This window comes from Ceratotherium simum, chromosome 29 (assembly GCF_057802395.1).
Source record: "Ceratotherium simum simum isolate JZ-2026a chromosome 29, ASM5780239v1, whole genome shotgun sequence".
NCBI lineage: Eukaryota > Metazoa > Chordata > Mammalia > Perissodactyla > Rhinocerotidae > Ceratotherium > Ceratotherium simum.
The window spans coordinates 21,227,311-21,299,399 of record NC_141928.1 but is presented as its reverse complement, the minus strand read 5'-3'; the positions used below and the strand labels follow the sequence as shown (position 1 = coordinate 21,299,399).

Below are 72,089 nucleotides of genomic sequence, written 5' to 3'. Positions count from 1 at the left end.
ATTCTACAAAGCTTTATTACTCCTTTTTATACATTGAGAAAAATGCCAAACTAGCTTTCTCTGGCTGTTATAGCCACCCCACTTTCTGGCCGTGTCAACCCACCTGTGCCTGCGTTTCCGTTCCTCCTTGCTTTTGCACAAACTGTGCCCTCCACCTGGGCTGCCTTTTGCCACATGCCCTTCTCTACCAGGCCAGCTCCTGTGCTGACTGTATCTGGTAATCAGGCTTGGGCACGGCTCTTCTCTGCAAAGTCTTCCACATGAGTCCACCTTCCCCCATTGAGTGGATGACTTTCTTCCATTCCACATCTCTCTATTTCCCTCACTTCCCAAATTAGCACTAAATTGGAAGCTCAGAGATGACAGGGATCCCATCGGACTGATGTCTGTAATTCAAACAATCACCATGAGTGCATAAAGATTGAAAGAATAAATAAATGAATTAGTAAAAAAATAACTGAGAGTAGACTGAGAAGACCCACTAGAATAATTGTTTTTTCTTAGTTTCTAGAATACTTTGAAAAGAATACTCTTGACAAATTTTTACTCTTTATAATAGCTTGGTAAAAATTGTATTAAAAAGTTCACTGTTGGGCAGGCCCCGTGGCTTAGCGGTTAAGTGCGTGCGCTCCGCTGCTGGCGGCCCGGGTTCGGATCCCGGGTGTGCACCGACGCACTGCTTCTCCGGCCATGCTGAGGCTGCATCCCACATACAGCAAGTAGAAGGATGTGCAGCTATGACATACAACTATCTACTGGGGCTTTGGGGGAAAAATAAATAAGTAAATAAAATTAAAAAAAAAAAAGCTTTGCTGTTAAAAAAATCCTTTCAAAAGTAATTGTTTATCTTGAATACTTTAGAATTTACCCATAAGTAGCAAAGTACAAACTCCTGTAATTTTGCCACTTAGAATATTTTGATATATACCTTTACATTTGATCTAAGTATGATTGTATATAATTTCAAATACTGTATAAACTTTTCTATAACCTCCCTTTAATCACTTATTACATCATGAAAATCTTTCCTGTCATTAAATATTTTTATTATAATAGCTGCATGATATTCTACTAAAGATGAATCGTAATCAATTTAATGATTCCCCTGGATGTAGGCTTTTTTACGTAGCTTCTGATTTTTTCCTAATGAGCATTTTTGCAGATAAATATTTGTGCATGTTTATGTTCTTTTTTTCTTCTTTAGGGTACATTCTTAGAAACAAAATAGTGGGGTCAAAGACTATGCATATAATTTTTAAGACTTTTGGCACATATTGCCTCTGTGCCATTGAGGAATTTCATGCCATTTACACTACCATTGAAGTGGGTCCTTGCCAACACTAGGCATCACCATTATTTTTAATATTTGACAATTAAATGAGTAGAAAATGGTACCTTATTTTAAGATGCATATCTTTGATGATTGATGAGGTTCAACATCCTACACGTTGACTGATCATTTGCTTTTCTTCTTTTGTGAATTACCAGTTAATGATCTTTGTCCATTTTCCAACTGCTGGGTTCATCTTTTTTTTATAGTAGCAATAATAATACTAATATTTTATTGAGGTCCACCATTTGCTAAATGTCTTGCATCAATTCTCTCATCTAATTCTCACAGTAACTCTGTGAGGAGGTAAGAGATTTTTGTCCTCCTGACACCAAATATGTGGTTTGTTTTCCAGCACCACTTCTCTAACTCTCTGATACCAGCTGGGTGTCCTACAATTCAAGTCAGTTCTGACACTAGCTACCTGGAGTTAGTGTCAGGCTCCACAGGTTCAAGAGCTCACTTCCACAAGACTGCCTTCATTTCAGAAGAGGTACAAAGGGTGAGGTCCAGAAGGGTCCTGAGTGCAGGAGCCTCTGTTCCCATGGAGTTGGGGTATTTTACCCTCCCAACACCTTGATGTGTTCACCAACTCTGAAGCTCTCAGAACTCTGTCATTTAGGAGTTTTTATGGAGGTTTCATTAGATAGGCATGATTAATTAAATCACTAGCTATTGGTGATTAACTCAATCTCCAGCCCCCTCCCCTCCCTGGAGATTGGGAGGTGGGGCTGAAGGTTCCAAGCTTCTAATCAAGGATTGGTCTTTCTAGTGACCGGCTCCCGTCCTGAAGCTGTCTAGAGGCCCACCAAGAGTCACCTCATTAGAACAAAAGATGCTTCTATCATTCTTATTACTCAGGAAATTCCACGGGCTTTAAGGAGCTCTGTGCCAGGAAACACAGAGCTCTGTGCTAGTGTTTGCTTTTGGGGACAAAAGCAAAATATTTTTCTTATTAGACCACAGGAAGGCATTATCCTCATTTTGCAGAGAAGGAAACTGAGGCAAAGAGAGAACACAGCCTGAGTCATGCATTTGGCAAGAGGCAGCCCTGCAGCTGATTTGATCTGTTTGTCTGCAAAGCCCATTTCTGAATAAAAGGCTACATGGCATTATTAATATTTATTAGCTCTTCCTATATTAAGCACAATAGCCTATGTCCATGGTAAATGTTGCAAATACGTTTTCTTTTTAGTATGTTATTTGTCTTTAATTTTTTTCGACTATGGACGTTTAAATCTTTGCATTATTATTTTATGATTTGAAAAGCTAATCTACAGACATAAAAGCAGCATAATGACAAGTTGGTTCCTTCCCACTCCTGTCCCCCAGGCTTCCATTTTCCGCCCCAGAAGTTAAAAAAAAATTAATGACTGAATCCATTCATCTTTTCCTTTGTGACTTCTACCCTTAGTACCATATTCAGAAAGTGTGTCACTACTACAAGATGTTATGAATATTCATTTACATTTTTCTTACACCTTTTATGGTTTTTTAAGATCTAAATTTTTAATCCCATGGAATTCATTTTGACTTTTGCATGAAATAAGGTTCTACTTTTTTTTTTCTGAGTATTTAACTAACCTTTGGTTTTTAAATTTGGAGGGAAAACAGAGTATATTTCATGTCTAGTTGCAGAATCCAAGAGAATTATTCAGTAATCAAAAGAGAAAAGATGCCTCATCTGGAAAGAATGCTGAGATGTCACAAGAAAGAGCTGCTTCTGAGAGAGAAAGCGAATGCATTCTTGAGCTCACCAGTGGAATCCACAACTTTTAGCAGAACCGATTTGAACAACCTTATGTGACGAAAGAGGAACCCACAGGGCCACTCCCGGTAGACTTTCCCAGTTGGATTTCTGCCACCATGTTCTGCTGCCACCCCTGGGGAAGAAGAAAGGAAAGGATTCTCCTACGCATGTCAGGCTTGGGGCCTTTCTCAATTTTCCTGGGTGGAGATTCATCCTCTCTCATGGTTAACGTCTTTGGGACTTTTGGCGAGTAGCCAATCCTGGCACCCATGAGTCGAGATGGTGACTTTGTAACCTTATTTGGCTCAACCAGTGCCAAATGGAAACTAAGACCTTGGGAGCAACAATCTTGGGGGAAAGTCGTGAGCTAGGTGGAGGCTGGTGTGGGGAAGTCCAAAACCAGTTCTAGTTTCCATTTTCTCACTGATTCCTTGGGTGAATTTGAACATACTCAAATTCTACAGGATCTCCAGGATCCTTTCCAACTTGAAGTTTATGACCCTTCTAGGTACTTCCCGTTGTCCTACTCATAGGCCTCAGCCATACATTCATGCATTCAGCAAATATTTGTTAAGTAGCTATGTGTGGGTAGAAATTGTTCTCACAACTAGTTCAAATGGTATTGAAAGCTCTTGAAGAAACTAAAACCCCAAATAGAAGTGGCTTTAATAATAAGATTTTTTTAAAAATCTTACATAACAAGATGTCCCCAAATAGGAAGATTCCAAAATAGGTTAATTCAGCTGTTGAATGATATTAAATACCAAGTTCTTTCTGCCTTTCCTCTATGCCATTCTCAGCATGTTAGTTGAGTCGCCTCATTGTCTCAGTATAGCTGCAGCAGCTCCAGGCGTTGCATCCTTGTGCATTTAGGTGCAAATGGAGTGGATATTGAAATGTCTTTAGCTCTCTTTTTAAGATCTAAGAAACTCTTCCTAAAACCTTTCTCATTTTTTTCAATGTGAGTCTGTCACATATCATTAAGTAGAATTAGAACTTATGTCACTTCCCAAGTCAATCAGTGATAAAGAGAATGGAATCACCAACTTTGGCTCAGTCTAATCAAGGTTCTTCCCCACTGGGATGGGGCTGGGCTGGGACCTAGAAAAATAAAGCCAACTGGAAGATCCTGGATAACTGAGCAAATCTAGAGTGCTGTTGACAAGGAAAGATGTTGCTGGCTAGGCAATCAACAGTGTCTGCCTCACCAATCTTTATATTTTTTGTGAATCTTAGAGGCAAAAGGGCATATTTCATATGTTTGTTTATATTTGATTTTTAATTCAGCTAGGGGTTTTCTTCCATATTTCTTGACCATTTTTATTTCTTCTTTTATGAATTGCCTGTTCATATCCATGGCCCAGTTTTCTATTGGTGTACTCATTTTTCTTTTTGATTTGTAAGTGCTCTTTACTTATTATTTTCCTAGTGGGATTATTATTTATTTCCCTATTCCTTTATTCTGAATCAGGTAGTCTTGAGTGCTTTCTTTTCCTTAGTCCAATATACCTTCCAAATTTGCCTTCTTGAAGATGTCTCAAAAATTCTTTCTTTTATTAAAAAATGGATAGAAGATCTGAATAGACATTTTTCCAAAGACATACAGATGGCTAACATACTCCTGAAAAGATGTTCAACATCACTGAGTATTAGGGAAATGAAAATCAAAGCCACGATGAGATATCACCTCACATCTCTCAGAGTGGCTATTATTAAAAATACAAGAAATAACAAGTGTTGGAGAGGATGTGGAGAAAAGGGAACCCTCCTACACTGCTGGTGGGAATGTAAACTGGTGCAGCAACTGTGGAAAACACTATGGGGATTCCTCAAAAAAATCAAAAATAGAAATACCATATGATCCAGCTATTTGCACTCCTGGTTATTTATCCAAAAAACATGAAAATGCTAATTAGAGAAGATACATGCACCCCTGTGTTCATTGAAGCGTTATTCACAGTAGCCAAGACTTGGAAACAACCTAAGTGCCCATTGATGGGTGAATGGATAAAGACGTGGTATATATATACAGTGAATACCACTCAGCCATAAAAAAGATGAAATCTTTCCATTTGCAGCAACATGGATGGGCCTTGAGGGTATTATGCTAAGCAAAATAAATCTGACAGAGAAAGACAAATATTTTATGATTTCACTCGTACGTGGAGGGTAAACAAACACATAGACACAGAGAGCAGATTGGTGGTTACCAGAGGGGAAGGGGGTAGGGAGACGGCAAAAGAGGTAAAGGGGTGTACACTGTACACGTGTACAGTGACAGATGGAAACTAGACTTTTGATGGAGAACACGAGGCAGTCTATACAGAAGTCAAAATATAATGATGTACACCTGAAATATATATAATGTGATAAACCAATATGACCTCAATTAAAAATATTCTTTATTTTATAACACACACAGCCCTGGTCTAGCACAGAACAGACTCCCACGAACATCTAGTTAGTCCCCAATCTTCTGGATTCTTCTTTTAAAATAAATGTCACATCCTCTTTTCCTCTTCTTATTGCAAATGCCCCCACCACTTCTTCCTTTGGACTGTTGCCATGGCCTCATAATTGGTTTCCTCTCCTCTGGTGCCTTCCTTGTCATCCATCCTGCAGTATATCAGTGACAAAACACCAAGGTGTGGGTGACTCAGCTTTATACCCGTTGTTGCCAAGGCTGACCTTCCGCTTGTTGAGTGAAGTCTAGACTTCTTAGTCCAGAATGTAAGATCTGCTCCGTTCAATTCCAAACAGTCTTTTTCACTCTCGCCTTACGCTCTGAATAGATTGGTCTACCATGCCCAATCCTGCTTTCTGCTAGTGCTGTTTCCCTTTCTCTCACGACCTTTTGGTGAAATCTTAGCCATTTTTTAACATCCACCTCAAAAGCTACCACCTTGGCACCGTCTTCCGAGATTCCTCAAGTCAGAATGACCTTTTCTTCTTGCTGTTATCAGCATGTCTGTGTGTGAGTGTGTAGGACATCTTGCCTGTATCACTGCTCCATACATGAGGAGCTCTCCCCCTGTAAGCTTGTGTCCTCATTGCCTCTAGGGTTTACGTGGAGCGACGCTCAGTGTGCGCTTGTTGAATCTGTTAGTGCTCAGTGGATGTTTGACACTAAAAATTCCTCTTGGTGTACAATTAACCCAGGGGTCAACTTAAATTTAATTGCCATTTAGCACTTGCTAGAGCACGGCTGATTACCGCTCTATGCACAAACGCTTTTGGAAAAAGAGGCATTTTCCACAGTGTGTTTGTAGTATGGATTCTCAAGCCTCATTTTTAATTTGTTAGCGGAGGAGTCCGTAATGGTATCTTAATTAATGAATCCTTTCAGGGTAAGGCTATTTTAAGTGAATTCAGCCTTAAAATTACTACTACAAACAAATCTTTATAAGTCATGCTAAACTATGGGGAATGAAGTCAATCGTAGAAATTTATTTTTCTAGTTCTTGTTAAGAAACTTTAAAAGATACATAATAGCCACCAGTTCATGACAATTTGCTATGTGTCACACACTATTCTAAACACTCTACATGTATTAATTTATTTAATTCTCCTAACACTTCTAAGAGTTAAGTGCAATGATCGTTTTCATCTTAGATATGGGGAAACTGAGACAAGAGAGTTTAAGTAATTTGCTTTAAGTCACGCAGCTAGTAAGTGGAGGAACCACGATCTAAATCCAGGCAATTGAGTTTCTGAAATTCACCCTGAAGTGGACTCTAAGCTATGTTTTTACTGACCACCACGGAGATAAGCAGTCAATTTGAAGCCATGCAATATAAATTACTTCTTCAACAACTTTAAGCTTTAAAGGACTGGAGGACAACAAGGAAAAGTGTTAGGTGGGGAAAATTTTTGGCTACATCTACAGGTGTGAGAATTAAACTGTATTCATGTACCATTTTATGCCATCCTTGGTTTCCTTGCTAGAACACCTGCTGATCTGGAAGGCACAAAGATGCGGAAAGATGATAAGATACAAGTTAGAAGGGACATTACAGAATCTATGGTTTTGTGCTGCTGCTACGAATATTCTGTTTCATGAAGATAAGCTTTTGGTGACTTTTAATATCTATGATATTTTAGTCATTTAATGAGAATGTGCAGTCAAATTTCTCTGCTATGATATCCTAGTATAAGGATTTATCCTACTGGGATAAATCCTTATATCTCTTTCAAAGCAGGAAAACAAATCATTTGATTGATTTTTCCTACCGCATGTAGAACTTGCATTATGAAGTGTGTGGAGCAATGGTTCTCAAAGCGTGGTCTGGTGATCGCTGGGGGTCCCTAAGACCCTTTCATAGAGTCCACGTGGCCAAGACTATTTTCATAACAATACTAAGATGTTATGTGACTTTTTCACTCTCAGTCCCTGGACTTTTCCAGAGGCAACAGGTTGAATGTAGAAGCAGACCTGAGAATCCAGGTGACTTCTATTAAGTCAAACATTAAAGAGATTTACGAAATGTAAAACAGTGCCACTCTTCTCATTAGATTATTTTTGTTTTGGGAAAATAGTTATTTTTCATAAGAATTCGTTATTTGTGTTAACCCATTAACATGTAATGGGTTTATTACTATTATTTTAAAATAAATAAATATTCTTAAATGATCAATTTTAATTCTTAATAGGTATAACCCACATAAACAAAGCTCTTTAAGAGCCTCAATAATTTTTAATAGTGAAAGGGGTTCTGAGACCAAAAAGTTTGAGAACTGCTGGTGTAGAGAGAGTGGAACAGATCCAAGTCATGAGTTGTACCTAGGTTAGCTTCTTAGATCATAAAGTCAACTCTGTATATGTGCTGAAATATTTGTAGCTCGAAATATATTCATTTATTTATTCGTGTATTCAAGGGATATTTATTGAACACTTGCTGTGTGCCAAGTATTGGGTGAAGCATTGAGGGTACAGTGGGGAGCAAGACAGTCTGCCTTCCCAGAGCTTAACCTTGGCATTCATTCATGCAGCTTTCCCATTAGCAGCCATACACAGGATCCGTTCTAGTCTTCGCACAGCCTCCAAGGTGTTTATAATCTAGGGAGGCAAGACACCTGTGTGGAATCTTTAAACAAACCAAGATGAAGACAGTTAAGATGTCACTGTTAGCAGTTCTCATGATGCAGGCGCTCAGAGAAGGGAGAAATCAGTGTGGGCTGGTATGATAAGGGGTTCTCGGACTGGTCTTAAACCCAGAACAGGCAGACTTAAGAGAGCTGAGTTGAATGGAAGGGGCCAGGCTGGGTGGGGAAAGAGATGAGCAGGCTGGTGGAGGCAAGATCATTGCTCACTGTGTATGGATGTAGGCAAGGGCAAGGGCTTGGCTGAATGGAGAAGGAGTCTTACGGAGGGGAACTCCTGGTCCAAGACTGAGTGTTTTTCTGTAGCTGATGGAAACCTCCTTACATCTTCCAAGCTACTGGTCATCAGATATCTCTCTTGGGTGTGATTAAAAGTCTTTGCCATCATTTAGTGTTTTCCAAACTTGCCAGATCCTAAACTTTCCTAAATAACAAGAATTATCTGGAAGTACATGTTAGGGACACAGATTCCAGGGCTCCATCCAAGATGTACTGATCTGGGGAGAGACCTGGGGTTCTGTATTTTTGTTAGGCATGCCAGGTGATTTTCTTTTTTTTAATTATAGGCAAGTTTGGGAAATATAACTCAACCCATTACCAATGGTTCCAACCCTAAGACCGCATACTGGGAAACTTCGAAAAAAATACCACTGTTCAGCCGCTACTGGCAGTGACCTAATTTAATAACAACAAAATTATGAAAATAAACTAACAATACTTAGAATTAAATTAGGAGAGTTTTGGTCCATAATTATTCCTTCAGTTGCACCATATTCTCCATAGCCCCAGAATCAGCTCCATTAACAGTGTTTTTCTACTTTCAAGATGCCAAGAATACAGCATTGCGAACGAGGGGTATGACTACTGACGGTCGTGGAGACGGGGGGCATAGCTTGCTTTGGAGAAAAAGAAAAAAACATTTATGGTTGCTTTGGGCTCTCAATGTCTGTTCAGTTTATGGGAAACATAAGAGTAGCCCACTGAGGCCGTGTGGGAAATAATCTTCCTGGCTCAGCTTAACTGGAATCTTTGCGAGGAAGCAGAGACACAAAATCACACCAGGGATCTCATTTTTCCTGAGAACTTTCTGAATAAATGCAAAATATCCCACAGGAAAACCAATTCTATTTTTGCTGGGGAGAGCGTTTATATTTTTCCATTTATGAAATCATGGACTCCAAGTTTTGGGAGGTCACAGGGCCAGGAGACATTTGAGAGGCCACTTGGCTCTACTGCTTACTCTCTCCCTCCTCTTTCTCACATAACCTGGACTGGGTACCAAGAGAGTGAACTTCAAGCTGCCTCTGGCGCTGGCTTGCTGTGTGAACTTGGGCAAGCTCCTTGCCATCTCTTGGCTTCAACTTCCCTATCTGTTCAAAGAAAGATGTGCTTTAATCTATTGAGCTCTTCCAGCTGGAACTTTGCAAAAATATTAGGCTTTATCATGACATTATTTTAGCACCTTCCTAGGTGCTTAAAAAGGACACCTAGTTTTTAGAGGCTAAAGTTTGAACTGCATCTAGAAAGAACTATATTTGTATGCAGCCAAATTGAAAAGGATCTGGCCAGGGACTTACAACGCAGTCTTAGCATTCGAGAAAGCATGTCTGACATTCTAAAGAAAGGAAGGCTCTGAAGCTTGACCTTTTTGATTCAACGCCCTTTTGAGTTGTATCGTCTTGGGCTTGCATGTTATTCTCTATGGGACCTATTTTCTTCATTCATAAAACGGGGATAAAAATAATAATAGTACCTGTCTTAAGACCTGAAACTATAAAACTCCTGGAAGAAAATATAGACACTACACACTCTTTGACATGGGCCTTAGAAGGATCTTTTCGAATTCCATGTCTACTTGGACAAGGGAAACAAAAGAAAAAATAAACAAGTGGGACTTCATCAGACTAAAGAGCTTCTGCAAGGCAAATGACCAGGATAAAAGTGAAAAGACAACCCACCGGCTGGGAGAAAATATTTGCAAACCATATATCTGACAAGAGGTTAATCTCCATAGTATATAAAGAATTCACACAACTGAACAGCAAAAAAGCAAACAATCCAATCAAAGAATGGGCAGAGGACATGAACAGACATTTTTCCAGGGAAGATATACAGATGGCCAATAGGCACATGAAAAGATGTTCAACATCACTAATCACCAGGGAAATGCAAATCAAAACTAGACTAAGACATCACCTTACACCTGTTAGAATGGCTATAATTACCAAGACAAAAAATAACACATGTTGGAGAGGTTGTGAAGAGAAGGGAACTGTCATTCACTGCTGGTGGGAATGCAAACTGGTGCAGCCTCTATGGAAAACAGTATGGAGATTCCTCAAAAAATTAAAAATAGAAATACCTCATGATCCAGCTATCCCACTACTGGGAATTTATCCAAAGATCTTGAAATCAACAATACAAAGAGGCTTATGCACCCCTATGTTCATTGCAGCATTATTCACTATAGCCAAGACATGAAAGCAACCCAAGTGTCCCTCGACTGATGGATGGGTAAAGAAGATGTGGTATATATATACAATAGAATACTACTCAGCCATAAACAAAGACAAAAATCGTCCCATTTGCAACAACATGGATGGACCTGGAGGGTATTATGTTAAGCGAAATAAGCAAGACAGAGAAAGACAAACACCACATGATTTCACTCATATGTGGAAGATAAACCAACACATGGACAGAGAGAACAGTTTGGTGGTTACTGGGGGAAGAGGGTTGGGTGGTGGGCACAAGGGGTGAAGGGACACATTTATATGGTGACAGACAGAAAATAATGTGCAACTAAAATTTCACAACGTTATTAACCATTATGACATCAATATAAAAAAAAAATAATCATAGCTGTCTCATGAAACTGTTCTGACAAGTAGATAAAATAACGTACTTAAGATTTTAATAAAAATTAACTCTCATTATTTTCTCCTTATAATTTTGGTCCCAATGAGTGTTTTCTCCTTTCCTTTGTGTGTCTGTTAGTTTTGTTAATGCATCTTCATTGCCTTTCTATTCTATTATTATTTTTTCCCGGTTATCCTAAGGGAAAGAAGAAAGGAAATGTTTTTTATGGAGTTAAATTTTATTTATTTATTATTATTATTTTTTTAATTTTTTGTTTGTTTATTGCAGTAACATGGAGTTAAATTTTAAAATACAAATAACATACCTGGATGGTAAGAGTCAAATTTCATGGTGTCAAATGGAGTCAAAAGTAGAATCCAAGATTTGGGAAAAGGAGTAGGTCTTTGGGTGAGGGATTACCCCCCAGCATTGTGCTTTATGACCATCATCTCTTGAGCAAGAAGTTTCTGGGCAAACCATTGGCATTTGGAACTTCTTTGGCAGCTCAGTGGATACAAAGGTAAAGATAAAGAGGGCATGAACATAATTTACAAGATAGTTCTAGTAGAAGTGTATTGAACCCCACAAACAGAGAACAAACCTTTTTAAAAGCACCTCTGGAACAAACCTGTACCATATTTTAAGCCTAAAAATAGCCTAATAATTTCTTCAAAGAAAAATAGTGTTGACCTGGGCTGTCCAATATGGTAGCCACGCTTCACATCTGGCTATTGAGCACTTAAAATGTAGAAAATAAAGAAATTAGGAAAGTAAAAACTGTCCTAGAGATCTTATGGTCAGTCTGGAGAAAGAAGTCTACCAGTGTACGATGGATATCTAATTGGTCTCAGTATTGAGTATCTATGGTGAACCAAGCAGCAGTGGCTCACCTACATTATTTATAATCCTTTCAAACATACTGCAAGGTTGGCATAATTACACCAATGTCTCAGATGATTAAACAAACTCAACAAGGTTAAGTGACTTGTTCAAAGCGTCAAAACAAAATAGTAAATATGTGATTGGAATTCTGGCTCTAATGCCCGTGCTGTTTCCAGTTCATCACACTGGTTCCATAAAATGTTCAGGTACATGATTGCAAGTCCACAGGTTATAGGATAGAAATTCAGAGGTGAGAGAACTGAAAAGCCAAAAACATTACATTTGTCTTGATTTCATTGGTATCCCTTGGTTTAGTTTTAGGAACTTTAGTCTCTTCCTTTATAAGACAACAACAACAGGTGATTGTTTAAGGTCCCTTTTAGAAGGTAGCAACGAAAGGTGCTTTGGGCAGGTCAGCTTTCCTGGTGTGTGCTGAGTATCACTAGTTCCTGCTAGAAAAGCCCTCCCATCATGGTACGGCATGCAGTCACGTGTGTGGGGCACTCCTGACACGTGTCCTGCTAAAAGTTCCCTGGAGTTTTGGTTGTCTACCCAAGTAATATTCTAATACTGACTTCACATTTGGACACATTGCGGTTAACACTTCATTAGCTGCAAAATAGACCAGAATTTATTCCCTCTTTTATTTTAAGAGAAAGAAGAAAAATCATAAAAAATCCAGAACTAATCAATTTCTTGGAGCATTCTGGTCAGTTGAATCCATCTCAACATATATTTGCAGGCTTCTACTGTGTGCTAGCACCAGAGACTTATGAACAAGACAGAACACTAATCCTCGGAGGGACCACATAGACTCTTTTTTTTTTTTTTAGATTTATTTATTTATTTATTTTTATTTCCCCCCCAAAGCCCCAGTAGATAGTTGTATGTCATAGCTGCACATCCTTCTAGTCGCTGTATGTGGGACATGGCCTCAGCATGGCCAGAGAAGCAGTGTGTCGGTGCGCGCCCGGGATCCGAACCCGGGCCGCCAGCAGCAGAGCGCGCACATTTAACCGCTAAGCCACGGGGCCGACCCCACATAGACTCTTTGTGTGTTATTTTTCCAGTTGTAAGAACAGAGACCCTCCCAAATCAACTCATGAAATGTTCAATATCGAAGTACTACTTGGATGGATGACCCAAACCCAGGGCACTCAGGAGATGCCTCAGCCTGCTGTAAGGATACACATGGAAAAAGGGAGACTAGAATCCCAGTCACACAGCAGGACTCATAAAGACCAGCTCATCATGCGGGTACTGGAAAGTTCAGGACCTTCCCAGAACACTACGTGACTACTGCCACTGTTCCAGCTACTACCAACGCATTTCTCTTTAATAGTAGTCATACCTATTAAGGGTCAGACACTTTGCCAAACACTTTCCAATTCTGATGATATTATCTTTTTCATATTGTCTTCTACTTCTTGGCTGTTATTTTACTTTCCTTATATGTGTGCTTTGGTCTCTGGCTCTGTTATTAATTTCTCAGCTCACCGTGCCTGGATTTCAAAGGATCATAGGATGCCTTGATTGGTCCACTTCATTGACTTATTTGACCAATATTTATGGTCCTCCTGTTATGTGCCAATGTTGAGCTAGGTTCTGGGGATTCCAAACTTAATGAGACGGTGGTGGGTTTTAAAGTGTGTGTGTGTGTGTGTGTGAGAGAGAGAGAGAAAGAGAGAGAGAGAGCAAGAAATCCAATTTTTATTTTAAGAGGATCCTTTTTCATGGATGGATAATGCATCGGGGTGGGGAGGAGACAGTAAGGAAGCCATGAGAACAGGCGGGATCCTATTCTAGCAATCCAGGTGAGAATGATGGTTTGGATTACCGTGCTGGCAGTAGAGAATAGATGTTAAAATAAGGAGTTTTGGACATTTAAAATGTGAAACATCAGAGAGAAAATGTTAAATAGTCAGTTGAATTTGAAAGAGTAGCTCTCAGGGGAGTTATCCAGAGTGGAGATATAAACTTGGTAGTTATAGCATATAGATAGCACTTGTAGCCATGGCCATGGGAGAGATAATGGAGGGAAAGACTATAGAAGGAGAGCAGAAAGATCCTCCAAAGAACCCCAAGTCCAGGGAGGTGACTGAGGAAGATGTCCCAGTGAGGTGGGAGAAAAAACCAGGTGACTGTGGTGTTATGGAAGATAAGAGAGAAGCGTGTGTCAGGGAGGGAGTAGTCAACTGTGACAAATGCTGAGAATTTGAGTAAGATGAGGACATGGAGATGTCCGTTGGATTTAGAAACATGGAGGTTATTGATTGGTAATCTTAACCAGAGCAGTTTCTATTGAGTGGTGGGGGCAGAAGTCAGGGTGGAGAGTATTGAAAGTAAAAGATTGAAGCTGAGGTCCCCGTTGTACCACACTGCTAGATTTCTCTTGCTGTCTCCACTGTAGTGGCAACTTCTGTCATGGATTTTGTGTGTATCCTTTTAATTCATTTAAAAAATATAATAAATATCCAATTTTTTTCTGTGTATTTTTAAATTTTCTAGAAAAATGTAGTATATAAAAAAAGCAATAGGGGTAAAAACTTGGAAATACTGTGTGTAGGTAACTTGTGGCAAGTTTGCCTCTGAGTGGGGAATAGAGGAATGGTGTGGGCACTGGAGGGGTCAAGACTTGCCTTTTTGATAAGGGCAGGCACTAGAGCATGTTTGTTAGTTGATGGGAATGGTTTAGTAGAGAGGAAGAGACTGACCATGTTCCAGGAAAGGGTGTAACTAAGGAAGTGAGGTCCTTCAGAAGACAAAGATGACTCCATGGAATGGGGTTCAGAACCCAAGAGGAGGGTTGGCCTTTAGTAGGCCTGAGGACACTTCCTCCATCATGGTGGGTTAAAAGAAGGAGAACATGAGTACAGATACCATAGGCTTGAGCATGGGTGGTGTGAAGTTGAGGGGGTTTGCTTCTGGTGATTTGTATTATTCTCAACTAAGTGTGAGGCAAGGTCATCAGCTGAAACTGTGGATGGAGGAGGAGGTGTGGGATGCATGGGGAGAGAGAAGTTATTCACCTCAGTGAGTGGGAAAGTGAGCCCATGATAGAGAGATGGTCAACTCTCTGGGCAGCTGTGAGAGCCCATTGGTACTTGGGACTATTACATTAATGTGAGCCTTATCAGCTCATTTGTGTGATTGTTTTCTCCAGAAACACACAGCTGCTTGGGGGCAGCCTCAGAGAGGGGACATGGCTGGTGAGTGCAGGCGAGAGTGATGGAGGGGGCTGTGGGCGAGGAAGTTGAGGGAATTCTCCAGAGAGTAAATAAAATGATGTTCATGAAATGGAGGGTAGGCAAGAAAGGAAGTGAAGTCAGGGGAGACTAAGGGATGTTGAGAAAATGGTGGGAATTGAAGGATAAGGTCAAAGAATTGTGGCACTGGGAGTGGTGGGGGCTGTTCTGGACCATGTGATTTAGAATGATGGGAGGTGGTGGTTAGGTGTGGGGTGTTTAAGTTGATATTTCATAGATGATATATAGTTTCTGTTGATGGGGAGATCCAGGATGTGACTGTGGGAGTGGGTAGCCCAGATAGAGTGGAGAAAAAGGCGAAAGAGCCAAGAGACCAGGGCACTGGATGGTTCATTGTGTGGGTGTTGAGACCAGAGAGAATGATACAGCAGTTGGGGCGGGGAAGAAAACTTAGCCAGGAGCTCAGGTCTTTAAGAATTAAGGGAGTGGTCAAGAGGTCAGTAGATAATAGCAACAGGAAAGGGTGCGAGTTCACAGGAGCCTGAGTGTTTTATAAGAATAAGGGGGAGGAAGGGTGTTTAAGAACAAATGAGGAACAAGGATAACACTTACGCCATCTCAAGACTCTGATGGTGTGGGGTGTGAGAGAACAAAGCACCTTCCCCTTGAGAGGGCTACAGGAGAAATGGTATCTCAGAACAGCCAGATTTCAACCCAAGCAAAAAAGTAAAAAGAACTTACCAAGAAAAGGTGATGACTTATGTATGTTTGCTGACCCTAGAGTAGGATTTCCAGAGGGTTACAGTGGAAGGGTTTGTTGGGGAGGGATTGGGTTAGATTAGGGGATGTACAAAGTAGGATGGAGATGTGCACCCACATACGACCTGTTGTCCCTGCAAAGCCAAGTTTGCAAACCAGACTAATTCACAGGTAACCACTATGGGCTAGATCCCAGGTAACCTCTCCCTGGTCAAATCCCCTAAAGCCGGATGGTAATGACTTGGGTGCCAAGTGTGGCTTCCTCTCCTTAAGAAGCTACCGAGAACCATTTCCCTCAGCAAAAGCTGAGGACAGGACAGGTACTCCTGGGGCGATGAATTCCTGTACAAAACCTTAATCAATGCCAACTCCTTCTTAAAACAAGAGGCTTCTCTATAGCACGCTGAGTAGCTTGTGTTTAAACATGTTTAATTAATATAATATTATTTCTAGAGTCTAGTTGGTATTTGTGCTGGCAATTTTCAGCATAGATATGTGATTGAGTTATTTTTAAAATGCCAAATCAAATGTCAATGAAATGTCATCTAATCTCCCTTAAATTTGCAAAAATAATAAATATAGGTAGTACCCATGGCTGGTGCAAGTGTGGCAGATGCGCAGCACGATATACTATTGAATGCATAGAGAATTGGTTCAAAATTTGTGGAGGATAATTTACGATATCTGTTAAAATCTTAAATGCTCATATCCATTGACATCAAGTTCCACTGCCAGGAATCTCATTTACAAAATAGTCTCATTGTATTTTAGATGCATAAAGATACATTTTCAGGGATATTGTAGTACTGTTGAAATAGCAAAAAACTGTAAACTCTGTTCATCACTGGAGAAATGGTTTGAAAATTACCTTTTTACAAATAAATACTAGACAGTCTTTTAAAAGAATAAAGAACAACAAAGATGGGTTGTAAGCATTGACATGAAAGAATGTCTTTGCTTTATTATTAACAAAAACGTATATTACAGACCAATATATATTGCATGATTACACTTTTTGTAAAAGAAAATGTGTATCTATTATATATATGTATGTGTGTGTATATATACCTCGCCCATTCTCAGACTTACATTTTTTGTATTTTCATTTCTCTGAAATCAGGATGTCTCTTACAATGTGTGGTGTACTACAGTTTAATTGACAGTAATATTTTTTCCTTCTTGGTGGGACAGAAATTAGTGGCTCATTTTACAATTGGCAAGACTTAGATATGATGAAATATGGTAGATTAATAGATGAATAGAGAGAAAGAAAGAAAGCTAAAAATGTATGCACACAGGAAAAAGGATGCACATCAAATTGTTACTAGAGGTTGTTTTTAGGAGTAGGACTGAAAGGACAGTAGGTGGGTATTTTTTTTTCTTCTTCTTTAAAATGTTTCTAAATTTAATTTAATTTTTTAATTTTATATTTTTATTATTATGTTTTTAATTTCTTTCTTTTTATTTTGCAGGAAAGATTCGCCTTGAGCTAACATCTGCTGCCAGTTTTCCTCTTTTTTTTTATTTTTTTGCTCCCCAAAGCCCCCGGTACACGGTATATATCTTTGTTGTAAGTCATTCTAGTTCTTCTATGTGAGCCGCCACCACAGCCTGGCAATTGACAGACGGGTGGTGTGGTTCTGCCACCAGGAGGGCAAGCCTGGGCCGCGAAAGCTGTGAGCACCGAACTAACAACTAGGCCCTCAGGGCCGGCTCTAATTTAACTTTTAAATCAAGGTAAAAATGCCCAAGTCTTAAGTGAACAGTTTGATGAGTTTTCATGGTTGTATATAACCTGTGTACCCATCACTCGGAACAGATTTAGAATATTCCATCACCCCAGAAGTTTTCTTCATACCCAGTCAACACCCTCCTCCGCCATGAACTCTATTTTGACTTCTATCAACACAGATTAGTTTCGCCCATTCTGAACATTATATAAACGCAATCATATGTGACTGTATTCCATTCATCAAATGCAATCAAACGGAATGTACTCTTTTGTGTCTGTCTTCGTCTGCCTCATAAAATGCCTTTGAGATTCCTTCATATTATTGTGTGTGACAATAGCTTTTTCTCCCCTTTGTTGCTGCTGGGAATATACTGCTATTTATTTATCCATTCTTCTGTTGATGGTCATTTGAATCGTTTCACTTTGCGACTATTGTGAATAAAGCTGCTACATTCTTCTAGCTGTCTTTTTGTGGATATGTGACCTCAATTCTCTTAGGCATATGCCTAGGAGTAGAATGGTTGGGTCCTAGGGCAAACATATGTTTAGCTCTAGTAGATATTGCCAAACAGTTTTCCAAAGTGATTGTACTATTTTCACTTCCCCCAGCAATTTATGAGATTTCCAGTTGCTTCACATGCTCGCTGATACTTGGTATTGTCAGTCATCTCAATTTTCGTAATTCTGGTGTATGTGGTATCTCATTGTGTTTTTAATTTCCATTTTCCTGACTACTAATGATACCAAACACCTTTGCATATCCTTACTGGTCATATAAATATTCTCTTTATTGAAATCCTTTTGCTCATTTAAAAATTAGATTGGTTTATTTTTCAATTGACTTATAGGCTTTTTATATATTGCTGATGTGAATCCTTTGGTATATACATGTAGCAAACATCTTTCCAAATATCTGTGATTCTCTATTCACTTTCATAATATAAATGTGACTTTTGATGAACAGAAGTTCTTAATTAATTAATTAATTTATTTACTTGCTGAGGAAGATAGTCCCTGAGCTAACAGCTGTGTCAATCTTCCTCTATTTTGTATATGGGACGCTGCCACAGCATGGCTTGATGAGAGGTGTGTAGGTCTGCGCCCAAGATCGGAACCTGTGAACCCCAGGCCGCCGAAGCAGAGCGTGTGAACTTAACCACTACACAACCGGGCCTGCCCCAGAAGTTCTTAATATAAACGAATACCAATTTATCATTCTTTCATGGTTGTGTCTTTTATATCCTATAGAAGACATTTTTAGCTACCTCAAGATCATGAAGATATTCTCCTATATTTTATTGTGGAAGCTTTATTGTTTTATTGTTTACATTTAGGTCGATGGTCCATCTCAAATAAATTTTTATGTATGGTGCAAGGTAGGGGGTAAAAGTTCATTTTTCATACAATTGTTTCAGCATTGTTTATTAAAAATAACATTGTTTCTCCACTGAGACTTTGTCACTATTCAAATAATCATATATGTGTGGATCTATTCTTAGACCACACTGCTTCGATTATCTTAACCTTTTAGTAAATTGAAATCTGATTGCGTAAGTTTTTCAACTTGCTCGTTTTCTTTGAGGCTATCTTGTCTAGTCTAGGTTCTTTACATTTCCAAATAGATTTCCAAATAGAAGTGGTGATAATGGACATCCTTGTGTTGTTACCACCAGGGGGGCAAACATTCTCTATTCACCACTGAGTATGATTTCAACTGTAGACTTTTGTAGATATATTCTTTTTGTTGTTCCTTGGTGCGAACTATTTAAAAGAATGATGGATATTAGCGAGAAACATTTCTCTTTTCCAGATGTTTCTTTCACATGAAGGAAGCTCAGTTAGTGTAACTTTGTGTCTCTCTGTGCTCTTTTATTCATTCTGCCACAGGGATGGTGGAGTGACTTATCTGGAAAGAATACAGTGGGCATGTTCCTCTCAACTGCTCTCTTTATTCTCCTGTTGGAGGAGCCCTGTTCGTGTCCAGGATTCAGTGATGCTATGACAGTCAAGTCTTTCTAGATCTGAGATCTGCCTAGCAGGGCTGGCCCATCTGGCTCTTACACTAAGCTACATCCTCCAACTTGGACTTTCACAATCACAAGGTTGATATTTTAACTTCGCATCTGTCTTAATCTTTGTTTTAATTTTCAATTTGTTCCGGAGCCTGGATGCAGAAAGGAAGGGCTTACTATTTATTGCCTCCTCCCATCCCTGAAACTTCAACAGCGGTATCAAGGGGTATTTTTACTTTTTTGTTGCATTATTTTTAGTATTTTTAAATAAAACAAATTTATCACAAAGAATTTTTAAAAATCTTTTAACGCAAGATATTTTCGAGGTATGATCTTCATGAGCGATTTAAGCCTCCTTCCTTATTCTGCTTATCTGGCCTTCTTTCGATCACCTTTTCCTTCTCTCCATCTTCCTGCTATGCCTTGTCTAGGCTTCATCCCCCATTAGGAAACTGCCCAATACCCTTCCCTCCTTGAAGGCCTGGGCTTCTTCCTCAGCACCACCACGTCTTCATAGCTAATTTCTCCTACAGATCCCCTTCTTCCCTGATAGGCCAAGGGTGAACTTACCAAAGTCAAACCCCACAGTTATTATAGGAGGTCTACGCTTTAGTTAGACATTCTTATGACAGGCCCTGAAGTAAATTAACCTCTCAGGGCCTCATTTCCATATCTTTAAGTTGGAGATAGTAACAGGACTAAGCTCATAGGATACTTGTGAAGATTAAGAGTCATTTGGATGTAAAAGAACTTAGACTAGCGTCTGGCTCATAGTATATTAGTATGCTCTTATTATATTAGTTATTATCAGCTGATATTATTGCATTTGTTGGGCTTTTTAATATATCATTTCACCGTTTTATCAGGATGTTTGGGGTACATATAACTTATATTCTAAATTAGTTTTTCTAAGCTCTATAAAAGCACAGCTGGGTCTTGTACTTTGCTTGCCTTTCCTTTGTGCTAGTCAAATTTACTATCTGCAATAGGACAGCAAGATGATCACATTGGGATTTCAGTATCTTTTTTTTTCACCTGTATTTCTGAAATACCATTAGCCTGATCCTTTTTGAAGTGGTGATATTTTGGGGATAATGGATTTGTCTCTATTATGTGGAGGTCTTACTTCTTTAAGAATTCAGAGAAATAGACAAAGGAAGCTTCTCTCAAGAAATAGAATGAAAACTAATTTGGTTGGCGAAAACCTGGGGTGGAACCCTGGTTTTTCCATTTATTTAATAGCTAGGTGATTTTCATCTCTGATTCTCAGTTTCTCTACATCAATAAAATGGGGACAATAAGGCCTCCTTTTTGACGCAACATCTAGCTTTTTTCTATATCGCAATATTCAGATTAAAAATACCAAAATAGTCATATTTCTTCAGCAAAAATACTACTTAAAAATAGCTGGACCCCCAGGATACTATAAATCTGTACTGCAATCACTAGTGTGTGTGTGTGTGAATATGAGATATACATATAAATGTGTATATATATGTGTGTGTGTATATATATACACACAATTACAGAACAATTGCAGAAAAGGATGTAGACCAATATTTACTAAAGAAGGTTCTCTGGAGATGCTAATAGATGCTCCTGGATGGGGTAGGGGGTTACAAATATATGAAAAATTTGCAAAACTAGTCAATACCCACAGACTGATAATCAGCTGCATTGCATGGGGCATAATTTGCATTTTTATGAACAAGAATTACTTGCATCACTATAATTTTTCTATGACTTTCAGGGTTGTAAAAATCTCAGAGACAACAAAAGCTTGAAATAATCCAAATTCACAAGCTAGTCAGTACTCTCACTAAATTTCAGTATTTCACGATTTTTCCCTATACCACATGTTTTCACAAATAGATTGCTATTCTTGCCAATTCTGTATTTAAAAGGAGCCTTGAGTTAATTATTTAAAAAATATATGCATATATAGCTCATTTAATAAGTATTTGGATAGAACATTTTCAGTTGGAAAAGGGATTGAACTAAAAGGAAAAAATTCAGTATAGGAAGATTTTTTTAAAGGTGATTTCAGCACTTATTTAAATGAATAAATATTTCATCAGTACCAACCGTCTGATTCAAAGAGGAATAGCAATGATACCTTGTCTTTATCAAGCACCTACGATGTTCCGCCACCCACAGTGTTAGGTTTGGCCGTTTGTTTAGGACCTCATGTCTGATAGTTTATTTCTGGAAGTCTGGATAATTCAGTCTAGAAAATAGCCATAGATTGGCTTCCATAATTCACACAGACTTCACTTAAATCCCCTTAACTAGTGTAAATGGAAGATATGTTTTCATATCCGTCCCATCACCATCTATTCTCTGCTTCCAAACTCCCCTGGGTAGCTGATTAGAAAAACATACTCATCTAAGAGCAAACGATAATTTCCCTGGAGCAGTACATTGCGAATCCATATTTTAGGAGGAGATGTTTCCACTAAAAACTCTTTCATTATTATAAAGAAGTTCAAATTCTCACATCTCAAACCTCTTTTATTTAGAATACAATCTTCGCTTTGTTTTTGCCTAACTAAAAAGTGCATTGTTTTCCAAAAACAAAAAAATCCTTTGTCTTCAAGTTTAACTCAAGCTTGAAGTTAGAAAGCTCCTGGCAGTGTTTTCTCTAACTGAAGTCATCAAGATTAAGTAATTTTAATAATCCAGGAAATGTGTTTCAGCATCGGCCACCATAATACGTACTATTGGACTGAACCGTGTTGTTATAAGAGTGTGCAGGGCTTTCATCCCTGAGCTAAGGGGTTCAAATTGTGATTTTAAAATTATTCTGTTTTTCATAGTTTTTCTGTCTCCTCTTTTTGGAAGATATCTCCTCTCACTGCTTTTGGTGGACTTGCCTCTGAGGCCTTTTCTTCTTTTAGTTTGTTACTTCTCCATATTGTTAGAATAGATACTACCAAGTTCATGGTCAAAGCCCGTGCATCCGTCCATAGAACCTCTTACTCAGCACTCACAGACATATTCTGTACATGATTTCAACACACTTGGCACTCTCCTCTTGAAACTGGTGATATCGAGAAGTTTACATTGAGGCAGAGGCCAAATAGTTCTCTTTATGGGTGAGTTTAGAATGGGTGTTTGTGTGTGTGTTGTGTAAGCATGTATATTTGAACATATATGGAGTCACCAATAACATATAACAAAGTCGGCAAACATTTTCTATAAAGGGCCAAATAGTAAACATTTCAGGCTTTGCAGACCATAGGATCTCTCCCGCGTTCTGGCGTAATTACTCAACCTGCAGTCATCATAGCACAAAAGCAGCCATAGACTGTATGTAAACAAATGGACGCAGCTGTGTTCCAATAAAACTTTGTTTACAAATATGCACAGAAGCCCCAGAGGCTGTCATTTTCTGACCCCAGAATATAGCGTTGTCTGGACAAGAAATCAGAATAGCAGGGGCTCCCAGCTCTGCCCCTTATCAGCTGAGTACACAGCCTAGTCCCCCTCACCTGTCCCTTGAAAGAATGATTTTGTAAACGCTAAAGTACTACGCAGACATCTAAGATGGTATTCATTCAATATTTCATTTATTCAACAAATATGTATCACATGCCCACTGTGTCTCAAGAACTATCCTAGAACGAAAAGGTGGCAGTAGATAAGGGTGAGTCATGTAAACTTTGGGAAGGGTATCATTATTGGACTGTTGGGTGATTGTCAGGTTGCGGTCATAGGGTAAGATGACAGTAGGTGGGGGTGGGGTTTTCCCCTGAGGGGAGTTGATATTCACACAGTCACTCATTTTGGGAAGTGGTTAATTCTGGGCAGGAAATGAGTTGGCACTTTGGGTTGGGGGTGGTTACATTTCTTTCTCTCTGGGGCTAGGGAGAGTTGGGCCAAGATTCCAAGTCATGGAAAGGCGTAGGTAATTCTGGTTGTGGAAGTGAGATGTTCCCTGGTTTTGTGGAGTTAGACCTAGAGTGATCGGTATCATCAGGTTCATGAATGTCCGCTTAGCAGTGACAGTGACCAAGAGGAGAGGCAGCCACCATTTCTGGGTTGTAGAGTCACTGGCCTCAAGGTAGCACTGTCCCTTTCAGAGTCCAGAGTAGGGTGTGAATGGGGTGGGATCATGCCAAAATAATTTGGAGTCAAGTATCACTTTATTTCACAGACGCTGGCAGAAATGTACTATGTTTCAATGTTGTTCTTACCAAGAAGTCCACAGTCTAACAAGGGAGGCAGACACATCATCGTACAATTGTAGTACAGGGTGATAAGTCTTTAGATAGAGGTAAGGATATCAAGGCCCTGATTGGATGTCTAACTTAGCCAGGGAATACTTCTTGAGAAATAATGTCTGAGTTGAGATTTTATGAGTAACGTCAAATTCACCAAGCTGAGAAAGGAGGGCAAGAAACTTGTAGACAAAGGAACCAGTGTGTGCAAGGTCAGGTGGCTTCACGCAGAACACTGTAGCATGGTTAAGGATGTGGCTCAGGAGTCAGACTTCTAGCCTTTACATCTGGCTACCGAGCTGCTTAAACTTGGACTTGCTGATGCATTTCTTCAAGCCTCTGTTTCCTCATCTGTAACACCGGAATGGCGATCTCTATCACATAAGGTGTTGTGGGAATGAAATAGACTACAGTACTTGAAGGCTTCAACGTGATTCCTGGAACCTGGTAAGCAAGCATTCAGTAATTATTGCAGTTACATATACTTATATAATATATATATTTATATAATATAAAGCTATTTAAATAAACACACCATAGTTAATGAAGGAGGAACATGAAAAGATCAGACACAATTGAGGGCTGTGTAGTTGAGTTGAGTGTATGAATTTAACTTTGGCGATAGGAATTACACTCCTTGAGAATTTTCTTGCTTTTTCCTCATCTTGATGTATCACTCTCATGATGGGTTGTGGCCTTTCTGCCCCTGACTACTTCTGCATCTGATGCTGAGTGCATCAGGACAGCCAGTAAAATGAAACCAGTCGTGAGAGCGGAAGGCAAAGTCGGAAGGTGGTGGCAGTTATGTCATCTGTGTCCCCAGCAATGGGAATGGAATAATGACATACTTCAGCTGGTTTTCCCTTGGAGTCTTCTGGTGGTGAAAGAGGATCAGACTTCGCCTAGGCGTGTTCTTAACTAGTTGCAGTAATACCCTCAGCTGGCAATTCCCTGTCTTCCTGTGAGCGAAATCCACACATTTCCTGAGTGCTGACTTGGTGCCAGACACCAATCTAGATGCTGGGTTCAGAGGCTGATTCTTGCCTTCTAGGTGTTCCATTCTAAGTGGGAAAAAAGACACGCAAACACCAACACTCCAGTATGACCAGTGCTGCCGTGAGGGAGATAGAGGGAGAGGACCCTCCAATGCTCCATTTCCCAAATATTCAATTGGCTTATCCAAGCCAGTTTTCCCTAAGGTTTGAAATCATTCCTTGAGTGTTGGCCTCACGGGCGCCTTTGTGGTCAAAAGACTGTTTTTTCCGGATGTAGATGGGAGCTGGCTTAGTGTGTTTGAGGAAACTTCATTCCTCTTAAACCTGCCATTGATCTTTTTCCTGCTCCTCTCCCACAGTCAAACTCTTGATTGAATATAATAAAATACCTCACATCTGTACACTTTTCAAGCTGCCTGTATGTTTGTTCTCCCTACAGCTTTGGGACGGATTATGCTTCTCATTTTTCAGCAGAGGAAATCAAAGTTCAGAAAGTGTGACTCATCAAGATCCTCATGTGGATATGCCTGAGCTGGGATTCAAACTCAGGTTTCCAAACTGTTCTTTCCCATCTGCCACCCCCAGATTTGTTTTCTCTCTTTCTTTGGCCATAGGGAAAGTACATCCCCTCCTGGAATGTATCCAAAGCTTTCAACATATTGGTCAGAACCTCGTCCCAGCTCTTGCCCAAGATTCCCAAGGGCAATAGCTGGACCCAAAGCAATCTTTAAAAACTCAGTGACGATAATTACAAATGAATACCATCATGGTGACTTAATGATGCTTCTGGTAGTGTCTAGACCCTCACAATTGCATAAGCAGCAGAAGGGGAGGGAGAATCCATTTCCCAAAGTCAGCTTGAGGGAAGCAGGGAAGCATAAGATTCAGAGCAATCTTCTCCACTTCCCAGGGAAAGTCATCAAAAGCAGCGTTCCTCACGCTGTTAGGTGTCCCTAAATTTCTCTCATATCTTATTAAAATACAGCTTCTGTTTCAGTAGGTCTGGGTGGGTGTGAGATTCTGCATTTTTAACAAGCTCTCTGGTGATGCCAGGGTTGCTGGTTCAGGACACAAATTGGGTAGCAAGGATTTCAACCACTAACTCTCAAATGTAGCTAACACTTTGGGAGCCTAAAAATAATCCTGATGTCTAGGTTCTAGCCCCAGAGATTCTGATTTAATTGGCCTGGGATGTGGGCTGGGAATCAGGCATTAAAAAATCTTTCAGTTGATGCTAAGGTGCACTAAAATTTAACTCTCTAGGGTGAGTATACCCCCCCCACAAAATGATTAGAATAGCATGTAGCTATCTGATAGGGGTAGGAAGGCAGATGGATTATATGGCAAATATACTACACCCAGCTCAAAGAAGGAGTTCAATAAATTAAGTGAAGGTTTGCCTTTTTCCCTTCCAGATTGCACAGGTAGATTCTGTTTTCTGAAAATTTTACCTTTCTTTAATCAGCATTCTGACTTTTCTGAGTGCTGAAAGGCCTTTCTAAGAAAAAAGGTGGCTTTCAATTCATACTTCCATATTTTTTTATGTGTGTGCGAGGAAATCTGGCTCTGAGCTAACATCCATTGCCAATCCTCCTCTTTTTTCTGAGGAAGACTGGCTCTGAGCTAACATCTGTGCCCATCTTCCTCTGTTTTTATGTGGGATGCCACCACAGCATGGCTTGATGAGCGCTGCTGTAGGTCCGCCCCTGGGATCTGAACCTGCGAACCCTGTGGCTGCCGAAGCAGAGCACGTGAGCTTGACTACTACACCGCCAGGCCGGCCCCCACATTTCCGTATTTTGTAAGGAGATTTTCTTCCTTTTTTTATTTTGGATGGCTTACTTAGTATCCTTTCCCTAAAATGGGGCCTGTGTTTAAAGAGATTTTCTTCGATGATTCGTTTAGTTATTGAGTGTCTCTCTATTATGTCCCAGGAGCTGGGCTGGGCTGTGAGGACCTGGTGCTGAGTGAGATTGATAGGGTTCCTGCTTTCGAGGAGTTTGGATGTTGGAGAGGAAATATAGAGAGAATCAGGGTGAATAGTAAGGTGTCATGCACTTAAGGATGGGGAGAGTGTGGAAGAAGAAGACAAAGGGAATTACATGAGGCCAGAAGAGTCAGAAAGCCTTCTCTGAGGAGATGAGAACCATGGTAAGAGTTAACCAGGCAAAAGAGAGTGAAACAAGTATTCTAGGCAGAAGGAGGAACATTTGCAAACATCTGGTGGCCAGGCTGAGCATGGAAGGTTTGAGGAGTTGGGAGAAGCTCCATGCGATTTGAACATAGAACACAAGGAGGTGGGAGATGGGCGTGAAGCAGAGAGACAGGCAGGATCTAGATGGAGAGGGAGCTGCTTTAGAGAGCTTAGATTTTAGAAAGACTGGATTCACAGGGATTGGAGCATGGAATGTTGGAATGTGGATGTTCACAAACCAGGACTTGAATCCCAGCTCTACCACTCACTGGCTGTGTGATGTTGGCCGTGCTACTCAATGTCTCAGAGTCACAATGTCATTGTCTGAAGCCTGGGGATAATAATGCCTACCTCATAGGGCTGTTTTGAGGATTAAATGACTGAGTACATGAAAAGTGCATAACATGTAAGAGCCTGATAAACTATCATGATTACTATCAACCCCAAGAACAATGGAGAGTAGTTATTGCCGTCTGGAGATGGGATTTGTAAGGAGTAAGGCAGGAGACAAGGATGTAAGTTAGGAGGCGATGAGAGTAGGTGAGTGAGATTATGATGGCTGGGACCAGAGAACTGGATGAGTTGGATAGAAGTTGGTTGGATGGGAAATAGGAAAGAAGGGTCATGAGAGACTCAGATAGTCCTTGAGATTGAAAACATAGGAATAGTGACCAGTTTGGGGTGAGTATCGTGAGGTCAGTTTTGTACGTGTTGAGATTGAATCCCTCAGGCATCAGTTGCAGAACACACTTCACTCCAGCGTGTGTAGCAGGAAGGCATTTAACACAGGCTGTTAAGTGGCTCTTAGAATTGTCAGGAAGGCTGAGGAAACAGAATCCGGTTGAAGTTTCAGGGGCAACCTCTAACGCCACTCCTAGGAACGAGGCTGCTACGGTAGCTGCTGTCTCTTCGATAATCTTGAAATCAGGAAGCTGCCCCCTCTAGCGCAACACCACTGTTTCGAACAGGAAACCACCACAATCAAGAAGCTTCTCCTGCTGCCAGTTCTAGAACCAATGTGAATCTGCAACAGACTATGTCAGCAGAATGGATGCTCCTCTCCTTACCCCCAGACTCGCCACACTTACTAATCTAGCATCTGAACACTGGGACCTCTGCAAACTCAGTTGCAAAAAATCCAAATGCCTCTACAGCTGGGCTTGCTGGCTGATTGGACAAATGTTCCAAAATCTTGTCCATCTCAGACTAAACTATTCTAGAGTTCAAACTGCAAGAGAATAAGCGGAGTATATTTTTAGCTTTCCAACTTCTGGAGCAGACAAAGTCACACTAGAACAGTATTTTGCAAACTGGGTTGTGACTTATGAGAGCATCGTAAAATCAGTTCAGGGGGTCACAAGATTTTTTTTCTTAGTCACAAATACTAAGGGTAAGTATTACTTAATGAAACTTTTGTCTTAGGGGTGTGTGTGTGTGTGTGTGCGCGCATTCTTGTTTGCAGAGTAAAGCATTTCTTCCTCTGGGTCACAATAAAAAAAACTCAAGAGTCACTGCACTAGACTTTGAGCACCAATCTTCCATTGCAAGGTCTCAGAGAGAACTGATGGGTAGAGCCCAGTGGCTACTGACTCTCTGGGGTTGGATTTTAGGAGAAAATCAAAGCTGTTGATACAGATTATAAAGTCATTGGCAAGAAGATGTCATTTGGAGCTATGGGAGTTGATTAAGTCACCCAGGCAGAGGGTGTGAAGTACAAAGAGAAAGAGATCTGGAACAGACCCCAAGGAACACGGATATTTGATCTTGGGGGATAAATTTCCTTCTGGAGTTGTGCTCATCTTGTACTCTGAAATTTTTCATTTACTCTCCAGAAAGAGAGCTGGATCCAGGGAAGCCCCAGAGTGCTTTGGAAAAGCATGTTTCAAACACATGCTGACTAGAGCTGATTTTGCAGCATCCTGGAAGAGCCATGGTACCGACCATGCTGGATCATAAACTGGCATGTGGCATGGGGGCCTGGCCCTGCACTGGCACCCAGGGCTTGTGTGTGGCTGGATGTGCAGAGCAGAGAAGTTCTTAGGAAAGATGGAAAGAGCTCTTCAGATTCCAAAGCTCCAGCTCATGACCTCTAACCACAGAGAGGATTAACCTCACTCTCCAAGGTTGACTCAGTAGCTTTAGGGTACTATTTATAATTTTTAAAGAGTATTTTTTCTGTATAGAAAAATAGCATTGAGGGGTGGGAGTTGTACAGGAAGATATGCTTATTACAACAAAATCGGGAGGCAAACTAAATCCATAAGAAAATGGGCAAACTGGGGTCTATTCAAACAATAAAATAGTAGCTAGCAGTTAAATGAATGAACTAGCTCTGTATGTATCAGTCTGGATAAATCTCAAAAACTTCATGTTACATGAAAAAATTCAAGTCACAAAATATTATATAAAGTATGATATCATTTATTAAAATTCAAAAAACCACACAAAATTGTACTATATATTCTTATGGAAAAACAAGGATAAAGTTATATAAGCAAAGGGGACACACCAACTTCCGGGCAGTGGTTGTCTCTGGGGAGGGTGTAGGGAAATGGAGGAGGAGTGGGACTTCAGCTCTACCTGTATTATTTAATGTTTTAAAAGAAGCAGAAGAAAACATAGCAAAATATTAATAGTTATTAAATAAGCTGGTGAGGCATGGGAAAAATATTATTTTCTGTTCTTTTCATAATTAAAAATAAATACAAGCATATATCAATTTTGCAATGCCCAGAGCAAGAATCAGGCTTCCTCCCTTGACCCCAGGTTAAGCAGATGACCCGTAAAACAATTACTAGGGAAAAGTACATATATATACACATACACATATATGTACATATATGTGTGTATATAATACACATATATACATATTTATGTGTACATAATACACAAATATGTATTTTATATACATACACATATATATATGCATCACTTCAAATTAAAACAACAATCTTTTAATTTTTTATTGGAAAAAATATTGGCCTTGTCATATATTTCTTCAGTTTCTGACAGACAGAACTTTTATATCATGAGACCCTAACCCTTTTCTGTGATTTGACCATGTACTGAATCTACAGACCCTCTGTGCCTCACATTAGAATGATGATCCTGGAGTGATTGGAGTGGGGACAAGGCAGAACAGAGGAAATCCCTGAATGCTGAGGACTGCTCCAATGGAGAGCTTGAAAGATGTGAGCTGAGGAATTATCGACAGGCTACAGGAGAAGATCAGAAAAGCCTGGTGGGAAGTGCAGAGACAGGAGTCAGGAGGCCGGGCTCGAATCTTAGCTCTGCTGCTTATCCCGTGTGAGGACATGGCAAGTCCCCGCCCCGTATTGGTCTTCCATTCAAACATTGGCTTAGTTCATCTCTCAGGATCTATCTAGAGATGACACTGACTCACTGCTCTATCCCCTTAATTTAAAAGCTTTGTCCCCCATTGCCAGAATAATCAGTGGTATTCCAGGGATTCTGGAAGCCTCTCTTTTTTGATAAATTCTGCCCAGTTTCTCTCAGCACTTTCTCCCTTTAGAGACTGTTCATATCAACCCTCCTGGGGTGCTGGACCATTCTCTGAGCCAACCTCTGTGTGACTTGAGGATTCCGAGAAGGAACTGGATAAGGGAGTTACAGGAGGCATTAGTGGGCAATAGACAGATTCCTACCAAACGTTGAGAAAAAAAGTCCTATGAATTTTCCCAAGGGCAGGAATATATTTAGTCTACATTGACTTGTTATTTTTCATCGTCTCACCCATCACCTTCCTGTACAAGTTCTACAAGTATACTGTGTGTGTTGGGGTCTCACTCAACTGAGTGAAGTTGCATTTTCACCAACGAGGCATATGTTTCAGGTAGCCTGGGTTCCCAGTTAGAAAAGTTATTTGTCTTACTTGCATAGATAGTGTCATTTGCTCATAACATTCCCAGGGGCTGGTTAACCCTCAGGGAGTAACAGAATTTAGTTTTAAACTTCCTAAATTGTCCATTCCCCATGTATCTTTCAATTGAGTTATTCATGATTATTCTCTTTTCCAATTTTTGTCTTGCTACAAGATTCCTTTAAGTGCTCTACCCCCTGTGTCTTCAGCTGTTGGCTTTTGGAGCATTGCTTAACAGAGACTGACAGGAGGAACCACTTGCAACGCAAAAATCATGTACCTCTGCTCAGAGGATGGTTGGTGAAAAACGAAAATGGAATCTTTCTCAAGTTAGAATATGACGGTAGAAAATTTGTTTAGCTTACACATGCTCAGGTTGCAGATACTTCAGGAATGCATGAGTTGGTTAAGCAAAATTCATTTGTCCTACAGAATTAGGGAATAACTCAAATGCCAGATGCCCCCTTATTCTATAGCTGTGGGTCCTTAAAACCTGTCTATGTTTTTACCACATATCACTTGGCTTGCTGAATTCAACACCTCTCCCAATGCCCGCTCCTCCCCAAGAATCTACTCACAGAAAGCGTTAAAGAGAAATGGAGGCTTTACTGACTATTTCACAGAGCAGACCCAGGAGGAGGTTGACGTAGCACACTGCTCAGCAAATGACTTAAAATTGTCCCTTAGCCAATTTGTTCTCCCAAATCCCTCTCATCCATACCACCATTCTTGTTTTTTTATTTTTCTTTTAAACCTTTTTTAGTCTTTCTCTGAATTCCTACTCCTTTCTTTTCTCTCCTCCCTCTTGAGAAAACCACAAATTTTTCTCCATTCTTTTGCACAGCAGTTAAGGGTCCGTTTTCCTTCTGCAGCATAAAATCAGGGGCTTACACTTCAAGTCAAATGGTCCTTCTTTCAAACAAATAAGATGCCCCTTCAAAGATGATGGCCAGATGTAAGAATTGATGAAACTCGAGAAATCCCCTGGCTACCTGAGTCAGGAGAGGAAGTTGCTATTGTTCAGAAGTCCTTCTCGCCATTTTTCGGGTCATCATTGTCTATCAACAACTTTGTGGGGCCTTCAAAACCCTCCACAGAAATGGTTTTCTGAGAGGTGTTTGAAGCAGGGAACAGAAAAAGATCGTGCTAGAGATGGCAGCAATTGTTCCCTGACCAAATGACCACATCGCCTTGACCATTGCACGCTGATTGAGTGACAAGTGCACACACAGCACTTTCCTGACAGAAAACAAAAGCTGTCTGTTGTTGGCTTACTGTCAGTCTTAACTGGAATGGAGTCAAGCCTGGTCAGATGGCCTCTTAGATTCAGGATGGTCAGTTTGGCAGTCCTTTCTTTTATACATTTTAGATCCTACAGTTCACATCATTTGGCCAGGTACCCTGAACCTTGTGGTCCAATTCTGATTCTGCTAAGGTGCCATGCAGCCAGACACCATTGGTTTTATACTAGTGTGAGGGCCTTTCCTTGGGTTGGGGGCTTCTGGAACACTGCCTGGATTCTTGGTTCACAAGTCTGTGATGAGGGAGCCTGGTCTTCTGAGATGGAAGAAACTTTGGAGAAATTCAAATCCAGCCCCTTCATTTTTCTGATGTGGATCCTGAGTTCCAGGGAGGGGAAAGGGATAGCTCCAGGTCATACAATGAGTTAGTGGTTGGGCTGGGGCGTAAATCCATCCCTCTGATTCCCTTGTGGGACTCTGTCCACCACATATTGCTTCCCTGCCTTCTATCTGAAAGATACATCACTCGAAACAGAGTGTTGACCCTGGAACTGTATCTTCCCAAGAGACAGAAGGAGAAGCATACTATTTAATACGCTTTGTGGTTTCAGTCTTGGTCTAAAGTTTGCTGTTTGCCCAAGTGTTTGGATGGAGGAAGTACTATATGGTAGAGAGCTTCTTTCTTCCTGAAGGCCAGGAGAAATGGTTCAGTCCGAACCACTGTATAAGAAGATGGACAGCACATTCTCAAGAGGAAAGGTGTTTGTATCCACATACTGGAATTTGTCCACCTTGACTGATATAGTGCTGTTGACCTGGAGGTGCTCCAGCAAGAACTGAGAGAGATTCTGGTATATGTTTTTGGTTTGTGCTCCAGACTCACACACTGTCACCAGTGTCTGCTTTTTGACATCTTTGTTGATGAGAAGTTCCAACTTTAGGTCGACAGAATGTTCTGGGCATTTTACGAGAAACTGCAGTTGGCAAATGATGAAGTACCAACCTGGGAACTGGATCACCAGATTCCCATCCTGGTATCTGACTCCATGGACAATGCCATCTTTGTTCCAAGACAACTTGGTTTTGTTTATATGCTTTGACACTGGAAAGAGAAAGACAAAAAAACAGAATTATTGGGCAAATTTCAGGGACAGATTGGAAAATTTGAAGTCTTTGTTCAAGGTTCTCCATTCAAGACCCATGTTTTCTATAATATTGCCTGCTGTCCCAACCACCTGGAATATATTCCATGTTACACCTTCTAGGTGCTGCTTAGTAATCAAGGCATAGGTACAAAACCCTTTCTTCCTTTTCTCTAACGCTCAAAGCTGGAGGATCAGAACACACATGATATTAGACCTCCACTTCCTACAGAATTGTTTTCCACTTAATTCTTATATTATTCTGTTGTCATTATAATTATTATTTTTTCCTTTTCAGACTATAAACTCTTGAACTGGATTCCCCATAAGTTCTGGACTATCATGTTCATTTATTCAATCAATCAGTGAACATTTGATCAATGGGGATTATTATTTGGTGGACATTGCACAAAGTTTCAGAGATAGGACATTCAATTTTGTTCAATGAGCAACTGATTAAGGCATCAAGATGTCCAGGAGAATCTCAGACTGTTAACTTTCACATTAAGATGCATCCTTTAACCATTCGTTGTCTGAATTTTTGAGTATCTTTCTCTCTTTCAAAGGGCAGTCAGGGGCCAGTCCCGTGGCTTAGCGCTTAAGCGCGCACGCTCCACTACTGGCGGCCTGGGTTCGGATCCCGGGCGCGAACCGACCCACCACTTGTCTGACCATGCTGAGGCCACGTCCCACATACAGCAACTAGAAGGATGTGCAACTATGACATACAACTATCTACTGGGGCTTTGGGGAAAAAAAACAGGAGGAGGATTGGCAATAGATGTTAGCTCAGAGCCAGTCTTCCTCAGCAAAAAGAGGAGGATTGGCATGGATGTTAGCTCAGGGCTGATCTTCCTCAAAAAACAAAAACAAAAAACAACAAAGGGCAGTCAAACATATTTGTATAGACTCCTCAAGTGCACATTAAGGGGCTCTTCTCAGCTAGGAGTATTAGAAAAGCAGAGAATTAGCAGACCCTCTAAGCTGACATGACTTCTGACATGTTTGTGTCAGAAGCCAAGTTTCTCTGAGTCCTAAAATGAAAATCAGCACTAATTTGTCAGGGTGACTCTCAGAACTGGGAAGCTGGCATGTTAGTTTTAATTACTTCCATTCCTTCCCTTTAAACCTTGTTGCAATTCAACTGAAGAGTGAGAACTAATCTAACTGCAAAATTGAATTTTTTAAATGAGCAGAATGGCTATGCAGCGGATCTTGGCTATCTCCTCCATATCTCCTCTTTCCCAGTGTGAGGGCCTCTGATTATTTCACTTATGAGAGGCCTCTTTCCTGAAGTGTGCTGCAGTATGCAAATAGGCCCTGTGCCAACATGTTCATTAAGCCGTCAATCTGGGACAAGGCAATTTTGTGGTTCCCCTGTGAATAACTTGATAGAGGCAGAGATTAAGAGCCTGCTTCCCTTGCGTGAGGAAGAGTACTGTGCACTTGGCCCACAGCTCGTACATGGCTGAGTAGACGGAAGTGGTGGGGGTGGAACACAGATGCCTTCAGAGGCCAGGTAGGCAGCATTAGGGAGTCAGTGATGCCGAGGAAAGGGCAGCCTTGTAGCTTCGAAGAGTAACACTCTCCCCTTTCCCCCGAAGGCATTTAAATTCAAATTATAAAATATCGTGCAGCTTTATCTGCAGAACACATCTGCAGGTCCCCCTTGGCGTGGGCTTCTACTTGTGACCTCTGGCTTAAAAGTTTCAGAAAGGCCACAGGAAGTGGCCCTCACATGGTTAGGCTTCCTGGATTTGGTTACTGACCTTGGAGGTAGGCCCATGACTTCTTGAACGGAGCTTTCTCTAGGATACATAAGATGTCCTCCGAGCAATTTCCTACAAATAAGGAGATCGCATGTTAAATATCTTTGCTCTGGGAACTGGAGACGTCAGATCTTTTTCCACAACTCTTTGATGGAGACAATTACTCTTCTGTTTTCATTTGGGGGGCAAAAGGCAAACCTGTTCATTTCTCATTTTGCCATCAAGTACCTTAGGAGTTTTTTTTTTGTTAATTGACTGCTTCCACTTGGGCTTTTACGCAAGACTGTGGAAGTTGGGGGAAGAGGACAAACATGATCTGAGTTCCTATATGTGCCAGGTGTTATTCTTGTCACTTTAAGTATTTCACCTCACTTAATTTTGGCAGCAACTCAATGAGAGAGGTATTATTAAGTCCCTTTGACAAATGGAAAAAAGCCCGGGGACCAGACAAATTAAGTACATTGTCCCACGTCACTCAGCCAGGCAGTGGTAGTCAGAACGATAATGCTCATAGTAATTATTGCCATTCTTCCCTTAAGAGTGCACTAGATACTGGTCTGTGTACTTTTACATACTTCAGCTAATCTAATTCTCAGACTAACTCTGCAAGGTTAATCCTGATGCCCAGACATGGTCAGTGGTACAAGGCCAAACAAGTTGATGAAAACATTGAGATTTACCCCCACGTCTGTCTTATTCCTGAGGCCAAGTTTCCTCCTGGAGGCCACTTCGCTAGACAGTGAAACTAAACACATTGTTGTGTTCAATTTTAAGAGGATATAGGATTGAAGAGATCTAAGCAGGGATCCTGCTATCTGAAACTTTTTTGGCAGGGGGAAAAGACAGTGTTTATGTCATTATGGTATTTAAGAAATAAAAGTATTTTTAATGTATTCTCTGGTGATGGTGGCTTAGCTTCTTCCTATTATAGTAACTATTTTGTATGCAAAGAACCAAGTTATACATTTTCCACAATGACTCATGGATTCAACTTATTCTGGGCAAATCCCTTCCTCTCTTTGGGCCTTGGTTTCCCTTGTCTGTAAAACTGGGAGATCTATGACATGACCTTGACATCTTTTGGATGATGTCACCAGATGTGATCATTCATTCCATCCATCAGAGACTAGGTGGCCACAGGCCCATTCAGGGGAAGCGGCCACACCCGGGTGTGTTTGCTCACTGAATTTCTGGGCTATATCTTTTGGGCTAACAATCTTCTCCATTGGTCTCTCTGCCCAGGCCTGAGAAAATCCCTCCTGGCCTTCCTCATAGAGCTGTGGGGCCCGGACTGGTTGAAAGTTAAGTGAAGGGTTCCCTCTGCTGTCTGAAGAAGCTCACTGCTAGAAGTTGGGGGGCAGGGAGGGCAGTTGTCATCCTTCTCTGCCCTCAACCCATAAAGAGGCTCTGGTCCAAAGGTCTCTTTGGGGAGGAGGGCTGGTAGGCCATCTGCCATTCTTTTGGTCCCGTCTCTCAGTCATCCTCCAACTAGTGTCCTTGTTCTGCCTGTTTCAGCCCACAGCCCACACTCTTGGGGTATTGTAGAATGAGAACCACAACACCGAGGGCTGCTTATTCTCGAATGCAATGTGACCACTGTTAGAGGGTCCCTCTGGCCCAGCCTCCTCTTTTGGGGTGTGGAACACCAAGTCAGAAGGAATCTCAGAGAGGCATGTCTGGCTTCAAGTCTTCTCTGCTTGGAATCTCTTTCTGACTCTGCTGTTCCTACAGGATCAGGGCCAAGCTCCCCTACATGGCATTCCTGTTCCCTTGTGTCCTGATCCCTACTGACCTCTCCAGTCTCATCCCTCACCTTCCCTCTTTCCCTTGCACTCTCTGTCCCAATAATAATAATGGCCATGGAGTTAGTAATAATAATAATAGTTAATACATATTGAGGGATGGCTATTTTCCAGGTACTCTGCTGAGCATGTCACATGCATTATTTCACTTAATTCTCACAACCTACCCCATGAGAAAGGTACTATAATGATTTCTATCTTGTACATACGGAAACCGAGGCTTTGAAAGTTAAGTGACTTGTTGACATTTCCACAGCTGGTCGGTGGTGGAGTGGAGATTCACACTCAGGCTGTCTGATCCTAATGCCCAAGTGGATTGCTGACCACTCTACTAGAGTTTGAGGGCTTGTGGTGCCCCCAAACACACCATGTTGATTTGCCATTCCACCTTGGCACCTACTCTTCCCTCTGCCTTCACTGGGCAAGTTATTCCTTGTTTAAGGCACAGCCTGGCAGTCATCTCCTCTGGAAAACCTTCTCTGACCCTTCTCTCTGTTTGCCTATCTGCCTCCTCCATTGGACTGTGAACCCTCAGGGCAGAGACTACTGTTTGTACACCCCTATTGCCCAGCCTAGAAGATGCTAGGTCAATGTTTGTTGAGTTGAATCATCTAGTGCATCTCTCTTACTTTCTTCTGTGGATGTCAGGTAAGTTCTTATGGCATGAGTGAGGTGAATGTGGATGCGTGGCTTGCCTTCCTCCTTCTGGCTGGAATAACACCTGGCCACATTCTCCCATCCATTCTGTAGGTTAGGTTAGATTAGATGGGAGGAGAAGACTCATGCCCTGAGCTGAGGCCAGCACATCCCACCAAGAACAGGCTCTGCTCACTGGCTGGAGGCCCCTTCATACCACGCCACTTGTGGTGGCATCTATAAGCTTCTGTAAACAGGTGGCTGTGGAAGTACAAGCCTGGGCTTGCCTCTCACACATACGGGTTCTTTTTTTCTTTCCCCTTTGGTCTTTGCATGTTTTCTGGGTTGACCTCAGTTGTAATTCTGAGAAACCCAAGGATGGAAAAAAAAACTTATTTTGAAGTATTTGCATTTCCTGAAGTCAAATGGCATGGTGTATTTTAGTTTTTCTTAAAGAATCTTTTAGATGGTTTCAAGCGAAAGGAAAAACACAAGCAGCCCCCTCTAAGAATGACATTGCTAGAGCTGGCTAAGAGAAAGGGGCTGGGAACCAGGATTCTAGAGAAGCTGTTGATGGGATGGGGCTGTTGAACCTGGAGAGGAACCTAGAGGAGGGCCAACTGCTGGCCTTTGACAGCTGACAAAGCTGTCAGCAGGAAGACAGTGCAGCCTGCTCTGTGGGGCCCAAACACTAAGGCTCCAAGTGGAAGTTTAAGGAGATGATGCCCTCAGCTAATGGCTAACACTGCTCTCATTCCCATTTCTCAGATGAGGCCATGGGCAGACCTTCATGAAGGACAGAGAGATCACACTGTAAGTTATAGTGCCGGCAGCTCAAATGTTTGACCTGTTAGTGCTGTTCAAACATGCACTGGGCTGGTTTGAGGGTCATTAAGCTCTTGTCAAGAGTGAGATGAACATTTCATGGGACATCAGCCATGTGGCTTGAGTCTCTGCATCACCTTGTGAGTCCATGGTATGACTTTCTTTTTTGGTTATGAAGACAGGAAGGAGTGACTTATAAATAAGTGGTTCTACATGCAGCTGGAATCCTGTAATGTCCCTGGAATTTTGAATGCAGAGAACATAGGGAGAAAAACACCCCTGTTTCATTCATTTCCCAGCTGAATGCAATGTCTGGAGGGGTTAAGTCTGAAGAACTGAACACTTGGGTTAGGAAATGAGAACTGTCTGCAAGTCGTGGCTGAGTTGACAACCTGGGAGTTAGAATCCAGGACTTTCTCCTCTCTGGGCTCTAGTGTCCCTAGCTAGATGAAGAGCAGTGTGGATCTGATGATCTAGAAGGACCCTTCTAGCTTATTCCAGTGGGCTGTATAGACTTAGCTGTACATTGCTGTGCCTGCTACAGGGGCAGAAAGTTGGTCCCAGCTCCAACTGCCTGTCTTTGTGGGCATGCTGCTCTACCCCTGCTAGGAGACTGTTTTCACACATTCAGATTTCCAGACACCTGCAGTGGCAGAACAGAACATTTTAGTCTGGGGGCAATCTAAGTTATGAATAGCCTGGTTCTGTAAGGATTTGCACGGTTCGTAGAGATGGAAGTTCCCTGAGAGGTCACCTGGTCCAGGCTTGGTACCACATAACACATGTGCTCCCCAATGCTACCCCAGGGCAGACTTGTCCTAGGTCACCCCATGGGTTAGTGACAGAGGCAGGACCAGAGCACAGGACTCCTTGACCCTTCTGTGGGCATTCCATCTTTCAGACAAATCAAGTACTCTGTGAATTCTTCTGAGGACCAAGGCCTTCAGATGGGCAATATTTGTAAGCTGTTTTCTAAAGCTTTGGCCTCCTCTAGAAGGATCAAGGAAATTCCTTGGGCTTTGTTTGGAAGTCTGGAGAGAAATATGTGCCAATGAAACCCTCCCGGCCAGTTGCACAGAAGAGAGAGATAGGGAGAGAGAGATGTTGCTGAAGGTAGTTGAAAGGATCATGTTCTAGAAGTCAGAATAATGGCAACCTGAAGACTGGACCCCACCTTGAGATCTCAAGGTGCCAAGTTAATCAAGACCCTGGTTTTATGAGTGGGGAGACTGAACCCAGAGGGACTGAGGGTCTGGCCCAAGACCCGCAGTAGGTTAGTGGCAGAACTGGGTTCAGAGCACAGAGCTCCTGACTCCTAGTCCAGTCCATGGAGTAGTGGGCGCTAAATATAGGAAGAAGTGGGTTTGCAGCTACCATCACACTGGACTGAAAACTGACGAGACAGCTGGAGGTGCTGGGAAACCAAATACTAAAGAGCCTTGTGGGCTCCCTCCTGAGGGAGAATGCCTGCAGGTGACTCCAGGTCCACGTGCTGAACCCTGTCAAGTCACAAGTCAGGGGGCAATGAGGCTTCCATTAAGATGCAACAATTCCCAACATGGCAAAACAAATAATGAGGACCATTCCAGCCAGATGGTATATGGTCTGAGCGCCAGGAAGCTTCCAGGTAGATATCAGGACAAGACAGACACAGTGCATCTCAGAAAGAGCACTTGGATTCTAGTCAAGGCTTTTAGCCTCAGACCTGCCCCTTCCCCTTCCTGACCCCCAGTTACTGCATCTGTGAAGTGGGGATGGTAACCATCAGCCCAAATGTATGGAAGTTGCAAAGATGCAATGAGGTTGTGGATGTCAAGTGGCCAGTGCAGCACGTGGCTTAGAGGAGACACTCAGCAAATGGTAGTCCCTTCCTCCTCTACTCCCCTTCTCGTAGTTGTTATAGTGGCATGGCTTAGCAAGGCTTCTCATCAAAGTGATCTGGCTCATGAAATGCTCATTAAACAAAGCTCATGGCATTATCGGATGGCTTAGAGTTGCTCAATTAAGTACCTAAGTGTTTGAGGCCATCTGTTGCTTCCAGGAAAGTGCACAGAATCCTTCTTCCATCTGTTGAAAATATTTTAATCCTTCCAAGAAGGAGAAGAGTTATCCTAATGTCTGCATCTAGCATGTCCTGGCTTCTTAGTTCCATCCCTCTGGTGGAATATCCAGCAGAGTCTCAACAGTGACATCTAGGGGAGAGTCTCTCCATTATCAGTAGAATTGGGAATCAAAGTGAATGCTTAACCTATGGAGCATTTCAACTGTTGAGTGTTTCCTTGAGGCCACCAGGCCAACTAGTGATGGAGAAGCTCCAGGATGGGCTATTTGTTAGGTGACCCTAAATTTACAAACTGTTTAGGGAATCCTCATCCCAGCATGCTCAGCATTAAGCACATAGAAGGTGATCAGTAAATACAAATCGAGATCAAGCTGGAACTCATTCGGATCCCTTGAAGGTTCCTTAGGATTCTGGAGTCTTTTCAATCCTGACCTGTTACAGTATGTAACGTAAACCTGTCTGACTCTATGGATATTTCCTCGGAATTCACTTATACCTAATGCAGGTTGAATTGATATTATTGGAGATACTTAAAAAGCACCTTTAAGTTTATAATTTAAGAGGCAAAGTGAATCATATGGTGAGATCTGCTAACACTGTTTTTTTTTTTTTTTTGGTGAGAAAGATTAGCCCTGAGCTAACATCTGTTGCCAATCCTCCTCTTTTTGCTGAGGAATATTGGCCCTGGGCTAACATCTGTGCCCATCTTCCTCTACTTTATATGTGGGACGCCTGCCACAGCATGGCTTAGTAAGCAAACCTGCGAACCCTGGGCCACCGAAGCGGAGTGCGTGAACTCAACAACTATGCCATCGGGCCAGCCCCAGAGATCTGCTAACATTTTAAATAACTTTTTAAAAACACTGCCTAGATATTCTTGATGCAGAAGGATGACAGCATCCTTGGAAAGTTCAGCTTGGGATCAAACAGGCTTGGGTTCAAATTCTACCCCTACTGCTTACTGAGTTGTGTGGTTTTGCATAAGTCACTCAGCCTCTTTGAATTCTTTCAAAAGTGAGAATAATAATAACCTCCCTTGAGGAGCTGCTAGGGGGATTAAATGAGACAATGCATAACAGAGAGCCTGGTGTCCACCACCAAAGTATACCAGGTAATGGTTGGCTCCCACTCCCTCGACCAAGGCTTGCCCTGCTGGGCTTGTAGACATTTAAGCCAACAAATGTGGTGCCCAGAGAGCGTGGATGAAATATAGAATGAAGCCAGTTTGAGAAATAGGCCTGCTTTCCCTCCCTCCCCCTACCCCACCTCTCTTTCTTTCTTTCCTTTTTCATTCCCCAAAAGTATTTGAAAGATGAGGATTTCCTCTGGATTTAGAGATTTGTGATTTGTATGTGCTAAATTCAGGTGTAAATGTTAATCCATTTCTCAGTGACCTGAATATTTTCTTTCCTCTCGTCTCCTCTCCTCTGGTCTCCCCTCCTCTCCCATCTCCTCTCTCCTCCCTCCTCTCCTCGGTGGCAGGGGGATGGGGAGTAGGTACAGTTGGCTTTAGCCCTCTGGATGGCCTCCCTAGGACCCTATTCAACTTGACTCTGAGTGGCCTATTTTCTAGTTTATTTCTTGTAGAGAGATTCCTGACTCCTGTTAGCTCTGCCTTAAGAAAAGCACAGTTTAAGAGTGGGTTTTGAGTGTGTTCAAAGCAAATGGAGAAGCAAATCGGCTCTTTGAGGCCAGTGACTATCTGAAAAGCAATTTACCCCCTGAGCAGGAGTCCCCCCTCTTGCTGTGAAAAAGGAAAAGCAACAACTGGCGGAATGGGCGATCTAGATCCAGATGAATCCATCTGATAGAAGGGAGGTGGTCTTCTGCTGTCAGTGGTGCCACGTCAGGGGTAGCTGGGGATTGGTGAGTAGCCAGCCTCCATGGTTTTGTTTCATTGCCTTCAATGGGTAGCTTTTACTGTTTCTTTGGGGGTGGGTTCACTAGGTACAATTAGAGAGCCAACCTTACTTGATCTCTTTCAAGGCCCACACTTGCTTTTCAGCAGGGTGGATGAGTGGGGAGGAGGGCAGTCTGCTAAGCCATGCAAAAATTGTAAATTGTTAGAACGGTAAAATGGTCAAAGAATCCTAAGGTATTCATTCCATTCCTGGAATGTTATACTCAAAGCAAAATCCATGCCAGGGTCAGGTCATCTGGCTTGCCCCCATCACTCCTGACATTTTAGAAAACAGGAAACTCCAGACCTCGAGAGGGAAAGTGAGTGGCTCCAAGTCCTGGGACTGGGATGGAGGTATTCCAAGGTTCAACCCAGTTCTCGCCTTTTCTACCTCATCTTCAGCTGGGACTGAATTCGGGCGAGGATGGGAAGTGCACTGAAGGGGTTGTCAGGACCCACACATAGTCTATCTACTATTTCAACTTTGTCAGGGCCTCCAGGAACCTCTGGATAGTAGGGGCCACATGACATTAGCAGGAAAGAAAGACCTCTTCTAACTGGCAGGTTGTGGAGAGGGAAGGAATCATCCAGGTCTCAAGACTCCTCAGCTGCTTAAATTCGGTCTCGAGATCCCCAGCCATGAGCTGCTCATGCTCCCCACCACTCCACCTCGCACGCACACCCACATATACTGTCACTCTCACGGCCCTCTCTGCCCCAGGGCTCGATAACAGAGAGCATGCTTCAGCAACAAGAAAGCAAACAGCTGTGAGAGCAGGTGCTGAGGAAGCGATTAAGAGTGTTGGAAGGATTCCTAGCTTTGGAGATCTGGTAGGGGCACCAGAAGGAAGCACAGTCAGGCTTTACTAAGCATCTGGTGATACAATCCTGGTTAAGCAAGAGGGCTCCAAGGTGGATTTTGGAAGTCTTGCTCTACTCCTTGCTAGCTGTGCAGTCTTAGGCAAGTCAGTAAACCTCTCTGTGCTTCAGTTTCTGTACCTATAAAATAAGGCTAATAATTGCTCCTTGGGGTTTGTGAGGACTGCACGAGTGAATTACAAGGCGTTCAGCCCAGAGCTTGGCACATGGTGAAAGCCCGTCAATATCCATTATTTTCACTCTGCCAGATCCTCATACATATGTAGTGAGGGAATAAAGGAAAACCTGACTTAAAAGTTGTCTACAGAATACCTCCAGTGCAGGGAAGAACTGTCATTTGGTTTTTGGGATCTTAGGAAGGACTAGGGCTGAGACCAAGGCGACCAAAATCTTTGGGCAAAGTAAAGTCAGTAGAATTGGAATTTCTGCAGAGTTTGTGAGGGGAAGTGGGGGGCATGAAAACGGGCAGGAGAAGGACATAAAAGTAGGTAGGAAGGACTGTGGGTCAGTATGCATGACAGAGGGCTGAGCCCCGGGGAGGAGAACTGTCCCTCAAGAAATTCCCAGTGACTGGAGTGGCAGAAGCCTTACAGGAACAGAGGCTTCTAATACTCAATTGCATCGTCCTCTGATGGGATGCATTGCCCCACCCACTTCTTTGGGTACTCTAAATCCTGTTGTGAACTTTGCTGTACACAAAAGCAGGGTGCTTTGGCACTCTGGGGGAAATCAAGGCAAAAGCATCTGCATTCTGTGGTTTGGACAAATAAGCCACATAAAGTGAGCACATGTGAGAGTCGAAATGTAGTGGAAGCAGAAAACTGGAACAAGAGGTGACAAGAAGCAGCACCAGTCTTGCTCTCCCTGAGCCCTCCTGGCTTCCTTACCATATGTGTGGGGATGGACGAAGCCATTTTATTTGGAGATGAAGGGATAGAGTAGACCCTGTGTCCAAAGGACATAGGCTCAGCCAGGTGGCAGACAAGGGCCGTATTTGCTGTCCCATGTCACCCTTGTATCAGCTCTGTGGGGGAGTCCTTGTTAACTCCATTTTCTAGATGAGAGGAGAAGGGTGTGGTGGAAGATTCTCCTCCCAGGGCTCTTCCTGGCTCACAGTCCTGGCTGAACCCCCAGGATCGTCCACTGAGTCCTAAGCACAATGGAGTGGGTGGGAGGCGGCAGTCTCTGGTGACCATTCTCCTGGCCGGGAACGGGCAGCTTTTGTTAAGACTTGGAAGTCCTTTCATTACAAAAAGGCTTGGTTTTCTGTGGTTTCCCTGCAGCTGAGTGTCATCTTGTGTGAAGTTACTTTACATGGCCCTGCTTCCCAGGCTCTGGGCTGCTGCTGGCTTCCTGCTAATGGTGGACGATTTCCATCAGTAGGTGGCAGAGGCCTTCCCGGCAAGTATCTAGCTTCTGCCCTTGTCCACCCCAGTGACAAACCACATGCCCCTGGAGCTTGCCCTAGGAGTTTCTGGGATATGGTTCCCCTCTGCCCGGAACATCTTACAATGGCTTTTCAAAGGGACAATTTACTGCTTGTGCCTATTTAAGAGGAACTTGTTGGGGGAGGAGGCTGTGGCTTCAGACTCCCCCAAGATTATTATTAGACTTTTTCTTCTATATTTACATAGTGAATGAGAGAATTACACTATCCTAAAGTGTCAAAACTGGAAGGACCTTCCAGTTCATCTAGCCTCTCGCTGTTACATTATAGACGAGGCCCAGAGAGGAGGAAAGACTTGCCCAGAGAAACACAGCCTGCTGGTGCTAGGGTCAGTTCTGGAGCCCACATCTTGCTCCAAGGTAGGGTTTTTCCACCTCACCCCACTACCGTGTCTCAGTTTGCCGAGTTAAGAGAAGAGTAGACTTGCATTAAAGGCAGGAGAAAGCCAGGGACCACAGACAGCAGGTCACTAACATTTCATGGCCAAACTACACCATGCAGGGGGATAGAGAGGAGACCTGGATTCTGATCCCTGCTCTGCCATCATTCCTTGGATGACCTTAGGCAAGTCACCGTGATTGCTTGGGCCCCAGCTCCTCGTCTGCAAAATGGGAATATCAATTCCCACGTTGCTTGCTCACAGGATTGAGGCAAAGATCAACACAATGCAGGTATGGGAGAGTCTTTAACAAAAGTCACAGCCCTAATGGGGATTATTATTATTAACATTTTTTATCTTGTTGCTGAAGCATTGAATTGTAGATTGAGGTTGGTTTTGGATTCGTTTGTGTTTTGATATTTACAGTGATGGCCCGAATAAGAAGGGATCTGATAAATGATCTCGTCCATGGCTCCCAAAATTTTGGATTTCATGGACCAAAGAAATTTACCCTAAAATGAAAATTCAGTGACCAACATAGAATGGGCAGCTTTTGATTTTGCCTATTGTGACCATTAAAACAAACAAACAAAAACAACTTGGACAGAAAGCAAACCAACTAACTCCCATCCATATCAACTTCACATTGTAAAAGAACGGACATTTTACCACTTTAGGCGAGGACATACTCTCAGAGGAAAGGGGTGCCCCTTACATTACAAATACTTGGCTATGGGAAAAGGGGGCTGCTTGATCCTTCTTTTTCCGATTCCACTCTGTGGAATACAGCCAGAACCACTGGTTAGAGCCCCCGTGCTTGGCAACCGATGTGGAAGTACAGAAACTGAGACCCAGAATGGCTGAGGTCACGTTGCCCAATCAAAACTGTCCTTGTCATTGAGATCATGTTCCTGGTCAAGATCGCCTCCCCCTCTTAGAAAATGAAAGGTTCTGGTCTTCCTTGGAAAATCTAGCTGGATGTGGTGGTGGAATGGTGGGGATGGGGAAGGGAAAGTGACATTTATGCAGTGCACTTGGCTTTTTGCAGGCTCTATAAGAACATGTGTTACATGTTCTGACTCCAAAGCCTGTGCTATTTCCATGACAGGGGTCGGCAAACTCTGATCTGTGGGTCAGATCCAGCTCACCCCTTCATTCTGTAAAGAAAGTTTTATGGACTCGCAGCCATGCCTGCACAGCATCTGTGGCTGCTTCTGCACTCCAACAGGAGGGTTGACTAGTTGCAACAGAGACCTCATGGCCCACAAAGCCTAACATATTTACTATCTGGCCATTTATAGAAAAAAATTTGCTGACCTCTGCATTATACCATGCTCCCTTTTACGTGAATGTGACTGTCTACAGAGGCATTGTGGAAATTGAGGTCACATGCTAAGTAATTCCAGCCAAGATTAAGATATTGTTGACAAAGCTGAGATTATTAGTCTGTCTTGAAAGATCCAGAATGCTTGTATGTCTCGGGCCTCCTGCCCTTACTTTCTAAGTCTCTGGGTGACAGCAGAAAAGGTTTCATGATAGAAACTCCAAGTGTGATGCTGATGGTGTGAGGAGCTGTGTCCAGACACTTATGTCCTCTGGTCCCAAGGATGCCCTGGTGTCTCTGCCTGGGCGCCTATGATGACTCTTTTACTCTTCTCTTTTGCTTTCTCTTTCTTTTTTTCTCTGAGCTGTCTGTTTACCCAGCTGTGTTTGCTATCTAGGTTCTAAAGGTTACAGGACTGAGATGGGGTTAATGTTATGGGTGGAAAGAACTAGAGATGAGAACAGCTGAGTTCTAGGTTGGCTCCATATGCCTTGGCCATAACACTTCACTGGGTCTTACTTTTCCTCCTCTGTGCATTGAAAACATTCACCGGATGATCTCAAAGTTTTTCATCTTCAGTGTTAACCGAACTGCATAGCACCCCTCTGGGGCTGGTAGAGACAATGCATTAATTAGTAACTTCAATGATAGGAAATGCGGGGGTGAGGAGAAGGTCTGTTTTCACAAATCCTCAACTTCATTATGCATTTTGGCTACTACCAGTTACTTAGTGATTACCATGTGCTGGTCGCCATGCCAAGCAATTTATGGACAAGATCTGATTGGCTTCCCCAATACCTTTGGGAGGTGGGTATTGCTATTCCCATATTGTAGATGAGGAAGTGAGGCTCCCAGGTGGAGTGTAGAGCCAAGATTCATACCCATATTGGCCCGACTCCAGATTTCAAGCTTTTAACACAACACTTCTTTGCATTCCTGTCCATGTCCGTGCAACAGCTAATGCCAGAGGTGGAATTTTCATTAGTGGGAGAGTTGAGGGCTGGTGGGAGACTTGTGGGAATGAGGGTGTGGATCAGAGGCTATTCAGATGAATCAAGATGCATAAGCTCAGCCCTGAGCAGCCCCCACCTCCGCCTCCACCCACTTTTCTGTCGGACACTGTCATGATATTTCTGCTCTTTAATCAACTAGGATGCGATATGGGTGATTCACTACATATTTACTCCTAATTCCAAGGTCTTACCTCCTTTAAGGGGGAATTTGCCCGGTGGGTTGGGAATGGAGTCCTGAAAGAGAAGAAAGAGAAAAAGAAGCAGTGTGAGGATGATGTCCAATTGAAACCACTCGTTTTTCTCTTTTCCATCTCCGTTGTCCTCAAAGTACTGTGCAATTTAGAATTTGTGTTCCATCTGACTCAAATTTTAAAAAATGAATTCACTGACATAGTTTACCATGTGCTTTCTCATCTCTTTGCTTGACAACCTGCCTATCAGAAACTCGAGATGAGAATCACTAGTCACATTTCACAGGTGAGGAAGTGGGGGCTGAGAGAGGTAAAAGGAAAAGTTGATGGCAGCTCAGGGGCCGGAATCTGCAATTCTGAACTCCCAGTCCAGTGTTTGTTTTCTTTTTTTACCTCCACATGTGTTATTTTTTCCTCCTTCGGTCAACATAAGAACAATCAAGTGTATAAATACATGTGGTTTTTTTCCATGTTTGATTCATCAAAAATAGGTTGTAAACATACCTGGGAAGGTACATTTCTATCTCTCCTGTGGTTGGAAATTCTGAATTAATTGAATGTTTATATGCCAAGCATTGTGAGTATACCATAAATAATTAAATTGGGTCTCTGCCTTCGTGGATTTATTACAAGTTTATATTTGAATATAATACTAAATATTTATAAATAAACACAAATGTATATTATATATTTATACATTCACATTATATTTTATATTATTTATTGTATAACAAACATACATATATACACAAATATTTACATAGATAAGTAAGAGGTTGATAAAAGCAGATTGTCTCCTGAAGGGGGGGCCTCCTAGGCTGGGATTAAAGGGAGGTCTTACTGGGGAGCTGTGAGCAAATGGGCAGCAGAAGCAGATGGGCACAGTTCTCCACCCCTAACAAGTTCCTCAAGACTAAGTAGTCTCCCTGCTCCTTTTCCCCACCTCAGCTATGTAGACACCCTCAAGTGTCCTGCCAATAAGGAATGAAGTGTCTTATTCATCTTCTGACCTGTCCAAGTTGGGATCTCCTATAGTGTATTGGATTGAAATATTAATAAAGACCTAGAGAGGTGTGAGCATTTACATGGATGAAAACAACTTCCCAACCTCTACCAGGACAAGAAGTTAGCAGCTGCCGCATCTTATTTTCTTAGAGTTCTGTAAGAACACCTGGGACCACCTGGAGGTCCTCTTCTATTCCACCACTTCCTTAGGGGCTCTGTCCTTTGCCTTCCACTGATGACTTGTTTTCTGTTAAGTGGATCTCTTCTCTAGCCCAAGGGCTTGGTCATGGGTCCAGAGAGTCTCCTGACAGCAAAGCCCTGGCATAGCACTGATCCGGAGCTGGCAGAAGTCAGTATAAACTTTTGGTCTTCAGCTTTTCAGGGGAAAGAAAGGGAACTTGGCTTGGAAGATCCTTCCCTCATTGCTCTAATCATCTATGATTTTATTGCTTTAGTTGGAAGCTCTTAACCTAACTAACAATGCTGTACCTTTGTGGTCTCTAAATTACGCATGCAGTTCATAGGAAAACCTGACGTCACAAAATTCCCCACTGTGTTGCCTCTGCGAGACAACAAACAGCATTTCAAAATTTGGTAAACACCTAATTTACGGCCAAGCATGACCGTCAATTAGTGTGATATGTGAACGCACAGAGAAAAACCACTACATTTAAGCGTGGTGCTAAGATCGTTGAATTTGTCAGCTGCCCAGGAAAGTCTCCAGGGACAGTGAGAGAATGCTAGAACAGCAAACCCAGTGCAGCCCACCCAGTGGCCACCAGCAGCTGGAGAAATGCCAGAGAATCTGACATTCAGCACATGTTGAATGAGCACCTGGTGTGTGCCAGGTATTATGTTAGTCATTGGAAGACATCCTGTGGATTTTATGGCTTAGTCATCAAAGCAGTCATTACAAATATACAAATAAATATATAATTAGAATTGTGAGTTGTGGCAAGAGCCATTGTGAAGAGTCAGGTTGCTTCAAGATAGTACCTGTGTGTATACGCATAACCCGGGGTGATGTTAAATTGCAAATTCTGATTGAGCAGGTTTGGGTGGAGCCCGCGAGTCTGCATTTCTGACAAGCTCTGGGTGATGCTGATGCTTCTGGCCCACAGAACACATTTGAGTAGCAAGTTTGTAAGAGATAATAATTGGGAGGCAGGTCTAACTTATATGGGGGTCAGGGAGGCCTCTGTCTGTAATTTAAGGGTTTTCTGACTTCCTAACTTCAGACAGCAGGACGTCAAAACCAAAGCATCTTAGTACAGGAAAGAGTCCTGTTGTTAAACCTTCATTCAGGGCCCAGGGCATCCAAGACAGAAGTGTGACTATTCTTTAAGAACTCCCCAGATGAAGTTTCATAGCTTCCCTGGCTACCCATGGTAGAAAAGATCAGAGAATCAGAGCCAGAGGGGAACCTAAACATCTTTCAGTCCATCAAGCTAATTTTACAGAAGAGGAAACCCAGATACTCTTGAGTCAGTGGCAGATCCTGAACTGAAATTCCCTGATGCTCTTTCCACTACCCCAGAAGAGATGCTGTCTTCAGAATCAAGTATAGAAAAGCTCATTCTTCAATCCTGTCCTCTCGCATTAGCAGTCCTTGCATTTGGAGGTAGAAAAGCAGAGTATAAAGAGATAATAACTGTTAAAATTTGCTGAGGACTGTTTATGCCCTAGGCACAATGCTAAGTGCTGTCCATCAACTCCTCTTTGGCCAGTCCCAGAATTCTCTCCCAAATCCTGCCTGGGGATCTGGGTCCTGGGTGGGGAATGTGAGTTGGTTTTGAGGTAGATAGTACATAGGTTAGACACAGCACAAACAAATGGACCCTTCCAGGTTGTCATTCTCAGCTCCAATGAGTAGCTCAGGAAACTTCATCTCCATGGTTACCAACTGGGTACCCTTCCTTCAGTGTACTTTTGTTTCAGGCTCTGGGTGTCTTATGGGTATCCCCAACAATGTTTCTCTGTATGGAGGGAGGAACTGTCAAATTTAACCTCCTCAGCCCCAGGTGAAATGACCCGATCCCAATTTATCTTCCCTGCCTAGAACTCTGTTTTCTTGTTTCCTTTAATCACTGTGATTAGAGGGCTAATAATCCTTCCCTCCACTGGGTTGTTGTGGACATAATAAGATATCATATATGAAGTGTTGGCAAGTGCTTGAAAATGGTAGCTATTTTGGTTACTCTCTTGATGTGCTTAATTTGCCCCAATACCTTAAAAGGCTCATTTCTTTGCACAGAGCAATGCTGTGCAGTTGCAATCAGCTCCCAAATTTGCTTTTGACAAAAGATGCCCTCTCTGATTGAATATGGCCAAAGGCAACTAATGTTTGAAATATGCCAGGGAGGTTCCATATACCCTTCCTTGCTGGCCTCACACTGTCTTGTAAGGTGGGCCGTGGAGATCTTTGCCAGGAATGTCTCTTTTATATTCAAGTTAACATGATTAAGCACTTGGTGAGGTGTTTAATCCTCCAAGGTTAAATGTTTTACATGCATTGTTTTATTTCATCTTTACCCCATGAGCTAGTGATTGACTTAGAGAAGAGACTTAACAATTATAGAAAGTCCTACAGATGGTGAATTGCAGGGAAAATTCTCCTGATACTCGTCAAGAAAGTAGACGGAGGTCATAGAAAATCCCCAGGAGAAAGACTATTTTTATTGGCCGACTTTGTTTTGATATGGTTAGTGAAAGTGAGAATTGGACCAGAGTGGCTTAAAGCAGCGCTTCTTCCACTGGGGATCTTGTTAAAATGCTGATTCTGATTCAGCAGGTCTGGGATGGGCCATTAGGTTTTGCATGTCTGATAAGCTTCCAGATGATGTGGTGCTCCTGGGCCACGGACCGCACTTTGAATTGCGAGGGCTTAAATGTATTACTCAGCAGGCAATAAGAACACCTGAGATCTTCCTTCCCCAGAGAGTGGGGAATGGCTATAGGAGGCTGAGTGTGGAGCTGGGCTCATATATGGATTTAGGAAATCTTCCTAATCTGCCAATGGGAGTGGCATCCTAGCCTCTTACCTTCTCTATCAATACTTCTTGCCACCATCCTGCTGCCCCCCTGTGCAGTCTGGACTGACCTCTGTTCTGGCCTCACCACTCCTCTCCTCACACCTGGGCTTGCCTTCCTCTGGGCTGTGCCTTGGCTCACTCTTTTGCCTCACCTGGAATGCCCTGGCCCACATACACCTGCCACCATCCTTCCAATGGAGAACTCTTCTCCAATGAAGACTGCCAGTTAATAAATGTGGAAGGATGATAGAATTAGGCACTCATCATTCTTTAAGCCTCAGCGCGTTAGCTGATTCGGACAAGGATCATCAAGGAATGCCAAAACTACGGAGTGAAGGAGATTTATATGTCTTCAGAGTATTACCCCATAGATTACTTATTAATAAGAAAGAAAAAAGCATTTTTACAAAAGAGATAGCTGGTGGTCACCACCTTAATCAAATGACTAAACATCATCGCCAATAATGGGACAATCTGACATAAGCCTCTAGCTGTGCTACAATAAGAAGTATATGATATTACCTATGTACTGTTCTTACCAAAAAAGTGCTTCATCTGAATAGAGTCATGAGTAAGCACCATGACAAATCCAAAAATGATCTATGCTGCAACAGAACTGGCCTGGATCCTTTGAAAAAGTCAATGCCACTCATCCCGTATTTTATCTGAACTTAAAACCAAACAAAAAAGCCATATCACCACCTCCAACAATCACTACCCCTTAAGAGGTGCTCAGCTCCACTCTTGATGGGGAGACAGAGTGGTACTGTAAAAATAAAATTTTTTAAAAAAAGGGATTTTCTTTGCTAATAAAGGTAAAAGTGGCAGCTGCTTTCTCTTCTTCCTAGAAGGGGTCTCCTTGAAAACCCAACGATCCTGAGCTCTTCCCGTAACCTTTTGGAACATAAATAAATCTCTCCATGGACGGGACAAGCCCAGTCTCTGGGTGTATAATACACAGATGTCTCTAAGATTGAAGACCTCAGAGCCCCTTGAAATGTAAACTCTTCTGGTGTCAACCTTGCAAACTATTTCCTTAAATAACCTTTGTCTCTGGAGGAAATAAGAGAAATTTTATCATTTTCTTTTTCCTTTGCTGTATAAATTGTGTGACATTTCATCCTGACTTATGTACATGCACTCTGTTGTGCTTACTCAACAATAAATCAATTTTCGTTCTTTCCACATTGACATGAAGAGGTGTCTCTTTGTTGGCAAGACTTTTACTCCCTCAAGAGTATATTAGTACAATCTCTTTGGAGGCTGATTGACAGTATTGATTAAAGTGAAAAATACACATTTTATTCCTACCACTGGGAATTTGTCCCACAGATGTACTTGCAGACATGCAGAGCAAGCAAAAATTCTAAAGAAAAACATGTGTCCTTCACTAGGCAGAGATAAAATAAATTATGAAGCCGTCATAAAATAGAATACTATATGGCTCTTCAAAAGAATGAGATGGACTTCCATGTATTGGCATGGAAGTCTCTCCAAGATACATTGTCAAGTCAATAAAGCAAGGTGCAAAATTATGAGTTTACTATAATGACATGTGTGTACTGTATATATGTAGATTTACACAGATTTTTGAAGGACATGGAAGACTGTTCATAGTGGTTATCTCAGGGAAGAGGGATTGGTGGTTGGGTGGGGAGGGTGTAAGGGATTTTTGCTTTTCTTTCTTTTGCCTTGTTCACTGTTTCCCTTTCTTAAACCGTGTGAATATAAAACTTTATAATAAATATACTGGTTTAAATGTAAGTAAAACAAAATACAACCACTACAGAGACTTTAAAGACATTGCTAGACAGTAAGTTCCAGAAGTAATAAGTAATATGAAAGCAGGATTCTGTTGGCTTTGTTCAAGGCTATATCCATATTACTTAGAATAATGTCCTGCACACTGTAGATGCTCAATAAATATTTGAGATTGAAACCCAAGTTCTTTCTTTGTCTCTCCCAAAGAGTTTGACCTTGGAGTTATTTGATCTTCAGGCCAAGTCTCAAGGCAATCTTAGTTGATTTTCCTACATGCCCTACATCTTCTCTTCTCCATCTCTTGGCTCATGCTGTTCCATTGACCAGGAGTGCCCTCTCCTCTGATTCCTCTCTCCACCTGCTTAAAATTGTACACATTTCTCAAGCCAGTCTGAAACGCCAAACTCCAGTGAAGCTTTTCCTAAACCTGGGAAAACACTGTCTTCTTAACTTGTGGTCTCATGGTAGACCTATGCACCTACCTTCTACCATTTATTATATATTATGACTTGTCTTGTTTTAAATTTTGTCTGTACATATGCCTTTTTACCCAGATCTATGACTTCTTAGGCCAAAAACCATTCTCATGGTTCTCCACCTCTACCCCCATCCAACCTCATGCATAGAGTGGAACATAGCCATCAACTCATTCCATTTTTCAATAATTGGGATGTGAAGTTAAGTTCCTTTGGGTCTCTCCCATTGATTTCTTTACCAGAGGTCCTGTTAGAGTCTCTTTGTTTGTCTAAGTTGTACTTTTTCTAAAAGTTAGCCTGCATTCCCTCTTCCTTTAGGAAGTCTTCCCTGATAACTCAAGCTCAAGGGGATAACTCTTCTTGGCTCTTACAACTGTTAATGTTTGAATAATTTATTGGAAATGATATGTGTAAAACACTTAACACTGAATATCACAATTAGTATTATAGGCCTTAGCTTTTAAGGAAGTAACTGATATTTCTCAGGCTAAGAAATCACAGCACACCAAACCATGCAATCAGATTGCAAAGTGAATCTTTTCATATCCAAACACGAAAGGTAAGTCTAGGAAATAGGTGCACAAGAAGATACAGCTTCCAAGAGAAGAGGGGGAGCAAAGTTTCTTCGTGCTTACGTGACTGTCTGTATTGGCAAAGGGAATGCTGTTCGCATTAAACAATCAAGCAGTCTTGACTCTACCAGCTTCGCAGGATGACTGTATTCAAGCCCTGTCCTCTTTCTGTTCCTCATTTTCCACGTTTACAGAAATGAAGCAGAAAGATCCACTCCAGTTCAACTAAAAGTGAGATTTGAATAAGGACAATTCTGGAGGTCTCTCTGGCTTTATATATCATAATCACAACTCTATACCCTGCTCCCATCACCCACCCATCCATCCATCCATCCATCCATCCATTCATCCTTCTCTCATTCATTCATTCATTCGTTCATTCATTCTCTCTCTCTTTCTTCCTTTCGAGCTTAACTAAAGAACTTCTTAAAAGCCACTTCAATTTCTTTTCTTTGGCCATTGCTATAAAATGATACACCTCTGGTTTACATCAAATTAGAATTACAGAAATTGTAGAGCCTCTACAGAAAAAAATGTGCCCTAGAATGTTTTCAAGAGTATTATTCTTAGTAGATGTCGAAGAGCCCATTAAATGATGAGTTTCATAAATTCTACTATCTAAAGCAAATGTTAGCCCTTCTATTTTTTTTCACTTTTATGGAGATTTGAGCCTCAGAGATTCATTTAAATTTCAAAGCTTCATGACACTTGAGAAGCAGATACCAAAGCCTTTTAAAGCCTAGTTCTTTTTAGCAATCGATAAGTTATAGAGCATTCAGCCTAAGACAGCTAAAAAAAACCCTGAATTGTAATACCATGAAAAATGGGAGCAATAAAGGAATCAACAGAAATGTTCTCACTTTCCCAGGGTATGTGGGGAGGGGGATGTGGGTTGGGGGGCGGGTAGAGTTCTTAAATGACAAAATTAACAAAAACTTTACTTCCTTAAAAAATTCATGAACAATGTATCCTATCAGTACTGTATTTTCTATAAAACCCATACTGGTGGATTCTCTGTAAACACCAATTTCCTAAAATACGAAGAAGCTTCCTCCCTCATCTCTTTTGTTTTGGCAACAAATCTTACCATTTACTTCAAACAAAATAAGTTTCCTGAGACAGTTTGACTCCTCTGTGTGTACCCATAATTGCCTGTAGTTTTAGTATTCTGAGAAGTCTTGGAGGGAACAGGTGTTAAACATTTCTGTGTTCTGCCTCTATGCTCTGTTTCTTCTGACACCCTAAACTCGTCAAAGCAATGGCTCGGGAGGAAGCTTTCAATTTGTCTTGTGGGCTTTAATGCTGAAATGTCCAAAGCTCTAAGAAGCCCTGGTCTTCTCTCTCACCTCCTTCCCTTACAGACCTGGGCCTCTGAAACTTAATTCCTTGTTAAAAAAGCTCTTGGCCATGAATAAGTCCTCAGAAAACTCAGGAACATTTGGACCCAAAATACAGAACCTTGGAACCTGGTCTGAAGACCTTGAAGACATGATAACAAGTTGTGCAAATATGTTATTAGTTTTCCTTATTGCTTCCTTCCTTGGTATGAGTCTCAGGCTCAGCAAGATTTAAATCTTAATTTCTCAAGGCTAATAGCTCCTCTCCCTTCTTTTGGCTCATGGGAGTCCAGAAGGTTTTGAGCTGATGGCTTAACAAATTTTTCTCTCAAAAAGGCAAACCATTTCAGAGAGTTAAGTTCCAGTTTCTTTTCTCCCTTTCTCTACATAATATATGTTTCTTTTGGCTTTCAACCAATTTATTAGTTTATTCCCAAGTTCTCTCTCTGGGGAAAACAGAACATAAATCAGAAGGAAAGGCGAGGAAGAGGAGTCCACTTACCGTTTTCTGAACTACCAACACCATAATGGTTGCCACCGCAAAGACGAGGCACAGAGCCAGCGTCGCCGTGGTGAAATAGAAATAGCTGCGGCTGGTGGTTCCCAAGTGGCTGGCGACCGAGCCTCCTGGCACATGCATGGCTGTGTCTTGAGAAGGGGCCACTCGGCTGAGTGCTTGCCGCAGCCCTGGGTCCATTCTTATATAGTCTCCCCCACATCACACCTTATCTCTCCTCATCTGATTCGGTTCTGGGCCCATCTCTGTTCCAAGAAGGATTCTCCCCTGCATCCTGGATCATGTGACTTGGAAAAAAACCTTCACCCGCTGCCTCGCGAAGAAACTCTTCTCTGGGGGCGTGAGGCGAAAGGCGGCAGCAAGGGTGGGGGAGAGGCTCATTTTTCACCTCCAGGGATTAATATCTGAGTGCAGAGAAACTGTAGCTACAGAGAAGGTGGCTGATGTCAGAGGGCGCGAGTAGGAAAATGACGGTTTCCCGGTGTGTGTGTGTGTGTGTGTGTGTGTGTGCGTGCGCGCGCGCGCGCGTGTGTGCACAAAGTGACTGCTGTTTCAGTTTAGACTCAGCCACAAAACGCCTTCCTGCTCGAGAAGCTGCAGAGTCTCTTTTGCGAGGCCTGTGGCTCAGAAGACCTCATCAGAGAATGTCCTAGGGAGGCTGCATTCCTTGGACTGCAGTAGAATGACTCAAAAGTGTTCAGTTCCATTATATCGGCTTCTGCTGAAAACTGGAAATGCTACCAGATATCTGGGAAGGAAGAGCCCACAAATGTGAAGATTTATTCAAAGGCTCATGGCAGTATGAAATTTGGGGACGGGTTCAAAGATATTGTTTCAAAGCAGGAATCTGGAAACATTGGTCTTTTGAACAAAAATTCCTATCGAGTATATCGGGATCTGTGAAACTTGCAGATAATCCTGGGCCTGCCATAAAACTCATAAAAAGGGGAAGGGATTGTTGGTAGGGGTGAGGGTGGGGAAGTGGTGTGGCGTGGAATGTGAGAGGGGGTGTGTTCTGTGTGGTGTGTGCATGTGCTATGTCTGGGTGGTGGGTGTGTGTTGTATGCATGTGCTGCATGTGGGTGATGGATGTGCGGTATGTGTATGTGGCACGTGTGTGGTGTGCATCTGTGATGTGTGGTGCATGTTGTGTGTGTAAGTGTGTGTGTGTATTTGACTGCTATCGTTGAACTTCTCTTGTCTCCTGCACAATGCTGGGAGCTTTACACACTGCCTCACTCCACCGGTCACCTCTACCCTCTGAGGCAGGTAATATTTCTTTTTCACAGATGGGAAAATTGAGAATCAGAGAAAATGAAAACTGTCTCAAGCAAAGTTACAGATGTGATGAATGAAATAACTTGGGTGCGTAGTCATACCTGGCTGGCCCCCAAGCCCATGCTAAATCACCCAACCTTCACCGCACTTGAAAGGTGTAAACCTGAGGTCCAATCTCAGCCTGCCCTTATTAGTCTTGAGGCCTCATACAAATCCTTATGCCCCTCCCTTTCTCCATCTGCACTGATAGCCACCGTGAACAGCAAATAAGATGGTGATGTAAGAGTACTTCATGGATGGGAATAGACTTGGCGGAGAGTGTTGGACCATTCCGGTTAAACATTCCCTCAGCCCCATCTGGAATTTAGATAGATATGGTAGAGAGATTCTCTGGGGGACAGAGAGCTGGTCACATCTGTGGTTACTAATGATCTTCATTTCAAAACACTCTTTAAAATGTGAATCACTGCCTAGCTGGTGCCTCCGGATATAGCTCTTTGAAGACTTCATTTGGAAGTACCCAATTCTTTGCAGCACCCCTCCTTTTTCTGCTCCCTTTTTGGGTGCAGTATATCTCTGAGAGCCAGCAGAAGTCCCAGATCCTCCTGAGGAAATGTCCCGTGTCCAAAGCCAAGCTTGGATTATTACCACTGCTGCCTTGCACAGATCCCACACTGCTGAGCATCACTCGAGTTGGGTCAGACTCTAGGAGTTGGTCTGGATATTCCTTCCCAGTGAATCCATAAAGTCATAGATCCTGGAGATGGAAGAGTCATCAAGAGGTAAATTGTTTTCTCGGGCTAACCAGAGTGGTCGGCAGTATACCCATTTTCTAGTCACGAAAGCTGAGGCCCTCTTGATCCCAAGTTGAACTTGGTTTTGGAAGAAGGGGGTGTACACGTTCATTCGGTCTGGTGATTGAGATGGGAATGAAGCAAGCCAGTGTTTTTTGGCGCATGTACCTGGCTGATTTGGGGAGAAGGCTGTGTCCCATGGTGGGCACGGGCAGTGAGTGGGTAGCAGGGGGCTCTGTAATCTGCCCAGAGCTGCTGAGAACAGGCTGCTCCCTCGGCCTCTCTCTCCGGTCTCTTTGATGAAAGTGGAAAACTTGTGATTGTTGAATGGAAGCTGTGGGTGTTGAAAAATAAAAAGGCTTTGCTTGAAGTACAGGCCTTCCTGAAGGCCTGCGGGGCTGAGAAGGGCAGTGGAAAAAAATGTTTGTCTTACAGTTACCCGTTTTGCATACAGTACAGTGTCCTGGGAGGGAAGGCTGACAATGGGGAAAAATCACCCTTTGTTTTTACTCAGAACCTTCTGAGCACATGAGATTTTTAGATCAGTTTGCTTCTGTAGCACCTGTGGCCTGATTTCACTCCTCTCCTTGTGACACTTTCACTCAAGAACCTTTGATGGGTCCCTAATTCCCGCCCCCATTGGACTAAACTCTCCTCTGCTGCCAAGCTGTACCAGAAGCTAGCCTGGCCAACCTTGCAGTCCCATCCCTTGTGTTAACTGGCTTCTTTCTCTTTTCTACTCAGCCACCCAACCTACAAATGGAAAAAGCCTTTACAGAGTTTCTTGTTGAGTGAGTCTCAAATCCTTTCTGGAAGCGAAACTCTACAGTGAGTGAAAAATGTAAGAAAGCAGAGCTTCTCTGGCTGAAACAGAGGTGGGACGAGGAGAAAGGCTGAGTCCAGCCTGCTCATTTACCTCTTAATGGCCTGAGGTCTCTCCAAGATGGAACAAAATTTGGAAACTTGTGATTTAGCTCAAAACCCTCATTCCTCAAATCAGGAAACCGAGACAAAGAAATGGAAATGATTTGAGGGAGTTCATATGAGGAGGGATAGAGACATGCTTAGAAGTCCCCTGTGCTCATTCTCATCCTCTCTGTTAATATTCCCGGCACACCCAGGCTTCTTGCCATGTTCTCCTCATCCTTCCACTGCTTCAGATCCTTCCTGTCCCTCTGGGTCCCTACCAGCCTGTCTCACCTCCTCCAGGAAAGCACTGTCCAGACCTCTCAAGTCCATCAACATCCTCTCTCCAGAACCCTCTATCTCCATACCACATAACGCTGCATCTAATTATCTGCTTGTCTTGACATACGACTGTCAAGTGCGTGAACACTTGTGAATTTTGCCTTCCCGGTAAGGTTGAGAGTTCCTGAAGGCAGTCTGCACTTTCCTAGTCTTCTTCTGATTCCTTGTATCCCATCCCACATTACTTGGCACTGGGCCTATGTATGGTCAACCCTCAATCAATGCCTGTATTGACTTTGTGTTTATAGAAAGAGAAAGTTCTAGAAGTTTGGCTTATACAAAGGAATCGTGTGATGGTATATTTGCCTCCATTTCCCTCTCCTTCTCCAGATGGCTCACCTGGCTGCACATCAGCCTTTCTGTTCCAGCATGGCCCCGAGAGTGACCACTAGCCTCCTTTCAGCCATCAATTAGTAGTGAGGTGTGGCTACAGCCTCTGAGACCCAATGGGCACACAGAACTAATTTCTTATCCCCTCAAGAGGGAACCCCATCTTGAAAAAATGAAGAGGAACCAGTTGTAGGACCCCCTACTCCGACCCCACCCTACCATTGCTTTCCCAAATAAGGACCTATGAGATCTCTATCATGTAGCCTAGTGGTTTTCAAAGTGTGATCCCTGGACCAGCAGTAGCAGAGTTTGGTGGCACTGCAAATTCTCAGGCTCCACACTAGACCTACTGAATCAAAACTCAGGCTGGGGTCCAACAATCTGTGTTTTAACAAGAACCCCAGGGAATTCTGATTCCTGAAATCATTTGGAAATCACTGCTTTGGGAAATAACCTAAGTTTCAGAGAGAAGCTCCAAGGGATTCCTGGGTCAGACTCTGGTCTTTGGGTGGGTGAACTCCTACCCCCATCGTGCAGATGAGAAAACTGAGGCATAGAAATACTATTGTCCAGGGTCATGTGGCTGGGAAATGTTGGCATGAAGACTCGTTTTTCTGCCCCTTGATTGAGCCTTCTTTCTAATCTCAAATATGGCTGTAGGTTGTAAAATTACTATTGCTCATGCAGACGCAGGTACATTTGTAATATTTATCTAAAAGTTCCCTTGTGATGACTGTATGTGGTAGAAAGAAATATTTTTAAAAACTATTGGTACGTGTGAGAGAAGGACAAACTCCTTCAGGGTATTTTCAAGCAATAAAACATGCAATGAAACTGCCTATTGAGAAGGAAGGGTCCTGACCCATTACCTGGAGAGCTCTCTGTTTTGCTGGGCTAACTTGAGTAGGTTGGACATTGGTGTTGGCCAGAGTGACACTTCACTGAGAGGATCCAGTGAGGACAGATACAGTGGGGGGTAAGGTTTAGAGCAGGGTCAGCAAACAATGGTCACTGGCCAAATCCAGCCTACCAACAATTTTTATAAAGTTTTATTGAAACACAGTCATGTCCATTTTTTTACACCTTGTCTATGGCTGCGTTTGGGCTACAACAGAGTTGAGTAGTTTCGACAGAGACCTCATGGCCCACAAAGTCTAAAATATTACTATTTAGCCCTTTACAGGAAAAATTTGCTGACCTCTGGTTTAGATTATTAAAATAAACTCAAAGTAGGATAACCAAAGAAGTGATTTGGAGAAAAGAACAGAAATGTGTTTCCTAAGAGTCTTCTAGAAAATCTTCACTTATGTTTATATTGCTAACTCACGCTTTCACGGGGGAAGATTCTTTTTTTATTTTAGGGATTTACTAATTGTAGAGGATCTAGATGTCCTAATGACACAAATAGACTAGTGGAGGGGACACAGGGGCTGAGAGAGGTGTGGCAGAGACATCTGGGAAATAGATAGATAGATATACTTTCAGTATTCAATATGTGTGTGTGTTTTTAAATAATATGTAATATACATATACATATATACATATTTATATATATACATATATACACACACACATACATATATATGTTATTCCTGCCTTTAAAAAGGTTTTGAGGCAACTTAAAATAAAGGCTCAGATACATAAAAACTGAAGCCGTTAAAACAAAGGAAAAGGTAGGAGCCAAGGTATAAAGGTAGAGAGTAAAGCAAATGGGTTGAGAAATCCTGGCTGATAACAGTTTCAGCAGTTGAGCACAACATGTATACATCCGAGCTTCCTGGTAACTAAGGCAAAAAGAAGAAAACACATTGGGTTGCATAACTCTCTTTGATCGTGAAAAGCAGATGAATTCAAAAGGAGAAATGGACCCTCGGCTGGTTGTATAGATGCTTTGAAATATATAATATATTTTGAAATCATAGAAAATTGTAATCTATGAATTTAAAGCATGCCATTGCAATGAATTAGGATACGAGCCAATTTTAGCAAGAGAAAATACTGGAACATTTTAAAAGAAATGTAGTTTTATGATTTTCAATGATGCAGATCTAATGATAAACAAATACTAGGGAAGTGGGAGATTCAAGAAAAAAAAAAAAGCATCACTCTCCTGGCCTCTAGGGGCTTCTAGTAGAATTGAAGGACTAGAAAACTCTTAGGTTAGATGGTCCTTAAGAACTCCATTGTCACTCAAAGAACAGAGATGAGTCTTCACTTTTTGCAAAGCTGGTGCAAGGTCCTTCTATATCAATAAAAAGTAGATATTGTTTATAGAAGAGATGGGATGACGTGCTGTATGGTACATCATCCATTGGGCATTTGAGAGCTAACTATGTGTTAGGCACTGTCAATAGTACAATGAACACGACAGACCTCATCCCTGTCTAAATGAAGCTTATAATTAAGTGAGATGGGCAATCAAATGAACAGTTATATTGTAACGTGACTGATATCAGTAACCGATGATTCGGGGCATTATACATGCACAGTGGGAAAACTCAAGCTGATCCATCATTCCCTAGGGGGCTTCGTTGAGGGGAACTCTTGGACCTCTACACTAGGGTAATGAGTAAAATTCCACCCAAACTCTATGAGGTCATTTCACTCCCGTCTTCTTCCAGTTTAAAGTCTTTTAGCATCTCCCTTTGCCTGTGGAATCTGGGTCATGTTTTCTTGCAAAGCCTCCCTAGCCCTCCCCTAAGCTTCATTTCAGCCTCTGATCCCACTAAAACCCTACCTCCTCTCCAGGTGCACTGTTTACTCTGATCCTGTTGCCTGCTAATCCCTTCCCTGACTCCATCTTTGTGCAGGCAGCGTCCTCACCATGACATCAAATGCTCTTTCTTACATCTCTTGCTCTGGTAGTTCAACACTTTTTTTTTTGAAGTTGCTATTCAAATATTGTCTCTTTTCTGAGCTTCCACTCCCAACTTCCAGTAAGAAATATATCCCTCTTTTCTCTGTGGGGTTTCATAGCGTCCCTCTACCTCTGGTCAATCAGGGTGAGAGTAATAAGAATTATTTTATGATTACAACCACCACCTACGTTTAGTGAGCTCATATTGTGTGCCAAGTGCATTACATTCATAGTTTCACTTAATTTTTACAATTATCCCACGAGTGCCAATTCCCATTTGGTAAATAAGGAAGCCGAGGCTTGGAGCTGCCACATGGTTTTTCCGAGGTCTCGCTGTTATTCGGTGTTGGAGCTGGCATTCTGACACAGGTCTCCCTGACTACAGAGCAAGTTGCTATAACTGCTGTGCAATCATATTACCTGTGTTCTCGGTAGCTACCGAGGGTTCTCTCTCTACAGCTGCACTGTAATCACGTTGAGAACACAGCACGTCCTTGGAGTAAATGACTTGCCTGTATCCACACCTAGCAGACTCCCAATAACCTTTACCTAATAAATCCATTTTACGTACATAATATTGGGGACAATGCCATTTTTTAAGACTCTTTTTTTTTTTAATATTTTCATAAATGAAGTGTGAACATGAGCCTATCCCAGAAAAGAGATCTCAGGCTTCACGTCTTCCCTCGCCCTTCCGTCTTGCTGCCTTCCATCCTCCAAACTCCCATCTCTGCCCTTACCCCAGTCCTTCCCTCTAAGTATATGCACATACATGTCTTGAAAGAGAAGCAGACAGAAACTGTGACACATGGATGTGTAAGAAAATTGGTGTCTTCTTGGAATGGTGCCTGGAACATAACTGGTGGGCAAAGAACTAGGGGAACAAATGTCATTTGGAGAAAAGAGAGAAAGAGAGAGAGAAGGGAGAGAGAGAGAAATTTGGAAATATTTCAGACTTTCAGAATCTGTTTTGTTGGAAGAGGAGAATGGCTCACTTCTGAGTTATTCAAACTTTTTTCAGGTAGAATCCAGCCTCTATCCTCTGATTGTTCTAGATTTATTGACACTACTGGGGGTGGAGGTTGACACTGAAAGATGTCCTAAAGCGTTGTTTCCTGATGTTAGCAAAATCAGGAAGTGACCTTTTCTGTTCTCTTTAAAGTGGGCTAAATTTTTTTTCAGTTTCTACGAAATTTGAAGCTCAATGGGTCTTGGTTTTGAAGTAAAAATTGGTTTATTCCTGGAGTGAACTACTTAAAATTGAACGGGTGCTTTAGCTGTGCAATGCTACATATTTTCAGTTGTGAAGGGATAAGCAAAGGACAAAACGTGTGAACCACAACGGAATGCACCAATTCATTTTGTACAGTTGTTGTTTTCACTGGAAAAGAGAACAAAAAGTCCCAACCTGACTGCCTTCTTAACATCAACTTCCAGCTGTGCAAAGGAAGTGATTCGCAGGCTGAAAATGTCAAAGTGTGAGCCCCTGCAGAGGGGATAATCAAGGAGGGGAACACAAAAGGCGTTAAGAAATGGAAAAATGTGTAGTGGAGCGCCCCTTTGGGAAATGTGTCCTCAGTGAAGCTATAGAAGAGTGTGGATGTTTGGAGATGCATTCAGAGAAGTGTCCTGGAAATACAGACCTGACTTCAATCCCTTCCCACTTTCTTCTACTCTAAACAAACATTTGTTGAGCGCTCGAAGTAAGATAGGTGCTTGTAACCTTTGGGAGGGGGTCCACTTAGTCATCCCAAGTCTCACTTGTTTTCATTGGTAATATGACAACAATCATTTTCACTTTGGAGGTGGTTAAAAGATTGATATGGTGTTGAAAACACCTCCTGGTACGTAGTGGCATTTGGTTTACATTTGATGGAAGGATCTGAGCCTTACTTTTGTTGACTTGAAGTGCTAGATGCTAATCTAGCCAGATAAACCACTGGGGGCATGTCTGGGCAACAAAACTCCTCCATCATCCCTGTCAAATCACCAAGATGTCCCATGCCCCTTTCCTCTCTCCCTCTTTCTCCCCTCTCAAGCTCGTTCCATTTCTTTTCTCGTTTGTCCTCCTTCCTTCCATTCCCTCCTGCTCACTTCCCAGCTGTAACTTTACCAAGTATATTTATCTCTTTTATTTTCCTGTTATATATTTTTTCTTTGTCCTGAATTATTTATAATGAATATGTATTGTTTTTTGTAAGAAAATACTAGAAACAGCCCATAATCCCTACCCAGAGGGAAAACCACAGTAATATCTTGGAATCATACTGAATATGTGTCACACTGTAGTTTTCTTTTTGAATATAAGTAGTTTCCTATAGGTCATAGGAAAATCTATTATTTCCTTGTCTGAATACCATGTACTACCTTTCACTACCTCTTTCTAGGGAAAGTGGAATGTGTAAGAAAGAAAATTAAATTTCTCCTGCTCAAATCAGCCCACAGAGTGGTTGACATAGGCCTATGTGCCCCTTTCTTCTTGCTGTGTAATGTGGCTTTCTGGAGTATCCTATTCTGTCCTCAAATCAGAAAATGTTAGCATAGCTATCCCATAGCTAGACATGCTGAAAACCCTCTATGGGAACTGAGAGTGAATGAGGTATCAGTCCAAAGAGCTCGTCTGCCAGTTTGGCAAAACCTTAGAAGATGACTGACTCCCCTGCCCCTAGGGGACTGGAACCCAGCCATGGCTTGGCAAGGTGCTCTTGGTGGTGAGCTCATCTTGTGCAGTCCTGCCTTTGGTTTCCCTACGCATGCCCCTTGGAGGGTCCAGGCTGAACAAAACTGACCTGCTCTCCCGGACTTCATGGGTTCAGGGGAACCCTCACCCCTGAGGCCACATGGTTTTGCCTTTCTTTCCTCCTTCTCTTCCGTTAATATGATGGAGTTGGATAAGCATTTTTGGGGAGAGGAAATAAAGCCTAAAAGTTAATACATTTACAACATTGTGGAAGCTGTTACCCAGGCTGCATTGGGATTGAGGGCTAATTGATTACTGTAGGTTAAATTAAAAGGACCTAATCTCTCCTACAGAGTCTTCTGGAGAGCATCAGTAATGTTGTGATTACAGAATTACAAGTAAAAACTAGAAACAACGAAACGAAAATATACATGAATATTAATTTGACCTGGGAATGAGTAAGAGCATCTTAAGAGTGGCAGAAATTGTCCCATGCTCACTGTTATGCCCATTCTGTGTGACCACTGGTTCTGGACCTGTGTTCCCCTCTACCACTGCCTCTCAAACTTTAATTATGCATAGGAATTGCCTGAGGATCTCATTAAAATGTCAATTCTAATTCATGGGTCTGAAGTGGGGCTGACTGCACTTCTAACAAGTTCTGGGTAATCCTGATGCTGTCCCTCCAAGAGCCATACTTTGATGGCAAGGATAGGTGATCAAGCCTATGTGACCACAGAGGTCCACTTTACTTAGAAGAATGCAGAAGAAACACAGCAAGCCAAGATGGCTGCATCAAGTGTCTCTTCAGTGGGAGTCTTCATGGCAGTCCAAGGGCTATTGTCCCCTTCCCCCTAACAACTCCTTGTAATGAGACTCTACACTTGGATATAGGGGCCATCCAGGTTTAAAAGCCCCAAGCTCCTTAGGAACCAACTTCTATTTTCACAACTTACAGGTCCTGCACTGTGAGAAGCCCAAATCTATCAATCAGGGGTCATTTTCCCCATTAGCAATGTCTCTCCACTTTTATCTGGGAATCGTTTCCAGGGAATACTGCTTTGAGGTTAACCCATAGTCATGTTCCCCTAGAGAAGGCAAAGGCATTTTGTTAAATCTTTACTCATATGTACCAATTTTTTTTTTCCTGAACACACAAGTTCAACATGAAGTCTACGATAATCTGTCTCCCTTCATTTAAGGTGGAGCCATGTGGCTAGTTTGAAGCAATGAAATGTGATGAGGAGTTATGAGTTGGCGTATTTCTCTGAGCCCCTTCTCAGCTAATGAGCTGAGTGCAGAGGATCCAGTAAAGGACTCCAGGGAAGCCCTTTGGAGGATGGTGCAGGGAGAACAACAGTATGGACAGAGAGATGCCTGGCTTGAGTTGCTATTTGTTGTGTGTGATATAACTAGCTTACCTTGTAATTTATTCTTTAAACTAGGATGCCAAAGAGGCAAAGGGGACTCATACTAATAATTACACTGACTTACTCTGGGACAATAGGTATAAACAGGGACTGTCCTAGCCAAACCATAACACATATGGTCACTCTCAATATAACCCATTATATCACCCAACAAAATCTTCAGTAAAAACAATGTGATTTACCATTGCTTTTAGAGCTGTGTATATGTGTGGGAGAGAGGGATGTAATGAAGCCTTGGGTCCAATTTTCAGGTTGATATGGGGCAAAATCAAGGAGCATCCATGGTGATCTATTCATGTTTGAGTAACATGGATGAGAAAATTTGGAGCCAGAGAAGAGATGACTTTCCATCATCATTTTACAAGCTGATGACAGAGTCGGCCTCAAACTCTTGTCCTCTTCATTTCTTTTTCCAGTGTTCCACTCTGCGTCCTTGTATTAGTCAGGTTATTACTAGGATATACAGCAGTTAACAAGTTAGTCTGAAATATCAGGGATTTAATCAAGTAAATATTTATTTCTCATTTATGTGGAGTCTAATGGGTGACAGGTAGCCCTTGTGGCCTCCAAGATGACTATGGAGAAGGAAGACCATGTGGAAGATTACACATGGGATAGTCTATGGGTCAGGCCTAGGATGGCTTATATCAATGCTATCTGCATTCTATTGGCAGAACTCAGCCATATGACCCCAATCTAAGTACAGGGGAGGCTGGGAAATGTAGTCTTTCTATATGTCCAGGAAGAAGAAATAGCATAGTGAACATTGAGTGTTTTCCCCACACACTGTCTCAGAACTGTGCTTTAACAACTGGCCTTAACAGTTGTGTAGGAAACTATTTAAATAAGACTGAGGGCCTCATGGATTGTCAGAGTATCCCCACCCCCACTCCTGTCCTCCGTATGAGAAGGTATTAGTCTGCTCGGCTGCTATAACAAAATGCTGTGGACTGAGTGGCTTAAACAACAGACACTTATTTCTTAGAGCTCTGGAGCCTGGTGCCACCATGGTTGGGTTCTGGTGAGAGCTTTCTTCCTGGGTTGAAGATGGCTGCCTTCTTGCTGTGCCTCACATGGCAGAGTGAAAGAGAGCAAGCTCTCTGGTCTCTTCTTATAAGAGTGCTAATCCCATCATGAGGACCACGCCCTCATGACCTCATCTAAACCTGATAACCTCCAAAGGCCCCATCTCCAAATACCATCATGTTGGAGGTTAGGGCTTCAACACAGGAATTTGGGGGGGACACAAACATTCAGTCCATAACAGAGACCTTCTGCCATTTTGTGCTAATACCCAGGACACTATATGATTAGAAATGAAGATGCTAGGGCTCTGGCCCACTTCTGATTCTGGGAAATGGAGTCTCTCGTCACATGCCTTCTTGATGCATCAGTTTCCTCAAATATTTACCTTTAGAGCTCTTGGAATAATGCACATGAAGGAAGTTTATGGGAACGTGTGGTGATTATGGTGCCACAGTCAGAGGGGCAGAGGTTGTCTGTTCAGTTTTTCATTTAACATGTATTTTGAGCACTAAGTGTGAAACATTTTCCTAGAAACTAGAGACACAATGGTGAACGATAACAAACTTGCTTGCTGCACAAATCCGAACAGATTTTTTCTTTGGACTTCGTCAGGGACATACACATTATTTTTATGATTATTTGAAATATCTCTAATTATGGATTGTAGTTAGTGCTAGGAAGGAAAAGTACCAAGCATAATGAATGGGCGTGATTGGGGCACCCAATCTAACTTAGGGGAACATAAAATCTTCCTGGAGTAAGTGATATTTGATTAGAGGTCTGAAGGATAATTTGGAAGTAAAGTAACCATTAATGATGATGAGGCAACACTTACTGAGATCTTACTATGTGACAGGCGCTGTTTTACCCACCTTACATGAACTATCTCAATTTTCTTCTTATCTCAATGATTCCTCACAATCACTTTATGATCTAGGTACAGTGGTCCCCCCTTATCCACGGGGATATGTTCCAAGACCCTCAGTGGATGCCTGAAACTGCAAATAGTACCAAACCCTATATATACTATGTTTTTTTCCTATACATACATACTTATGATAAAGAGTAATTGATAAATTAGGCACGGTAAGAGATTAACAACAATAACTAATAATAAAATAGAATGATTATCACAATATACTGTAATAAAAGTTAGGTGAATGTCTTTCTTTCTGTCTTTTTCAAAATATCGTATTAAAGTACAATTACAGTGCAGTACAATATCTTATTGTACTGTATCCACCCTTCTTCTTGTGATGATGTGAGATGATAGAATGCCTATGTGACGAGATGAAGTGAGTGAATGACGTAGGCATTGTGATGTAGTGTTAAGCTACTAATGACCTTCCGATGAGACCTCAGAAGGAGGATCATGGAACCATGATGATGTCAATGGTTGGATGTCAGGAGCAGACCATGTCTATGGTTGGGGATCCAATAAAGGGATGATTCATGTCCCGAGAGGGACAGAGCGGGACTGTATGAGATTTCATCACGCTACTCAGAATGGTCCATAATTTTAAACTTATAAATTGTTTACTTCTGGAATTTTCCATTTAGCATTTTCAAACCACGGTTGACCTCAGGTAACTGAAACCACAGAAGGTGAAACCCCAGATAAAGAGATACTATCGTATTAATATTAGCCTATTTGACAGAACTAGTTGGAGAAAAGAGGGGTGCATCTTCCAATAAAAGGGAGTGGAAAATACAAAAGTTATGTGGTCGGAGAGAACATGGTACGTGGTGCAATTGAGGAACTAAAAGAAAGATGAAGTATTTGGAATCGTATTGTGTAAAATGTTATAAGGAAAAGAATTCGCCCTTCTCATCAAAGTGTGAACGTGTTGGGGGACAGAGGAGAGGAGCACATGTGGAAGTTTCTGGTTGGGTATCAAACCTAGCTGTCTATGAAATACATTTACCATGTGATATGGAGAATTTGATTTAAAAGTTTTGTGTCTGGCTTCCTCATAATGTTACCCCAAGAGCTCAAAGAAGCCTAGGCTTTTGGAAGATGTATAAAACCCCAAGACCAGGCGGGGAGAATTTAGAGCTTCCTAGAACTTTCCTTCTTTCGAAGCCATGAAGTTGGCTATGGTAGCTACTGGGGTTTTGTAGAAAACAGGGTTCAAGGAGGAATGCCTCATAGCATTGACCTTATTTAAATCTTCAAAGTGGATTGGGGAAGATAGCAATTTTGTAAAATATAGAGATAGCTTATCTAGTTTGGCTCAGAATGTTTTCAGAGCAGGTTAATAGGAAAGGCTTTTTTTCTTCTCTTCTTAGAAAATGATTAGCTCTTTTTGAAGTTAGAGTTTGATTTTCTATGCGAGGCAGCATTTTGTTTTCATTGAATTGACTTTGATGTGACATTTCCTAGCATTTCTTAATTCTGTAGTGGAGGTTTCTCCCTTTGAAACTGAGATGTGTACGTGTATAATCACACAGGTTACTGTGTCTCTGAGTGTTCCTTGTGCTAACGCGTCCACTAACAAGTATTTAGTCAGCACCTACTGCACACTAGATTCCGGGAAAGCTTCAGTGAGCACATCACCAAGGCTCATGTTCTCGTGGCCGTGGAATTTACAATATGAATGTGCTTATAGACATTCAGCAAAAAGACACAGAAGTGAAAATTTTATTGAATACTAAGAAGAAAAGGAACAGGTTGCTATGAGGCAGAATAATAAGAGGGTCTACCTGAGAACAGATGGTGTGCTAAGTGGCTTCTGTTTGCCCCTGTCATCCTTTTTTCCACCCTTCTCCACCTTCCTGGGAGGCTGGCCTGCATGGACTGCCTTCAAGGTCTCCTCTGCTTCTAGTGGGGGATTGGCCATTGGGACAGTGGGAGAAGAATAAGACTGGAGGATTTATTTCCCTAGTTCCCTCTCTACTAGATCATCCTGAGTGGTTTCGTCCCTCTACTGAAGGCTACCAATTCTTTAAGGTAGCCCTCTTCTTACACCTCGTCTCTCTAGGTTCTGGCACATGTTCCCTCCCCTCCTGCTCCAGGCCTGTTGCCAGTCATGGGGCACTGCATTCTCTCTTGTTGGGGTCCCTCAAGTCTGTCCATATCTTTGTATTTGGCAGTTTTATGAACATTTTACCCCACTTGGTATGTGACACCTGTTTCCTGCCAGGGGCCTGGCTGATATATATCTAAGAGGGTCTTTTTGAGGATGTGGCTTTTAAGTCGAAACCTGAAATGTCAGAAATTGTGGACCAGGAAATTAATGAGAGGAAGTGGGTTTCAGAAAGAGGGAAGAGCATGTGTGAAGGCCCCAAGGCCAGAAAGAATTTTATATGTTCAAGGGACAAAGAGGGGAGAGACATGTTTGTAAGGACAAAGGAGAAGTGGTACCAGTAAGGCTAGAGAAGTGAACAGGGGATATCACACCTGGCTTTGTAGCTGTTGTTAGGGAGTTTGGATTTAATCTGAGTGCAATGGAAGCCATTGAAGGAGTCGAGGCGGGAAAGTATCATGATCAGATTTGATTTATCTATTATTCTTAAGGTCATTAATTGACACTGTATGCCAACCTGTACAGAGTGTGGGGGAGTGGGAGGCAGATCACAGAGACATATAAGGCACGGCCTTTCTATCAAGTAGCCTACTGGAAGAGTTAGGATATGGGTATATAGAATGTTAATATAAGATGTGATATAGATAGTAAGAGAGAGCTCCAATGAGAGATTGTTTTCAGTAGAGATGAATAGGAGAGAATTCCTGGAGGTGGCAGCATTTGAATGGGCTTTACAGGTAGACAGATCTTAGATATTGATGACAGAAAGGCATTCCAGGGAAAGACAACTGTATTAGACAGTGCTATTTAAAGTATCTGGTGTGTGTACCAATGAAACAAGAAACTTGTGTCTGAATGTAAATCAATGCATTGCTTCCTTCATCAAGAGAGTCTTGCAATGGGCCACCTGGCATCTGCAGGTAGGATGCAGAGAATGAAAGAAAAGTTTAGTAAAGTGGGATGCAGCTAGATCACAGAAGGATGCAAATAGCCAGGTAAGAAGCTGAGATTTTAGGCTATGGGCAGTGATGGGACGTTGGATATTTTTGAGAAGAATGGCAAGTTTAGAGCTGTGTTTAGAAGCATAATCTAGCAGGACAGGACTGGATAGATCCAAGGGGGAAAGTGTGAGGCAGTGATCAGAAAACCACCGTGGAAGCCATGGTGGAGATTCAGTTCTCTTTCTGTGGT

At 42.1% G+C, this 72,089-nt stretch overlaps 1 protein-coding gene across 1 annotated transcript; it reads right to left on the bottom strand.

The window, feature by feature from the left end:
- Positions 1 to 29,488: 29,488 nt before the first annotated feature.
- Positions 29,489 to 56,691, bottom strand: TNFSF8 (TNF superfamily member 8). Its single transcript, XM_004423366.3, has 4 exons — positions 56,215 to 56,691; positions 47,530 to 47,572; positions 35,072 to 35,143; positions 29,489 to 33,262 (listed from the first exon to the last, which is right to left on the bottom strand). The coding sequence occupies exons 1-4, from the start codon at positions 56,407 to 56,409 to the stop codon at positions 32,868 to 32,870; spliced, it is 705 nt and encodes a 234-aa protein (XP_004423423.1). The 5' UTR covers positions 56,410 to 56,691; the 3' UTR covers positions 29,489 to 32,867.
- Between the last annotated feature and the right edge of the window lie 15,398 nt (positions 56,692 to 72,089).

What these genes read in the sequence shown, in the direction of transcription:
- TNFSF8 (XM_004423366.3), bottom strand. Translation starts at nt 56,409, where the DNA reads ATGGACCCAGGGCTGCGGCAAGCACTCAGCCGAGTGGCCCCTTCTCAA. An exon ending in CAAATTCCCCCTTAAAGGAG is followed by an intron (nt 35,144 to 47,529) that starts GTAAGACCTTGG and finishes CCTTATTTGTAG; the next exon opens with GAAATTGCTCGGAGGACATC. An exon ending in GTCATGGGCCTACCTCCAAG is followed by an intron (nt 33,263 to 35,071) that starts GTCAGTAACCAA and finishes TTCTCTTTCCAG; the next exon opens with TGTCAAAGCATATAAACAAA.